This window comes from Erinaceus europaeus, chromosome 4, assembly GCF_950295315.1.
Source record: "Erinaceus europaeus chromosome 4, mEriEur2.1, whole genome shotgun sequence".
Taxonomy (NCBI): Eukaryota; Metazoa; Chordata; class Mammalia; order Eulipotyphla; family Erinaceidae; genus Erinaceus; species Erinaceus europaeus.
Window position 1 is genome coordinate 151606624 of NC_080165.1, and position 72089 is coordinate 151678712.

The window sequence follows — 72089 nt, forward strand, 5'->3', positions numbered from 1 at the left end:
CATGTTGAACACTGAACAATTAATCCTGAATCTTAGCTAGACAGCCTTTACTACAGCACCAGAGTTATGTTTTAAAATGTGTAAGGCAGTTAGCTGAGCACATTTTTCACCTCAAGCTAACAGACTGTTCAAGGTTTTGTCATATTTGCATCAATCAATCAAACCCAGAAACCCCAGGTTTTTTTAAAGTGGAGTATTGAGGAGTCACTGAAAAAAGGGGTACATTCTGCCTGAAACCACCCCCCATTAAAAATGAAGGGTCTTCTTGATCAATACCCTTGTGAATTGTTATAGGAGAAAGGGGAGGGTAGTTGGCTTTGTAGTTTAACTACTAGGAGTTCTTATAGCACCAGAAATCAGTGTTCTTACTTTGTCTTTTTATTGGAAGCAATAGTTACTTTGTTACCCTAAAATTACAAAGCCAGAGATCATTATAATGTATATATGTGTAAGTATACACATATATTTATGTCTACATATATACATAAGTGTATATATCAATAAGCATATTTTTCTGGATTTAAATAACAGTATCTACTATCACCCTGCTTTCAAATTGTTTCACTCTAGTCTCTTGGTGGAAAACAAGATGCTAGCAGGGCTGGAAAGGTCAGGCAGGTGATTTTACTTGGCACCTGCAGGCAATTTGAGTCCTTCGTAAGTGCTCTCAGAGGATTTGTTTAATGGTCCTATTATAAGTGTGATTCTGCAACAATGTAATTGGTATACTAACAATACCTACCTACACTGGCTGTTTTACATTTCATTTAAAGTCAACACTAGGAAATGGTCTCTGTTAGAATAAATGGTGTAGAGCCTAAGGGCCAGGGAGGTAGCATAATGGTTATGCAAAAGACCTGTATGCCCTGAGGCGCTAAGGTCTCAGGTTCAATGCTGGGCCCACTTAAACCAGGGCTGAACAGTTTTCTGGGTAAATAAAATAATAAGAAGAAATAGTATAAATAAAATATCATTCTCATTTTTTTTTTAAAGGAACTTCATGGAAGCCTCTAAAAGACCTTCTTTAGGTCTGAGTGTTATGGAGTTATGCCACTATTCTATCAAGTCGCTTAGCTTACAGTGTTAGGCCAGTTACACTTCATCTATTTACATGGAAGCAAGTCCTTCTCAGAAGCCTAATCTGTGCAAAGATGCCTGTAGTGAGGACCACGTTAAAAGGTAAACAGAATCCATGTTGCTGGCAGAGTTATATCTACAAGCACAGGCGAGCTTTTTCTGAAAGCAGTAAGCAATCTTTAATTTTTTTTTGTTGTTGTTGTTGAGGTTATACTAGAGCAGCCAAACCAATGGGTGTTTCTGTGTATAAAAAAGAATTTACTTACAAGCAAGGAAGGGGTTGGAGAGACAAGCATAAAGGTTATGCAAAAAGACTTACATGCCTGAGGCTCCGAGGACCCAAGTTCATTCCCCAGCACCATCATAAGCCGGAGCTGAGCTCTGATTTATAAAGGGGAGGAGGAGAGGGGGAGGAAGAAGTTGCTGAATTTACCCTAATATCTAACATCTAGGAAGGAAGGAACGAAAAAAAAAAAAAAAAAAGACAAGTGAAATATTTCTTGGAAAGAAACTTAAAGGAGAGATGGGTGTTAGAAGTGGTGTCATTGTATCCCTTTGGACCAGGTCTCTCTTTAAATTTAGCCCGCCCATTATCTGGGAAGCCCTGCCCCATCTCCTAGCCATTGCCCTAGGCTGCAGGGTTGTTGGAGCTCAGTCCTGGTCCCTCCCCACCTCCTTAAGTTGTTTGATGGCACTTAGCCTTGCACACTGCCCCCCCCCCCCATATATCCTGAGCCCTTAGAAGGCCCTTCATGTTGGATTCCCTACCAGACCTAGCCCAAGGCCCTGCATCAAGTGGATTTCAATAAATCCATTAAATGGCAAAATAAATAAACAAATAAATAAATGAGGTGTCTGTATATTTGGTGTATAGTTTTCAATTTTAAACAAGATAACCAATGGAATTTACACTTGTTTGAAATCCAAAAGGAAATGAGTGAATCTGGAATAGTAGTAGTGAAGTCAGCAATATGCAAGGAGACCAGAAAATACAGGTGTGGGTAGGTGATATACATATGACCTTGAAGTAAATGTTTAATAAGGCAGTTAGATGAGTATGGAGCTTAGGAAACCAGAAAATACAGGTGTGGGAAGGTCATATATATGTCTATATATCTATATATCTATCTATATATATAATATATATTTATATCTATATCTATTTATCTATATATATATCTATATATAGAGATATATAACCTTGAAGTCATATATATATATATAAATGATTTTAATAAGGCAGTTAGATGAGTATGGAGCTTAGGAGACCAGAAAATACAGGTGTGGGAAGGATATATATATCCTTGAATATATATATATATATATATATATATATATATATATATATATATATCCTTGAAGTCATATATATATGATTTTAATAAGGAAGTTAGATGAGTATGGAGCTTAGGGGAAAGTTATTTCATGGAATTATGTTTACCACTACATGGCAGGCTCTAAAATTGCAAACTTAATTAATAGTTGAAATAATGGCAAGAATTTTACATACATTTTAAAAATTAAAATTAAAATTTTTTTAAATACTTTATTTATTTATGAGAAAGCTAGGAGGAGAAAGAACCAGACATCACTCTGGTACATGTGCTGCCGGGGATCGAACTTGGGACCTTATGCTTGAGAGTCTAAAGCTTTACCATTGCGCCACCTCCCAGACCACAGAAATTTAAAATTTTATTGGAATCTTTATATACTGTATTCTTTCTGGAAAACACGGCAAAGAAGCAACCCTGAAGAACTGTAGGTGTGTGGGTTAAGCTTCTCTCTGAGATCAGGGTATAGGCTTATTCGATATTTATGTCCAATGCCAGGCATATAATGAGTTTTCATGTCCTTTTCTTTCTAAATTGATGCCTGGTAAAAGTATTCATACTGATATGAAGATTTCTATGTTCAGAAAGTACTTCTAGGTCTAAAGAGGTTCCATTTTGTTGATCTCACAGCAGCCTATGACACGGTCTGGCACCGTGGTCTCCTAGTCAAGATCTCAAGATGCCTGCCTCCATGGGTGGCCAACACTATATCGTTCCTTCTCCAAAACAGAAGATTCCGGGTGCATCTGGGTGACAAGTCTAGCAGATGGAGACTTGTCTCAAGTGGCCTCCCCCAGGGCTCTGTTCTGCCTCCTACGCTATTTAATATTTACATCAATGACCTCCCAGAAACTTCTTCAAGGAAGTTCATCTATGTCGATGACATCTGCTGTGCAACTCAGGCATCAAAGTTCGACATCCTCAAGGAAACACTCACGAAAGACATGTCTCTGATATCTGATTACTGTAAAAAATGGCGACTAATCCCTAGCACTGCAAAAACGGTATCATCAGTTTTCCATCTGCACCATGCCTCGGCCTCCTGTGAGCTTAATGTGCAGCTTGGCGATACGAGAATCCGGCATGAAGCCCAGCCAGTCTATCTTGGCGTTACTCTCGATCGCACTCTGTCATTTCACAAACATCTCATAAAAACTGCAGCAAAGGTGGGCGCGAGGAATCACATCATTGCAAGACTGGCCAGCTCCTCATGGGGCGCGAGCGCTTCCACACTACAATCATCATCTCTGGCATTATGCTATTCCACTGCAGAATACTGTGCCCCAGGATGGTTCCGTAGCCCCCATGTCCACTTGGTCAATTTCAAATTATACTCCTCCATCAGGATCATTTCTGGAACCATCCGTTCCACCCCAGTTCCATGGCTGCCAGTTCTTAGCAACATCGCCCCGCCAGATATTCCTCGGGATGCGGCATCATCTAAGTTCATTGCCCACGTCTACGCTCGACCGGACCTTCCAATATACGTGGATATCTTCGCCCACCCTGTCCAACGCTTGACGTCTCGTCACCCAATCTGGTCCCCTATGCCTACACTGAACTTCTCTGTTCCAGTCTCTTGGAAACAGAGTTGGCAGTCAGCTGAGGTAAAGAACAAACACCTCATCACAGACCCCTGCGAGCGTCCACCCGGCTTTGACCTAGCACGTTATGATTGGGCCCTCCTCAATCGCTATCGAACAGGCCATGGCCGGTGCGCCGCTATGTTCCATCGCTGGGGAGCCAGAGACGACCCGAACTGCCCCTGCAGCTCCAGACAGACTATGACCCACATAGTCAATGACTGCCACCTCTCCAGATTCAAAGGAGGTCTCGAAACTTGACATCAGGCTCAACCTGACGCTGTTGACTGGCTACGGAAGAAGGGCAAACGCTAGAAGAAGAAGAGGTTCCATTTCAAATACATGGCTGTTCGTCCTTTTCCTTTTTTTCCCCTTTTATTTCTTTCCTTTTAAATTATTTATTTATTTTTATTTATTGGAGGGAGACAGAGTGAAATTAAGAGGGGAGATGAGATAGAGGAAAAGAGACAGAGAGACACCTGCATCCCTGTTTCCCCCTGCAGGTGGGGACCAGGGGCTTGAACCTGGGTCCTTGTGTACTATAATGTGAGTGCTTAACCAGGTGAGCCACCCACTGGCCCCCTGTTCATTCTTTTCTAAGTGTTTTCAGCTCTCATTTCCATACTGCCTCTACAGTGCTACAACCACCTGTTGAAAAGCGAGCCAAACATTGGTTCTTATCAAACAACTGGGAGTCTATTGTATTACAGAAACAATAATGGCAGTGGCAAGTAGGAGAAAGGCATACCTTTAGTCTGGTTCTGCCACGGGTAACTGTGGTAGCTTTCCCTGTTGCACTGATAAAATCGTTAGATAAGGGTCAACATTTCTAAGGAATGGTTAAGGGGATACAGTGCAGTGCAGTGCTGTGCTTGGGACTTGTATGGAAGAGGTCCCAGGTGTAGCCTGTGATGCCACGGGAAGTTGAAGACGAGGTGTGCTCTGATCTAAAACAAGGCAACAACTAAAAAAATTCTAAATAATATTAATCAATAATGTTTTAAAATTTGATTTTACTGGGGGCTGGGTGGTGGCACCCCTGGTAAAGTGCACATAGTACCATGTACAAGGACCCCAAGTTCAAGTCCCCACTTCCCACCTGCAGAAGGGAGGCTTTACGCGTGGTGGAATAGGGCTGCAGCTGACACTGCTTCTCTCCCTCCCTATCTCCCCCTTTCCTCTCTCTGTCTCTATCCAATAAATAAATAGTTTAAATTTTTTTCATTTATTCATTACCTATGAGAGAGAAAGAGACAGATAGATTCACATGAGGCAGAAAGAGGAGAGAGCGAGAAAGGGAGAGAGAAGTCAGACACCACTCTGATATATATGCAGTGTCACCAACCAAACTGGTAATACCAGACAGGATACTCCAGCATTCTATCAGCGAACTATTTCCCCAACTGAGAGAGAGAGAGAGAGAATGGCGGGGGGAGGGAGAGGAGACTGCAAACTATTTGTTTCTTTGCTTTCTCTCCAAATATTTTTCCAGAACTGAAAACTTGAACATTTACAATTTTGCTGTTTGTGGAATGACATTTTTACTCAGAAAGGACAGAGAGAGAGAGAGAGAGAGAGAGAGAGAGAGAGAGAGAGAACAATAGAAGCTTCTCTTGGTGCCATGCAGATCATTCCCAGATGGTTTCAGGGACTGAAGTCGAGGAACACTTACCATCTCTATTCAATGATGACACTCTCACCTGGTCAGGGCAAAGCAGAGTGACCATGCAGCCTCAGATTACAGTTGATCAAGTTTCAGGAGAAGAGCTCTGAATGCAGAACTCTGAATTGCCTAATAGCTTACTTCCAGATCTGGAGAACTCAGTACAAATATTCCCCCTTTTTCTTGTCAGTTCTTCACAAAGGGATGAACGTTTTTGTGTTCTGAAGGTTTTCAGGTTCAGACACCCACAGACAAATGAATCCTCGCGGGCTGGCAGGCCTTGTTGTCAGGAGAACTCCCTAGCCTCTATTCCTACAAACAATGACGAGACAAGCCCAGAACCCCAGTTCCAACTTAACTTTCTGGCTGACTTGTCTTTATGCATATCTTCCCAGAAAATTGAAGTGATGATGCTCTTCGGTCTTAGTGGTACTTTTTATATATAAAAGGTTTAAAGAATTAGTAGATAAAAGTAGAATGTGAAGCTGCTATGGAGTGGAGCACGAACGGACAAGACCTGAAAACTCCCTCTGGCTCTAGTTCCCATTCCTTGACTTCAACCCTTGGCCCTTGGTCTCTTGGTCTCTTGGTCTCATTGCTTCCCAGCCTCTCTTGTGCTCTCTCACGGTTCTTCTGATCAGTAGCTTATTTGTCTGCCTTTTCATCAAACAATGCACTTTTATATTTTTACAAATCATACTAACATCTGTTGGATTACCATGAAGCTTTGCTGCAAACTGTTGATCAATTTGGAGTATCTGGCTACAAGTTTTGTGTGATGTGACAGGTATAACCTATAGAACAGCAACTTTTGCATCTGTAGTTTTTATTTATTGATTGATATATTAGTTAATTAAATAATTAACTCTTGCCTCCAGGGTCATTGCTGGGGCTTGGTGCTAGTACTACAAATGCACTGCTCCTGGTGTTGATTTTTCCCATTTTATTGGATGGGACAGAGAGAAATTTAGAGAGGAGGGTGAGGTAGAGAGGAAGAGAAAAAGAGGGACATCTACAGACCTGCTTCATGGCTTGTGAAGCGCCCCCCACCCCCGCAGGGAGCCAGGGGCTTAAACTCAGATCGTTGCTCTTAGTACTATGTGCACTCAGCCCTTCATATGTAGATTTTAAAGGGTCAAATCTGACACAACTCTAGACCTTAAGAAGCTAGAGAAAAGGTTGATATCTATATCTATATCTAATCTATATCTATATCATCTATATCTATATCTATATCATCTATATCTATAGCTATATCTATATCTAATCTATATCTAATCTATATCTATATCATCTATATCTATATCATCTATATCTATATCTATATCATCTATATCTATATATTAAACTACATATATATTCTTTTTTTCACACATTTAGCGAATATATCACACAGCTGGGAATGAAAAAGTAGCAGTAAGTTGTATCAGCAGAATGGAAACTTTTACTCCTAAAACAAAGTAGAATATGGACAGGAAAGAGCTGAATATCACTTGATTTTGTATTTTGGATAGATGGTGACAAGGAGAGAGAGAGAGACAGAGAGAGAGAGAGAGAGAGAGAGAGAGAGAGAGAGAGAACCACATAATGTCTAAGTGAATCCTTTTGGAAACAAAATGCTGGGTGTTCTCATGCTCACAGCAAGAAACAGGTTCCAAGAGTGAAGATCTGGGCTTTGAACCCTGCTGTGCAAGGCGACTCTTTCCAAATCAAAGAGTACCAAGGGCTGTAGCTCTGCTCTTCAACTCTGGCACTGATCAAAGACTTTATTTGCTTTTGCTCTTTCAGAGAGCAAGCTAGGCAAGGCAGATTAGTGCCCTAATCTTCATATTCTCAATTCATCTCATTCCAAGTGTAGAGAACAAGGCTCCTGGAGTCCGCCCTGGGATGCAGAGCTCTCTCGCATCTGAGGTTGCCTTCAGTACAATACACTCTCACATATCTGATTGTCAATGGCCCATGGGTATGATCAAATGAATGTTAACTTGTAATTCTCACTGGACAGAGCTCTCAAAAACATCTTTGCTGTTTTTTTTTCTTTCCTTTTTTTAAAAAGCAAAACTGAGTATATTCAAACCACAGCAAAATAGAAAAAGACACCAATAGGAAATAGACAAAAATAAGAATTATGTTATTTCCCTGACAGATCAGTGTGAATCTCGGGAAACACACTAGAATAGGTCTTAGATATGGTTCTCCTTAGACTCTGCTGTGCTCATTCACTGCTTTCTACCATAAGAGCTTAAACTCTTGGGAGTCAGGCGGTGGCACAGCGGGTTAAGCGCATGTGGGGCAAAGCGCAAGGAACCGCGTGAGGATCCTGGTTCGAGCCCCCGGCTCCCCACCTGCAGGGGAGTCGCTTCACAGGCAGTGAAGCAGGTCTGCAGGTGTCTGTCTTTCTCTCCCCCTCTCTGTCTTCCACTCCTCTCTCCATTTCTCTCTGTCCTATCCAACAACAACAACATCAATAACCACAACAGTGTTAAACAACAAGGGCAGCAAAAGGGAAAATAAATATCAAAAAGCGCTTAAACTCTTAAGGACCAGGCAGTGGCACTCCTGGCTAAACGCACATATTACCAAGCACAAGGACCTGGGTTCAACCCTCCATCCCTGCTTGCAGGAGGAAAGCCTCACAAGTGGTGAAGCAGAACTGCAGGTTTCTCTCTGTCTCTCTCTCTCCCTTTACCCCCCTTTCCCTCTCAGTTTCTCTTCGTTGTATCAAATTAAATAAATAAAAGTGTTTTTTTTTAAGTCTTTAAAAAAGAGTTTCAACTTTTTCTGTTTTAGTTGTCCTGCTATGATCCCTGCTTAAGATGCCCACAGCAGTTAGGTCTGGTGAGCAAACAGATGACACTGGTGCCCATGGTAAAGACTGTGGCTTCTACAGTAAGAAAATGAGGTGTATTAGTGACTTTTGAGTACAGGTAACATCATCCAGATTATATAACAAAAGAACCTCATGGGATTCTGTGTTCAGTGTGGTCTAAGGAGGCAAGGAGAGAAGCAGGGGCTTCTCAACAGTTATCCAGATAGGCTAATATTATGGTGTCTGGACAAGATGCAGGGTGTGTTCTGTAGTTTAAGTATAGGCCTGCTTTGAAGGTTGAGAAAGCCTGCCTAGTGGATTCAACTGGAGAAATGAGGGGAGCGGGGGAAGCATCAGGACAGCCAGGACAACAGAGAATGCCAGTAGACATCGCGACTCCTGACTATAGTGGACATTTGAGTTTTCAAGGGCCCTCAGAAAGCAGAGCCAGACAAAAAAAGAATCTCATTGTTCCTGCTGCAACCCTAGAAACATCTGAATGTGCTGCTTCTCTGTTCACTGGCTGCTAGGAGGGGCTTTGCAGCTTATAAACATTACGTGCATCATGATAAAACAGGATAAGGGGGGTGGTGTACCTGGTTGAGTGCACACCACAATGCGTAAGAACCTTGGGAGGGACGGAGGCGATAGAGGGAGAGATACCTGCAGGGGAAGCCTCAGGAGTGTTGGACCCGCACTGCAGGCGTCTCTCTCCCTCTATAGCGGCTGTCCCTCCCAATTTCTCTCTCTATTCAAAGCAAATAAATAATTAAAAAAATGAATTATGTCTCCATATAAAGACAGCAGGCAGTTGAGTGGGTCATGCAGCAAGGTCAGAGTAGGCAATGTAACTCTCATCTTTTGTGGTAAGACCCCTGCTACAATCATGAGTTTCAACATATAAACACCGAGTACCACAGAAGTTGCCATACTATGTATAAATCAGAGTCATCCGAGGCTAAATTAATACAAATGTCATGTAACAATTGTTTGATAAGTTGCCTAAATGGACTAATACTATGTTGTTGTTGTTTTTCTTTTATTGGGGGGATGGATTAATGTTTTAATGCAGTCTTTAACACCTAGGTACAGCCTCTTCTCTTCATTTGATTGATGTCCAGGGGACACAACAGGACCCCAAGGTCCCTTCATTCTGTTGACTTTCTTCTTCCCCAAAGTTATTTGCTTTGGTGCAATACACTACACCCAGTCCAGGTTCCACCCCATGTCTTCCCTTACTGTCCTTGATTCTTGAGTTCCAACTATGAGACCTGTATACAGAAATCCAACAGCCGACATCATACGCAAAGCTTCACTTCTTTGCTCAGGGCTGCCTGCCCTCAGTCTCTGTTACCGTTCAACATAGTCCTGGTACTCCCTGCCCTTAACCCAGTGCACTACAGCCTGGCCCCCTCAACACTGTCTTGGAAGCCCTTGCCATAGCATTCAGACAAGAGAAAGTAATCAGAGGAATACAGATTGGAAGAGAAGTCAAACTGTCACTATTTGCAGATGATACGATTGTATAGAAAATCCACAAGAGCACAGCAGAAATTCCTGGGAATTGTCAAGCAATACAGGAAGATGGTAGACTATAAAAATCAAAAAATAAAAATAAAAAAGTTCATAGATAGAAATCAATCTTAGAAGGGACATGTAAGGGAGTCAGGCGGTAGAGCAGCAGGTTAAGCGCATGTAGCTCAAAGCCCAAGGACCAGCGGAAGGATCCTGGTTCGAGCCCCCGGCTCCCCACCTGCAGGGGAGTCACTTCACAGGCGGTGAAGCAGGTCTGCAGGTGTCTGTCTTTCTCTCCCCCTCTCTGTCTTCCCCTCCTCTCTCCATTTCTCTCTGTCCTTTCCAACAATGACGACAACATCAAGTACAACAACAATAACTACAACAATAAAACAAGGGCAATGAAAGGGAAATAAATCTAAAAATTTTTTTTTTAAAAAGAAGGGACATGTAAGACTTTGTGCTAACACTATATATCTAACCTATGCTTCATTGTTTGATTTTTTTTCCATTTCTACTACCATTGTTGATTACAGATTACTGTTAAGTCTTACTTATTCTAGAAGCTTTTATGTGCAATCAGTGTTTGTCCTAGTTAAGTCTGTTTTGCAAGCAACAGAAACTAACTCTAAGGGACTTACTTAGAAGATAATCTAAGACTATTGAATTGATAATGAAAGATGAATACAGGAAAAGCTCATTCAGAATAACAACAGAAACCATGAGAAGACGGCAGATCACAAAGTCAAGGTCATTAATTTCCGAGTAATTGTTTGGTTTGGGAGTGCTGGATTAGGCAAGCCTGGCAGGTGTGTTTATGTCCTGCTATCAGGAAGTGAATAAAGCTGACTCATTTTGTCTTTAGGCTCATGTGCGACTTTCCTTCATATTAGAAAACATATTCCAATGTCGGACTGACACAAATTATATTCTTCTCAGTTTTTCCACATAGCAGTTCAGCACCTACCTCCCTCCTCCTCTGCCATCATGTTCCCGGACCTGAACCCTCCCCTGCAGAAATGTTTTTTAAAGTATTTGCTGCTTTTCCCATGTGGTTGGACCAGTGCGTGAAGTAATGTCTTCCTGTGGATAAGGTTGATTCCTCTGACTACTTTCAGTCATGCTTTGCTAAATGTTCAAAATTCAAACCTTAATGAAAAAGCAGAAGCAGCTTTTACATCCCGTTTTTGTGATTTTTTGCTCCGGTTGATAGTGTGATGCTGTCAGAAGCCCCAAGCTCTCTGGGGAGATACGGGAAGATCAGATGTCCTGGAAGGAAGGAGGCAGAGTGAAAGAACTGTGAGAGCAGAGGACCAAGGAAGCAGGCGCTCCATATTGGAAGCTCATACTCCAGTCCCAGCATCCTTACTTGATATTAGTTAGAGAAGAACTAGCCAGTTGAATTCTTCCTAGATTTATGACTTACAGAATATCAGCAAAATAAAACAGGTGCATTAAATAAATTACCTACATGACTGAAGTAGTTAGTTAGGGGACAGCAGATAATCAAGACCATCTCCTTTTTTTAAATATTTTATTATTTATTTATTTATTCCCTTTTGTTGCCCTTGTTTTTTTGTTGTTGTAGTTATTATTGTTGTTGTCATCGTTGTTGGATAGGACAGAGAGAAATGTAGAGAGGAGGGGAAGACAGAGAGGGGGAGAGAAAGATAGACACCTGCAGACCTGCTTCACCGCCTGTGAAGCGACTCCCCTGCAGGTGGGGAGCCAGGGTTCGAACCGGGATCCTTATGCCGGTCCTTGTGCTTTGCGCCACCTGCGCTTAACCCGCTGCGCTACAGCCCGACTCCCAAGACCGTCTCCTTTTACGCATTCTTGAGTGTCTTCTTTTTTCTAAACCTTAATTAGGTTTTATGTGTTAACTATGATATTATCCCTGGGCTTACCACTTTTTGCAATCTATCAATGCTATTAAGATCAGTATTTAAATTCTCACTATGTATGTGCCTCAGCTCTTTCCCCGCCTGCTTCAACCTTGGCTGATTTAATCTCCAAACGGCAAATTTCTTTATGTCCCAGAGTCTTCATGTAATCTCTCTCCTCTTCTAAAGTCCTTTCTACATCCAATCAGGAGGTTTTCCTAGCTTTGACTCTTGTTAATCCTTTAGATCTTTATTCAAATCTGCTTCTCAGGAAAATCTATATCACAGATTACATCTGTTCATATTCCTATCCCCCAACAGAACAATTATTGTATTCTAATTGCACAAATCGTTATAAAAATGTTTTTATTTGTCATTAGTATATTATAATATCTATAAATCTGGGGGCTGAGTAGTGTTGTACCTGGGCTGAATGTACAGATTACCATGCTTGAGGACCCAGCTTCAAACCCCAGCTCCTCAGCTGCAGAGGGGCAGCTTCACAAATGATGAAGCAGATCTCCAGGTCCCTCTCCATCTCTCTCTCTCTCTCTCTCTCTCTCTCTCTCTCTCTCTCATTTCCCTGTCTTATTTCAATGTCTATTGGAATTTCCTAATAGAAAGGATTTCTAAAAAAGTAAAAATGGTTGCCAAGAGCAACAGATTCATCAAGCAGGCACCAAGCCCAGTGATAACCCTGGTAGCAATAAAAACAAATACATAAATAATTTTTTTTTTTTTAATAGAAAGTGGATTTGTGAAAGCTGACCCTGTAAAAATGGACCAGTGTTTTCCAGACTTCAAATGTGCTTACGCATTACCTGGGGATCTTGAGAAAATGCAGATTCCGAGTGAGTAGATGTAGGGTGAAGCCTGGCACTGGTCTCCAGTTCTGACAAGCTCCTAGGTGATGTCATTGCTGTTGGTTCTGTGGAGAACCTTGAGTAGCAGTGCTATAGAAGAATCCTAATTAAGTCCTGTGGGTAACACTGAACTACCACTGGGATTAGTTAATATTTTAAACCTGAGCTATCATTTTAATTTGATTCAATTAACTTCAACAAATAATTATTGAGCTGACTATTTATCAGGGTAGCTGAAACATGAGTAAGATATGGTTAGTGCACTCATAAAGTTCACAGGATAATGGACCTGACCAAAATAAAAGCAAGTCTATGTGTTATAATATAAAAATAGAATAAGAATATGGATGCAAGTATAAAATTGTAAGTTGCCAGCTCACTTTGGGGAGCTCAGAAAACCTGAAATACCTTAACATTCCATCATGCTAACAAGTCATTTTTTATTTTGTTTTTTGTCTTATTTTTTTTTTTTTTGTCTTCTTTTCATGTATACGTCTGCCTAAATGGTTATGGAGAATTAGTGACATAATAATTGGGCTAGATTTCATACTCTGTTTTCAGAATTAACTGTACAATTCTTTTTTAAAAATGTTGCCCTTGTTATTTTATAGCTGTAGTTATTATTGTTGTTGTTATTGATGTCATTCATTGTTGTTGGATAGGACAGAGAGAAATGGAGAGAGAAGGGGGAGACAGAAAGGGGGAGAGAAAGACAGACACCTGCAGACTTGCTTCACCACTTGTGAAGCGACTCCCCTGAAGGTGGGGAGCCGGGGACTCGAACCGGGATCTTTAAGCAGGTCCTTGCGCTTTGCGCCACCTGCGCTTAACCCGTTGTGCTACTGCCCGACTCCCTGTACAATTCTTTAGTATGTTTATATACTATAGAAACTTGTTTTTGTTTGTTTCTGAAATCTGTTTATCTCCTTAAAATTATCTGTCGTTTCTAACTTCAATTTGGTAAATTCTTTTTAAAATTTTTTTATTAGCTTTTTTAATTTATTGGATAGAGACAGCCAGAAATTGAGAGGGCAGGGGGAAGATAGAGAGGGAGAAAGACAGAGAGACACCTGCAGCCCTGCTTCCCCACTCATGAAGCTTTCCCCCTGCTTTTCCCCCTAGGTGGGGACCAGGGGCTCAAACCTGGGTCCTTGCACACTGTAACATGTGTGTTCAACCAGGTGCACCACTAGCTGGCCCCTGGTAAATTCTTTATAGTCTTATAGTTGGACTTGAATTGGGAAACAAAATATGCTCAAAAGACAATAAAATAATGGTAAAGAAAGGTAACAACAGGAGTAGTGCCTGTCTTAGTGAGGGTTCCTAAGGAAAAAGGTATGCATGTGTATAGATGTCATTGTAGAGATAGCACCGGACATTGCATGTACAAGAAGAGCTATTATTAACAGTGGCTGTCATGATTACAGAGTCCAAGAATTTCCATGACCTTTTGTTGGCCAACAGGAGGTATAGGAAATATGTGTTGTATTTCTGTTTAAGTTCAGAAGTCTAAGAGCCAAGGGAATCGGTATATTACAACCAGCTCAAAATGTGGAATCAGAATCACTGAAATTTAAAGGCAACAGAAGAGTCGCAGCTCAAATAAAGCAAATTCATTTTTCTTCTATCTTTTATTTTTATTCAGACTTTCAACAGATTGGATGATGCCCACCCTCATTCACTAGCATGCTCTTTTTTTTTTTTTTACAGATTGATATGTTAATTTCCTATGCAAATCACTTCACAAGTGATCTCAGAGACTATCAGCCCAGTGAACATAAAAAAATGAACATGAGTCCTTTTTTTCATCATATTATTATTTGAGGGAGAAATGGTTCTTTTTTCCCCTAAATGTTTACCTTTTTGCTTAGAATATTTTTATTTTATCATTATTATTTTTAATTTAGACATATATTGTTAAGTTTGGTATTCAGAACTTTATTTCAGTCTTGGTGTCCATACTTAGCTCTGTTGGACCACTAACTGCCTAAATTCTCTGGGTATTGTTCCTTTTAAGGTCTTCCTTTCCCCAGTACAAAACTTTTTTTAACCACTTTTAAAACATAATTTCTCCTGAGAGGAAGGTAATTAACTATACACTCTGGTTATTATTTAATCATTATTTTGGTGTATCCCACATGTGCTCAGCATCAGCCATTTCTAGCACCACATCATTATTCAAAGTTTAGTCACTTCTTAATTTGTCCCTTGAAATTACTTCCTTTGTCCCATGTAGTAGGATTCATTAAAACCCATAGAGGGCAAGGTACTTACTTTTCAGGGAACACAGGAAAGTCGTTCCTGTCTTCTGAGAGAGCTTCATGTCTTGCTTCATCTAATTTTAACACCAAGACAATATATTCCCTTAAAGTAATCTTCCCTCTAAGTCTGTAAGAAACCATTTGCTGTTCTCTTACATACTCGCACTGAGTTGAAACATTTTTTCTCCCAGCATTTATTATTTGTCATTGTTCTTTTGGCACTAATCAAGCCATTGTAAAAAAAAAAAAAAATCATGCCTTTCTCTGATTACTTGCTATGTAAACAGATACACAGAAATGGAAATGCCTTCAAACATGAATCATTTTTAAATCTTTTCTAAAAATACTGACTTGTGCACAAGGACCTGGGTTCAAGCCCCCGGCCCTCACCTGCAGAGGGGGAAGCTTCATAAGTGTTAGAGCAGGTCTCTCTTTCTCTCTATCTCTATCTCTGTCTCTCTCATCCTCTGGATTTCTGTCTCCATCAGAAATAAACAATGTACATTAAATAATATAAGTTTTTAAAAAGGAAAAAAGTACTGATTTATCTACGAGAGAGAAGGAGCTAAAGAGAGAACTAGAGCACCACTCCGTCATATGCGATGCCAGGGATAAGATTCAGGACCCCAGATTTCTAAGTCCAAAGCTGTCCTCACTCTACTGTCTCACTGGCTGCCTTACCTGGAGTCTTGTGATCTTCCTGGTTAATAACCCGCTGTCCCCAAGGTTATGGTTAGTGATGAAGTATTTGTACATAACATTTGCCTCTTAGGAAAACAGCTTGGATGTTCAGAAAAAAACAGCATATTCTATCGTTCACCACCAGAAATGCAGCCAGATTCAGATCTGAGTTATGTCTCCTGCTCCAGTATAAGCTCTGGCCTCATGGCCTGTATTTTGCTGTTGTATTCTCTCTAGTTTGTGTTTTCATTTCTTTTTTTTCTCTTCTCTTTCATATTTATTGATTTTTCCCTTTTGTTGCCCTTGTTGGTTTTTACTGTTGTTGTAGTTTTATTGTTGTCATTGATGTCGTTGTTGGATAGGACAGAGAGAAATGGAGAGAGATGGATAAGACAGAGAGGGGGAGAGAAAGACAGACACCTGCAGACCTGTTTCACTGCCTGTGAAGCGACTCCCCTGCAGGTGGGGAGCCAGGGGCTTGAACCGGGATCCTTATGCTGGTCCTTGCGCTTTGCTCCACGTGCGCTTGACCAGCTGCGCTACCACCTGACTCCCGTGTTTTCATGTCAATGATACTCCAAATATAGTTCTGGACTAACTGCTCAATGGCCTTCTAAGTAGACAAACTCCAGGGGTTTCACTGCCTTTGACCATCTGGACGAACTGCTCGATGACCTTCTAAGTAGACAGTCTCCAGGGGTTTCACTGCCTTTGACCATCTTGACTAACTACTTGATGACCTTCTGAGTAGAAAGTCTCCAGGGGTTTCACTGCCTTTGACCATCTGGACGAACTGCTCGATGACCTTCTAAGTAGACAGTCTCCAGGGGTTTCACTGCCTTTGACCATCTTGACTAACTACTTGATGACCTTCTGAGTAGAAAGTCTCCAGGGGTTTCACTGCCTTTGACCATCTGGACGAACTGCTCGATGACCTTCTAAGTAGACAGTCTCCAGGGGTTTCACTGCCTTTGACCATCTTGACTAACTACTTGATGACCTTCTAAGTAGAAAATCTCCAGGGGTTTCACTGCCTTTGACCATCTGGACTAACTGCTTGTTGACCTTCTAAGTAGAAAATCTCCAGGGGTTTCACTGCCTTTGACTATCTGGACTAACTGCTCTATGGCCTTCTAAGTAGACAATCTCCATGGATTTCACTTCCTTTGACCATCTGGACTAACTGCTCGATGGCCTTGTAAGTAGACAGTCTTCTGGGTTTCACTGCCTTTGACCATCTGGACTAACTGCTCGATAGCCTTCTAAGTAGACAATCTCCAGGGTTTCACTGCCTTTGACCATCTGGACTAACTGCTTGATGACCTTCTAAGTAGAAAATCTCCAGGGATTTCACTGCCTTTGACTATCTGGACTAACTGCTCTATGGCCTTCTAAGTAGACAATCTCCATGGATTTCACTTCCTTTGACCATCTGGACTAACTGCTCGATGGCCTTGTAAGTAGACAGTCTCCTGGGTTTCACTGCCTTTGACCATCTGGACTAACTGCTCGATGGCCTTCTAAGTAGACAATCTCCAGGGTTTCACTGCCTTTGACAATCTGTGTAGCTGGTGTTGAGATGATACCCACAGTTATGGTCAGTGATGGTTCTCAGATGGACCCCATCCTGTCAGTCCATTCAGGTGGAGCAATACTGCTTGCCTTCTCTTCTCATGAGAATATATCTAAACACATGGATTTGCCATGAAGTCACCGGTTACATACCTTGTCTAATTGAATGTACTATCTATTCAGCCTACATCTTTGTTTCGGTAACTTAAATACTAAAATGATTCTTACCCCTTTTTACTATTTTGGGGTCAGAGTCATCTTATAAAATCATTTTAAAGATGGTTGGATTTAGTGAAACCCTATTAGAGAAAAAACAAACAAACAAACAGAACTGCTACCTGTAAGGCAACAAAGATATTAAGACTATTTTGCTACATTTATCAAAACATTTTAGCCTGTGTGGTCCAAAACTGGTTCGTTCACAGGGGCAACCTGGAGTCCTCCAAAAAGCCTAATAAAATAAAGCGGAAAATTGCAGAGGAGAGCTGTATTGAGCTAGTGATCTGTTGGCTGAGACACATCAAATGCCTGGCTATGTAGTTTTTGGGAAATAAGTGCCATCCCTTCCCCCAACTATTTTCTAAAGTGGATCCACTTTCGACATGCTTTTTTTTTTCCTTTTCTTCCCTAATTAGACCAGTTGGATTCCATCAATCATAATTGTGATGGATAGCCAGTGGTTTGCTTCATTCCACTGTTAATGGCTATCCTGTGAATGTATGAGCTATTACCTCAAAAGCTGTGGTTCTGCTGTTGTGAAATTTCCAAGGATAGAATTTTCTCCTCACACTTTGTTTCTGCAGTCAGCTCACTTGCACCTAATAAGGATGCACACTGAGTTTGAAATCCTTTTCCATTTGGTTTGAAGGCATTTGCTTTTTATTTTTCTGTTCCCCAGGTGCCATTGAAAAGTCCAGTATGGAAGCATATACCACCCAGCCAAGACTGGCATGATCAGGATCAGTGCTAGAACTGATGTAGAATTTACCATTCCTGATAGACAAAAGTGAAAAATACATTACAAAGGAACACATGCCTCTAAAATAAAAAAAAAAAAATGAGTAAAACTCTTTTCAAAATCTTCCCAATGTAAAAAATGGGTAAAAGTCTTATCAACGTAAATTTGAAGGTTTCTCTCATAAAAACCAGTAAAAAGCAAGGGGCAAGCAGTTGCACAGAGGGTTAAGTGAACATAATAGAAAGAACAAGGACAGGCTCAAGGGCCCAGGCTCAAGGCCCCAACGCGCACCTGCATGGGGAAAGCTTCACAAGCATTGAAGCAGGTCTGCAGGTGTCTCTCTTTCTTTCTCCCCATCTTCCCCTTCCCTCTCAACTTTTCCCTGCCCTATCAAAAAAATAAATTAAAAAAAAAAAAAGGCCTCCAGGAGCAGTGGCTTTGTAGTGCAAGCACCAAGCGCCAACAGTAACCCTGGAGGCAAAAAAAAAAAAAAAAAAAAAAAATCAGTGAAAATCTAAACAGAGCTGGCCTTAGACAAAGAAAAATGTGCAAATGTGCAGGGTCATGCAAAGCATTTGTCTGCTATGTCCACAGTGCTGCTGGTCTGGCTCCGGCCTCCCACGCCCAGTGTAACCCAGATAGTCTCAACCTCAACGTGAAGAGGCTTTCCTGTGTCCTTCTGACTTGCAGACTTGACTTCTTATTTAATTAAAGAGACAACCAATCAGTCGGAGCTTCATTTTTGAAAAAGAAGATTTCAAACATTGCTTTCATTAACTCCGATGTCATCGAAGACGATTCTTCAGTAGCTGTCTGTTCTCGAATCAGTGGCACTGGTGTTACCAGTAAGGAGTTTTTGGCTGTTATCTAGAGGGACAAGAGAGTCACATCTGCACGTCTGTGTCCTGTGACTTTAATATATAAAGATTTTAACCATTATTGGATACATACAGAGAAACATTGAGGAGGGTAGGGAAGATAGAGAGGGAAAAAGACAAGAAACAACTCAAACCTGCCTCACTAATCATGAGCCTTCCACCCCTTCAGATGAAGACCAGGGCCTCGAACCCAGGTCCTTGCACACTGCAGTGTGTGTGCTTCATCAGGTGCACCACCACCTGGCCCCCATTTTCATATTTTTTTATAACCTTCATCCCAAAGAGTAAAACTCTGCTTTAATGAAAACACAAAGACCCCCCCCCCCAACCCTTTTCAATACAGGTTAGTTGAAATCTCTGACCCAGCTGTTAGCGCTTAAAAGCGTCTCCAGCAGTTGGTAATCCCCATTCACCAGACAATTTAGGATGAGGGCAATTTCCAGGAACCATTTCTGTCTTGTGGATTCTTCTGTGTGTGATAACAACATCCACGAGAACTGTCCTGCCGTGTCCATGTGACCTGCACAGGTCGATGCAGCCCCAGGACCCATCTTGCTCTCTGCCTTGGGCTGCCCACAGTCGGCTCATCCTGGGGGGCTGCTCCTTCCCCTGAAGCACATCCATATTCATGTGCTTGAAGTCAGCGTGGACACCGACATGGACTACAACACGCTGGAAAGAGAAAGGGCCCTTCACAGAATGATTAAGACAATAAAAAGAAAGGAAGAAATTTTGAACTGCCTCCCATCTTTCAACAAAGATTAAAAATAAAAGAAGAATAAAAAGAAAGAGGTAATAGATGAACCGGATTAAAAAAATAAATGAAATGAAACAAGAAAAGAAAATACACGGAAAATGAAAACCTCGATTGATTTTGTATCTCCAAATGCTTACTGTAGAGGATGGGAGAACACACAATTTAGCTTGTTTGGGTTTAGTCCTCCTAATATATTCTGCAGAGCCATTCATTTTCAGAAGAAGCCTCACTGCAGTGCTCCGATTATGATAATGGGGACGGATGCACAGAATATTTGTGATCACATCACAAAGCAGTTTGGGAAGCACCAAGAAGGAGGGAGGAGGAGCATTCACATTTTTGAAATAGGGATGAAGCCTTAAAAAAAAAACTGTACATTTTAATTTATCACTGAGCACACACACATACTCACACGCAAACAACACGCACACGCACACACGCACACGCACACGCACACGCACACGCACACACACACACACACACACACTTCCACGCTCAGTTGTCTTATTTGGTCTAAGTGCTTCTCTAGTGGACAACACAACTTGTGAGTGAAAAGCGGCATAATGCCTAGAATGCTTGCTTGGATTTGCTGATGAAAAGGTGGCCGCCCCTGAGATCAGAAAGCCCAGCATCCCAGAGCTTGCTGACCATATTCACTGCTTCCTCAGAGCAGACGATGATGGGCAGGGACCTGGGGGAGGGGACAACACATCAAAGTCCCTCTTACCCTCTGTCTCGCTTCTAGAATTGCTGTCAGCCTGGTGAGCTGACATGAAGTTGAGTATCCAAAAAGTAGATACAGGATGGAAATGTAAACAGGAATAATCTCTGAGTTCTCTCTCTCTCTCTCTCTCTCTCTCTCTCTTTCTCTCTTCCACCTTATTCTCTATCATTTAACACAAAATCTAGACATTTGAGAAGTGAGGTGTTTTTGTTGTTGTTTTGTTCCTGTTGTGAAAGAAGCATTACTCAACATTTTAAGTCACTGAGCAGTCAAATGATCTTCTGAGCACTGCCAATCTGTTATCTGTGAATTGTGTATGGCTATTCCAAGGTTATATTATGGAATGTGTTAATATCAGTGTGTATATCACATCCCTCCAAATATGAATGGCCATGAGGGAAACTGTGGCAAAGCCACTGTTGAGCACATTCATGCAAAGAGAGCATATTTAACTAGGTGAGCTGATAGGTCTGCGCTCCAGAGTTTATGGGCCCCAATCAGCTGTCACTGGGCGGGTAAGAGAAACATAATATGGTAGCCATTTCTCTAGTGGTAGGAACATCACTCAATTCTTGCTCTTAATTGACATTCTGCAACTGAATCAAGCACTTCTGACTGCTGACCAGTTGACGGTCCCCCATATGTCTCTGCCTCCACACTGCTAAGCTCTAAGCTCGGAAATCTGAGATGTTTGTAGCACTGAGCTACTTTAAGGATAGTCCAACACAGTTCTAGTTCTAGTTGATAGACAGTTCGTGAATAAAGAGAATAAAATAAAAAATCACAAGTTTGGAGAAATGTGTATTTTCAAAATTTTTGTATGAAGCTTGTCTCATTTTTGTACACAGCCGTCAGTTCAAACTGATTTCACGGGGTAAAGGTGGCTTCACTGCTGCACAGAGACGTCTGTGGGGCCAGATGCAAAAGGCTAGGAGTCTCTGCTTAGAGACTTGCTCCTGTTCTCATTAGCATATGAATGTTGACATATTGCTGCTTTAGCAAGGATTAACCTAGATTAGAAAAGCTTACTTGTTTTGGGTATCAACTGCTTATAAAAAATAGCATGGTTAAAAGTGAACAGAGTACAGACCTTCCTGCCCTCATCCTCAAGACCCAAAATCGTAACTCCCCAAGCACAAAGAAGGAGATGATAATGATTTACATTTTGTTTGGTTTTAGGAAAAACTCCGGGGATGGGTGGTGGGTGGTGGCACACTGCAGGGGGTATGCAGGTGTCTCTCTCTCTCTTTCTCTCTCCTCTCTCAATTTCTCTCTGTCCTGTCCAATAAAATGGGGAAAAAAAATGTCTGTCAGGAGCAGTGGATTCGTAGTGCTGGCACCAAGCCCCAGTGATAACTCTGGAGGCAACAAAAAAAAAAAGGAAAAACTATGAAATATGATGCCAAAACGCCGCAGGTCTAAGGTCATAGCAGCATATATTCCCATGTGCAAGGTGCTGAGCTCTGTTAAGCATGTTAATCACTCAGCCTGTCTGTGGGACGGCCATCCTTTGTGCGATTGAAGTTGAGGCTTCACTCAGTTATGCTGACTCTTCAATACCAGGAAATAAACCCACGTGACTGAATGGTCATACATTCCATACGTTTCCCACACTAATAACATTTATTAAATGAAGATAATAGGGGGTGTATTTTAAACACCTAAAGTCTTTATAATGGGTTGAACAAGGGTTGGTGTTAGGAAATACGGAAAACCGATAAGCATATGGCATATGTAGTCAACTTAACAGAAAGCCAGCCCCTCTTTCACCAACCTACATTTTCGTATTCAAAGGGGGGCTGACTCGAGATTGTTCACGCTGATGAAGAGCCTGGTGTGTGTCTGCATGGTTAGGAAGTGTAAACTTCAGTGACCTGCTCAGGATTTGCAAGCAGCTAGAAGACGATGATGGATCTTGGGGTGACTATCTTTGAGGCCTCTCTAGTTTTTGCTGGAAACACTTCAAGAGTAAAGAATGTGACTCTCACATAGAGGTTAGAACACTTCTTGGACTTAATCAGTTTGCCTTATGCTCTCAGCAAAAGAATTCTCTAGTTCCACTCACCTAGAAAAAACCATAATCCTCTTGGTATTTATAGCAGAGAAAAAAAAAATCACCATTTTCCTATTGGGAAGTGTTTAGTGAAAACTACAAGTGATTTCTCATAGAAAAAATCTTATTTGTTAATGTAATCTTAAAGTGAAAAAGGAAGGGAACCAAACACAAGTGAAAGAGATGGTTTATAATTGAATAATCCTGTATTCCCATGACCTCTTTCTCTCTTTAAAATCAAGGAGGAGGAAGAGCTCCAAGCTGGAGGATGTTAGCATAAAACAGCAGAATTTAGTTAAAAATATTTCTGAGGGGGTGGCGGGTAGATAGCATAATGGTTATGCAAACAGACTCTCACGCCTGAGGCTCCAAAGTCCCAGGTTCAATCCCCCGCACCACCATAAGCCAGAAATAAACAGTGCTCTGGTTAAAAAAAATGATAATAATAAAAATAAAATATATATAAAAATATTTCGGAGGAGTTACACTAGAATTTCTAGGGGGGACATATTCCATCGTTTAAGGCATTGTCTCTTGTTCTGCAGACAGTGTTGTCCTCCACGATGAGCCAGGGACCTTGGGCCTAGCCCCCTGGTTTTATGTAGCAACATCTGAATAGGGCTATCACTTACTGCATGTTTGCTCTATGTCTCGAGGAAAGAAAGCTAAGAAATGAGGAATGCTTTATTACCACCAGAACCTACCAAGAAACAAATAATATTCTCAGAACTAGAATGAAATCTTATTGAATGTTGGTGAAGGAAAGTAAAAGAAAATGGAAGGGGGAAAAAATATCCAGGCTTTTATTAGGCAGACAGCTGAGACAGAGTCAAAGGACATGACCAGTATTGCTGTATGTAAAATATTTATTTTTTTCTCTCATCAATTTAGCAATCGGTCTAAAATTCTGTCCTTTTAGCAGCATGAAAGTTAGAGATAGGAATACTCATTTTGCTATTTTCTTGTGAATAAAAGCAGCCTCCAACTTACAAATGGGCTGTGTTACAAAAATTCATTTGTTAGGTGGTCATGTGGGACCCAGTTGCCCTTTCCTGAAGAATCAATGTTATAAATCATTGCTTTCTGGTAAGACCAGTGCATAAGCCTATTTAAAGTGTAATGTTCCTCAGCTGTTCCTACGCTAAGTATTAGCTTGAAGCCTGAGACCTGAGCTGGGGGTAACTCATTTTGAACTGAAAGAGGGAAGAAGAGTAAAGGTTTTGCTTTTCCTATACACGAGACAACTCAAGGATACAGTAATAACATGGTCTGAATTAAAAAGAGAGGCATATAGTTCAGCAAAAATATATATATATCCTATGACAAAAATAAACGTGAGAAAAACAAATTATTTCTTCCAAGAGTAGGTTACTTATATATGAAGACACATTTTGCAAACAGTACCGCTCGGAACTTCCAGTAGGTTTGGACGCTCTATAAATGAAATACTTGAGGGGGTGGGTGGGTGGTAGCACACCTGGGTGAGTGCACAAGGACCCAGCCCCTGGTCCCCACCTGCAGGGGGGAAAGCTTCACAAGTGAAGAAGCAGGGATGCAGGTGTCTCTCTTTCTCCTGCTTTTTCTCCCCTTTTCTCTCAATCCCTGGCTGTCTCTCTTCAGGAATAAATAAAAGTAATACAAAAGTAGTGGCATGCACCATCTGATGAGAGAAAGTCAGTAGATTTTGCTTTGTGGTGGGAACCCAGTAAGAAGCACAAAACGTATTTGGTGGCAGTGCTGCGGAGGCCTGGCGCTCCTCAGAGCGAGTCTAGAGCAGACACTGAGGGTAGACCCGAGACTTATAAGGGGTGAAGGCTCGCGCTGCACTGACAGAGGACACTCAGGACACACGTGCACAAGTCCCCATCTTTTCTCCCTGCGTGGGGCAGGAGCAGTTCCAGTTGCCTGTGGCGTCCTTGCCCTGGAGACTGGAGACCGTAGGTTCAAGCCTCCTTACAAACACCACGCCTTGAGTCTCTGGAGACTGAACCAACATCTCACTCTGCAGATGTCACACAGCTGAGACTCGGGTCTGTGTACTTGTGTATCTGTTGCTGAGTTGTGTTTGCTGTTTTCTTTCCTATTTTAATTTTCTTGTTTCTCTGTGTGTGGGTAGCTTTTTTAGTTTCTTTTTATTTTTTGCCTCCAGGGTTATCACTGGGGCTCGGTGCCTACACCACGAATCCACTGCTCCTGGAGGCTATTTTTCCCCTTTTGTTGCCCTTGTTTTATTTTGTCGTTGTTGTGGTTATTATTATTGTTGTTGTTATTAATGTCATTGTTGGAGAGGACAGAGAGAAATGGAGAGAGGAGGGGAAGACAGAGAGGGGGAGAGAAAGACAGACACCTGCAGACCTGCTTCACCGCCTGTGAGGCGACTCCCCTGCAGGTGGGGAGCCTGGGGCTCGAACCGGGATCCTCACGCCGGTCCCTGCGCTTTGCGCCACCTGCGCTTAATCCGCTGCGCTACCGCCCGACCCCCTGTTTTTATTTTTTAAAAAGTGTACATAAACACCATTATGACCACCAAGACTGTGTTCCATCCCATCCCCCCACCCGGACATCCACACTCAACTTCAACCCAGGGTTTTTACTTTGGTGCCCTACTCCAATTTTTCAATTTCTTTCTCTCTCTCTCTCTCTCTCTCTCTCTCTCTCTATCTCTGTGAGCTTTCTGTGAATTTGTATTCACTCTCTGTATTTTTGTTTTCTGGTCTTTCTTTAATTCGTTTTTTCCCTTTATCTTTTTATGTTATATATTTTTAATTTTTTCTTTTTTAAATTCTCTCCACAATTTGAGGACAGGAAAACTGTCCACTTTAGTAACAACTGCATGCACTCTGATACCATTCCACATATCCTCCACAGTCACAGCTTCACACACTCATGCGATCTCCAACCCTCTGTAACTTCACCAGGTCAACAGGAATGCTTTGGTGCTGGGTGACACCACCTACCCTTGGCATCAGATAGGCAGGATGCTCACAGACTATTCCATAAGAAAGGCTTCTAACAGGGAGCCGGGCGGTGGCGCAGTGGGTTAAGCACACGTGGTGCAAAGCACAAGTACAGGTGTAAGAATCCCGGTTTGAGCCCCAGCTCCCCACCTACAGGGGAGCCGCTTCACAGGCGGTGAAGCAGGTCTGCAGGTGTCTGTCTTTCTCTCCCCCTCTCTGTCTTCCCCTCCTCTCTCCATTTCTCTCTGTCCTGTCCAACAACAACAACATCAATAATAACTACAACAATAAAACAACAAGGACAACAAAAGGGAATAAATAAATAAATATTTAAAAATTTTTAAAAAGAAAAGAGCAAGGCTTCTAACAAGAATGCTCTGCCCTAGCAGCATGCCGTGCACAGCAGGTTGAGCATCCTTGCTAACATGTACAAGCACCTAGGTTCAACGCACTGATCCCCATCTGCAGAACACTTCAAGATTCTGTTTTGGAAATATCTTTGAAGAATAAAGTACAACAGTGAGGACAACAAAAGCAAAAGTAAACCAGTGAGAAAACATCAAAATAAAAAGCTTTGCAAAGCAAAGGGACCCATCATGGAAACGTAGACACTTTTCTAAATGTGAGAAGGTCTTTACTATCAAAGGTCTAATAATCAAATATATAAAGAGCTCACTAAATTAAGCAACAACAAAAACAAAAAAATAAGAAATAAAAATGGTGAGAGGGCATGAAGAGAATCTTCATCAAAATAAATATACAGATGGCCAATAGATATATGAGAAATTGCTTAAAGTCACTGATTATCAGAAAGATTGGAATAGAGACAACAGTACTGTATCATTTTACACCTGTAAGACTCATACATTAGACAAGAAACAAATACTATTGGCAAGGATTCAGGGAGGTCGGGGGAATAGCAGAAGGAACATTTCTACATTGTTAGTGAGAATGTAAATTGGTCCAATCTATGTGGAAAACAGTCTGAAAACACCTCCAAACATTCAAGACAGACTTACCTTACAGCCTGGCAATCCCTCTTGTAAAGATCTGTCTAAAAACAAAAACACTTTTCTCATCATTAATGATTAAAAAAAAAAAGTAAAAAAACAAAAAAATAACCCATCTATCCAAAGAGATCTACATACAACTATGGTCATAACAGGGCAACTTGTGATAGCCAAAACTTGGAAACAATTCAGGTGCCTAATGACAGATGAAGGACTAAGAAAATTTGTGATGTTTATGCACAGTTTATTATTACTTAATCACTAAAAATCATTTTCTTTGTTGCATCATTTCAAAGCTATCCTCCTCCCTCTGAAACTCACATGCTAAACAGGAGAACAGGTTAAACCTAAGAAGACAGACACTGCTTCTCCAAGAGAGCTATCAGAGAAAGAGTCTAGGGTATGTGTTGTAAGAAAATTTTAAAAATATAAGCTCTCAATTAATATAAAGAAATTGATTAAAAATAAACTCTTGACTTAAAGATTCACTTCGTAGGCAGATGGCAATCTTGAAAACAGAGCTATAGAATATAAAGCACACTTTGTATTTCAGTCACAAAATATCAGTCAGAAAAGTAGATTTTCCCATGGAGAAGAGAGAACATCAGAAATGGAATAAAAACTGGCCATGCTCTTTAGCTTCAAAGTGAAAGGAGATAAAGGATTCAGGAAAAGTGAATGAGGCGACTCTTGGAGGGTTTGAAGACTCCATCAGAAAAGCAAATATAAGAATTATAGGAGTCTCAGAAGGAACAGAGAGAGAGAGAAAGAGAGAGAGAGACAGAAAGAGAGAGAGAGAGAAAGAAAAAACCATATTCAAAGGAATAATAGCAGAAAATTTTCCAAATCTAGGATATAGTAAGGGTGTCTACTTTCAGGAAGCAGAGATATCTCCCAAATTCCTATACCCTAACAGATCTATACGAAGGCACATCATTATGAAATTAACCTCTTAGATCAAGACATTACGAAAAAGAAAGAAAATGAATTAATCATATTAAATCACAGAAATATAAGTCTATTTCTAACCCTTATTTAATGTCTTCTCATTTCTAATCCCTCATGTCTGCTGGTATTAGGACAAACTGCATAGAATGGAGAGGTCCTGTTGTCATGTATTACAAGGTTGCATATCTAAGTCTTGTTACTTTCAAGTAAGAATTCTGAGCATAGGGGGTCGGGCGGTGGCGCAGTGGGTTAAGTGCACGTGGCACAAAGTGCAAGGACCAGAGTAAAAATCCCGGTTCGAGCCCCCGGCTCCCCACCTGCAGGGGAGTGGCTTCACAGGTGGTGAAGCAGGTCTGCAGTTGTCTGTCTTTCTCTCCCCCTCTCTGCCTTCCCCTCCCCTCTCCATTTCTCTCTGTTCTATCCAACAACAAACAACATCAACAATGGCAATAATAATAACCACAACTAGGCTACAACAACAAGGGCAACAAAATGGGGGGAAATGGCCTCTAGGAGCGGTGGATTCATGGAGCAGGCACTGAGCCCAGCAATAACCCTGGAGGAAAAAAAAAAATATATATATATATATATATAGAATTCTGAGCATGTCTGGCCCCCCAAATTCAAATACCAGGTATACACCTATGGAAGAGACACTTCAGGATTGGTGAAGTAGTGTTGTAGCTGTCTCTTTTTTTCTCACTTTCTCTCTCCCCTTCCAACTTTCTCTCTCCATCTCTCACCCTTCCCCAAACAAAACTAAGTGGACCACTGGGAAATGACTTACACAGGCACTGAGCCTGAGTGACAGCTCTGGTAGCAAAACAAAAAAAAACAAACAAACATAACTGGGTTTTGTTGCCTGGTATCAAGTGTGGAAAGATTTTCTCTGTCTCATGACAGAAACTGAGTGAGTGAATACATTGTGAGATTCAGGATTTATGTTCTACCCCCAGTAGTCAGCGATGCCATGGAGAGTCTCCTAAAGGTGTCAAGTCATTGCTGCCTTACTGGTTTAATCGCAAATAGGATCATCAGCAATTCAGTTTTGGCTTCAACTTCCTTATCTCAAAGAATGTCTCCTACATTACATTTCACTGTGTTCCTCTAAATTGTTACCGACACAGAAGTCATTTTAACTGTTCTTGAATAGTCTCCAAGCCGTAGTTGACCACGTAGTTTAGGAGCACGGAAGAGCTGAGATGACAGACATCACTGTTCAATACAAACTAGTAAGTAATGCAGTTTCCTTCGGCATGCATTTCAGTCTCACGAACAGTAGATGCCTTGGTGGCTAAGGGCAGAGACTATGTCCAGGTAGCTTTGATGCCCTTTAACAGACCTACATTAAAGCCTCAAACTCACTGACCCAGACCTGGGCAACACTTTTCAGACATTGGCAAAATAGGAGCATTCAAAATGAGGGCTGGCATGTAGCCAGTCTGTCAGCACAGAAGTGCTGTGACTCCTCACAGCACAATCCTGCTCGGCGGTGCTTCTGTGGAGAATGAATGACAGTTGGATTCCTAAGCTGCTGCTGTACAGTGAACTGTACAGAGAAGAGAGGGGAAGCACAGGCAGGAAGCAAATTAAAAGCAAACAAACAACCCCTCAGAAAACAGAAGTGCTCTAAGCTATCCAGGGGCTCAACACCCAACCATTTGAGTTCCCAGAGAATTCAGGGCCTCACACACCTTGGCGTGCAAACACTCAGAAACCTGTTGGACTTTCTAATTTTGAATTGGTGTTATTTATTTATGTATTTATTTAGCCAGTTAATTTTATGCCAATCATATTAAGTGTGCAGGTCAGTGACAGCAAGTCTGTTCACACAGTATAATCATCACTATTATACATCTGCGGAAATTCCTGTCACCCAAACCTGAAGTTATATCTAATATACAGAAATTCTCAGCTCATGTCACTCTTACTTCAGAAAATCTACCACTCACCCCCTCACTCTTTATTTTTTTAAATCCAAAGTTACTTACTTAGAGCCATGGGTACAGTAAAGAGCACGGCAGATGTCCTATTGGCAAAAAACACTGACTTGTCTATGTTGACCTTTTAAAATTAAACATTGTGGGCAGGAGAAATAGCAGAATGGTTATGCAAAGACACTCTCACCCCTCAAACTCCAAAGTCACAAGTTCAATCTCCTTTACCATCATAAATCAGAGCTGACTAGAGATCTGGTAAAAATAACAAAATAAAATAAAATAATAAAATAAATGAAATATTAGGCAATCAGGACCAGCCATCTCCTACTTCACTTCCTTCAATCACACTACTCAACTATACAAAGACAGTAGTTAAGACGTATCTCCTGAGAGGCGCTAGCGCAGCGGGTTCAGCGCACATGGCTCAAAGCACAAGGACCGGCCTAAGGGACCCGGTTCGAGCCCCACCCCCCACCTGTAGGGGCGTGGCTTCACAGGCGGTGAAGCAGGTCTGCAGGTGTCTGTCTTTCTCTCCCCCTCTCTGTCTTCCCCTCCTCTCTCCATTTCTCTCTGTCCTATCCAACAACAACGACATCAAGAACAACAATAATAACTACAACAACAATGAAAAACAATAAGGGCAACAAAAAGGGAAATAAATAAATAAATTTAAAAAGAAAAAATAGACAACTTATTTAAAAAAATGTATCTCCTAATCTCTTCTCACAGTACCAGCATTATCATCACCCTTTGATAATCTCTAGAAGAAATACTGCATACAATTGACCAAGATATATACTGGGAAATAAATATGTATCAGCTAAAAGAAGGATAAGTACTGTCCCTATGACAACCTTTATCAGAATCATCAAACAAGTAAGTACAGTAAAGTCTAAGATTAATTTAGACCAAATTAATGTTCTAGGTGAACTTCCTCCTTAATTTGAGGCCAGACCCCACAAATCTAATACTGATTCGGACACAACAAAGGATACTCAACTCTTTAACAGTTGGGAGACAGTCTGTGTTCTAAGAAGAAAAAAGGAAGGATACCCATAAGTAGCAGTAACTGTAGATGTGACTTAGAAAGGAAGAGAAGGCAGGGGAATGGGCAAATATATACAAACATAGATAGTCACAGAAATAATAATCAGAGAACTTGCGAAAATGACTGCAGTTTCCAATGGAGGGGATGGGGACACAGAGCTCTGGTGGTGGGAACAGTGTGGAGTCATATCTCTGTTATTTCAAAATTTTGTAAATCAATGTTGAATCACTAATATATATATATCTTGAAAAAAGATATCTTGAAAGTAAAAATATCATCTTCCCTTATGAAAATCGTTCTTTTCTGTTGGTTTCTTTTCCACTTTTAGAGTGCAGGTATGGATCAGAATACTGTTTTCAGACACTGAGTTCAGTACTTAGCTCCAAATTGATGTCAGAAGAACAGTTCTTATATGAGAACCTCGGCTAACCGAATCAAAAGCAGAGTCATTAGCTGAAGTAACAAGACATCATGATAAATTCATCATTTCGGGGCTGGGTGGTGGTGCACCTGGTTGAGAACACACACTATGGTGCACAAGGACCCTGGTTCAAACCCTGGTCTCTACTGCAGGGGGAAAGTGGGAAAACAGTGCTCCAGGACTCTGTCTCTGTCTCTCTCTCTCTAATGACCCCTTTCCTCTCTCAATTTCTGGCTGTCTATATCCAAAAAAGAAAGATAATAAAAAAGAAATTCATCATATATATTTGTTATGAATGGGGGCTTCACCATTCTTCACCAAATTTTACAGATAGGAAGACTAAGACAGAGACAAAGAGAGAGAGAGAGAGAGACACCACAGCACTGAAGCTTTCTTGAGTGTGGAGGTGACAGGGTTCACTTCTGTGTTGTTTCCATGATCAAGAGAATCACTCAGAGTGTTTTTTAAAAATATTTTTATTTATTTTTATCTTACTGAGAAAGAGAGACAAAAAATAACTAGGCAGGGAGAGAGATTTTTATCAATGACTGTAACAAAATTTATCCTTTCTTTCTTTCTCTCTCTCTCTCTTTCTTTCTTTCTTTCTTTATTTCTTCCTTTGTCACCATGGTTGTTGCTGTGGTGAAGAGCTTGCATGACACATCAACCCTTCCTGATGGCCTTCCTTTGTTTTATGTTTATTTGGTGAGACAGAGAGAAATGGAGAGGAGAGGGGATGTAGAGAGGGAGAGAGACAGAGAGGCACTTGTAAACCTGCTTCACAGTGCATGGCACTTCCCCCCTGCAGGAACCAGGGCTATAAACCAGGTCCTTATACAGGATAAGGTGTGTGCTCAACAAACCAGGTCCTTATACAGGATAAGGTGTGTGCTCAACAAACCAGGTCCTTATACAGGATAAGGTGTGTGCTCAACCAAGCTTGCCACCACTTGGTCCCAATAACTTTCAGAAGACATATCTATTTTAGTTAAAAGATAAGTTCTTGATTAAGCACATAAATAATCACATATATCAAAGAACTGAAAATGATACCAAGATGATTGTCTTTGTGTAACTTTAAAGTCTTTCTCTCTGCACAAACACTAATCTTGGGGTTTCTACTCCATATGAAATTTCTTCAGTCATCTTGAGGGGTTGTTACACACCTTCCAATTTCCATGTAATTAAGGCAGTAATAGTTTTGTTGTCATCTCATCACACCTTAGGAGAAAACCTGTGAAAACTCAAGAGCAATGTGGTAGTAAGTCAGTCTTAGACAGCTATATTTAATTTGGCTTTACATTTTGAGGTAGATACTTTACTGCACTGGTGAATGAATACTTAGCATTTTCTTTGCCATAAACGATCCACTCTAATAATTCTTCATTATGCCCTTAAAGTCTCTAAGAAACATCTGGCTGATTCAGAAATATAATTAGGACACAGGTTCTAAGGTTTTGGTAAATCTAGCAACAGCTCATTTAATTTTGCTCAAATGTACTAAGGATAATACTTTAATACTTTGGGAAGGCAAAAAAAAAAAGCTCACTTGGATAGTATGCTGTCATGCCATGTGAACCCCTCAAGTTTGAGCCTGGCCCCCACCACATTGAAGAAAGAAAGATTCAGTGCTGTGGTCTCTCCCTTTCTCTCTCTCTCTCTCTCTCCATCTCTATATAAAAGGAAAGAAAGCAAGGGCTTGGCTATGATACACTTGGTTGAGTGCATATTTACTATACAGAAGGACCCAGGTTAAAGCCCCAATTCCCCACCTACAAGAAGGAAGCTTCATGAGCAGTGAAGTTGTGTGCAGGCACCCCTCTGTCTCTCTAGCTCTCTTTGTCCCCTCCCCTCTCAATTCTATCAAATATGAAAAAGTAAAAAAAACTAATGTTTCTGTATATATTGTAAGATAACTACTTATTATAGTATAGTGCTATTATCCTTCCTATACTTCCCTCATATATTTTAGTAATCTATTATTTTATAACTTGCTTGAGACAAATAACATGTTTGGGTCAACATATATCATGTTTATAAAATTGTAATGTATTACTACATAATTTAGCTGAACCAAATCTGAATTAGAGGAATATACAGATATTCCATAAAGTTTACTGAGAAATTCACTGTTTGGGGTGAAAGACTCTTTTCACATTTAAAGCAGTAAATGGTATACCTGTATCTTTGTTATTTGATCGTTTTATGACCAAGTTATCTTCGACTATATTTTTTTTCTCTCCTCATATTACTTCTAAGTACTGAAAGCATGCAATAAGTTCTAGCAATTAAATAGTGATCAGTAATTCACAATGAAAACAAATGGTTCTTCAAAGAAAGTCTCAAGGACTTTAAATCAATTAGCTTTTATTATAAATAAAACAGATCTAGTATTGATATTAAGTGGATATGGCTGATGAATAAAATTATGATTGAATATGTCGGTGGGGAAAATTTTTTGCTAAAATCCTCAGTATAAGAAATCTTAGAGAAATATCACTCATATAAAACACAGTTGGCAGGACTATTGTTCATTAAAAATACTTGAAAACTATGCATCAGCAATGATGCAATCAAGGATACATGAATAGATGGGCATCAGACTCTATAGTATACACCAACTAAGTCTTCAACAACCTATTGTTTTCCCTATTTATTTTTAAATTTTGTTAGTGAACTGATATTGATTTATAAAATGATAAGATAACAGGGGTATAATTCTGCATAATTCCTATCGCCAGAGTCCTGTATCCTCATTCCTTCCATTGGAAACTACAGTAGTTCTCCCAAGGTTATGGGTTGACTATTATTCCTATAATTGTCTATATTTATATATATTTGCCCATTTTTTTCTGTGGTCCTGGCTTTTCTCCCTAAGTCACATCTACGCCTATTACTACTTCTGACTCTCCCTCCTTTTTTCCCTCTTCTCCCTCTGGGTCCTGATGGGACTGGAGTTCAGAGCCCTCTAGTCATCTTCCTCTAACATTTCTCCTCCTCTGGGAATATGGACCAAAATTATTTTGGGGGCACCAAAGGTGAGAGTATAGGCTTCTCTAAATGCTTTTCTGGACGATATGACAGTGGCAGATGGATCCATATCCCCAGCCTGTTTCTGTCTTTCCCCAGTGGGCTAGGGCTCTGGGGAGGGGAGGTTCCAGAGCATATTGGTGATATCTTCTGCCCAGGGAATTCAGGATGTAATCTTGAAAGCATCTGCAACTTGGTGACTGAAAGGCAGTTAAGATAGAAAAAAAAAAAAAAAGGTGAATGAACAGGAACCAAAAAGTAGGAATAGAGCAGATGAGAATAGGGATCTTAGGGTGGATAGAAACTAGAAAGTCTATTTTAGGTATGTTCCTAGAGGCCCATGACCTTTATAGTTTTTGCTTTGAGTTTGAAAGTTAAATGGAAGAAAACAAATGCATTGTCTAGGAAGATAGTGTCAGAGTTGAGAAGAGGGCTAAAAAATTGGATTATGGCAGAGAATAGCTTCCAAACTTGAAGAAAATCTATGAATAAAATTAACTGTTTACCCTATCAACCTGATATATATATATATATATATATATATATATGCATATATACATATTAATCACAGGAGTCTGTGTAACCTCTGAATCCTTGTCAATCTGAGACCACAGTCATGATATATATATACACAATAGGATACTACTCAGCTATAAAAAACAATGAATCCACTTTCTCTACTTCATCTTGGATGGAGCTTGTAGGAATCATGTTAAATGATATAATCCAGAATGAAAAGATAAATATGAGGTGATCTCACTCATGGGCAAAAGTCGAGAAATAAGGAACAGAAGGAGAAACACAAAGCAGAACTGGGACTGGAACGAGTGGATTGCACCCAAGCAAAGGACTCTGGGGGTGGAGGGGACTTTGCTGGCTGGTGCATGATGGTGGAGGAGGACCTAGGTTGAGCTTGAGTGTGTTTTGCAGAAAAACTAGAAATGTTGCCCATGTACCAGTAACTATATTTACTGTTGATCACACACCATTAATGCCCCCAACATAATTGTTTTAAAAAGCATTCATGAAGAATGCTGAGATTAAGATTTTTGAACACATAATCTTAATTTCATAATATAGAGGCTAAAATCCTTTATGTTTGAATGGATTATAACGCATTTTTAGCAACTCTTGTGATGTAAATCTTTGCGGATCTCATCAAATTACATTCTTTTTAGCGATCAAAACACACCCTTTGGGATGGAGTAACTCTTTCAAAAACATTTTAAAGATTTTTTTTCACTAAAATCTTACTTTTCACTAGTGAACTTTATTTTCTAAGAAGTTACATTTCCTTTAATATCTAGTAGAATATATTTCTCATGGACTAGTTCTTATCACCAGATCGACCTGAAGATTGAGGGACGTGTTTGTAAAGTTAGGAGAAAAATCAAAGAAAACATGCTCTTAGCTTATTTCTTCCATTCATTACTTATTTTCCCCCTTGTATTTATTGGGTAGAACAGAGAAAGAAGTTGAAAGAGAAGGGTGAGACAGAGAGGGGGAGAGAGATAGAGAGAGACCTGCAGACTTGCTTCAGCACTCATGAAATGTGCCCTCTGCTCTTGGGGATCAGGGGCTTGAACCTGGGTCCTTGCACGTGGTAATATGTGTTCTTAGGTGCACCACAGCTTAGCCCTCTCCCTCATTTGTTACTTTACATTTGGTTTTATTCAACATAGAGAGTCCCACTATCTTTTTAATCTATTTCTTGTTTTAAAGCTTTGTGCTGCATTTCCTTAAATTCATACTTTCAAATATCAGATACTTTTACTATTGTTTGCCTCCCAGTCAAAAAACGTGTTTTGTTTTTTTTATTTTGTAAACTGGCATATTTACTTTGTTTAAAGACAAACGATCAACTTCAGGTTTTTCAGATCCCCTTCTTGTTAAATATTTTAGTGAAATATTTCTGAGAATGAAAAGAGAATCTGTAAAGGTCAAACTACTGAACCATTTTACTGCCTTCCTATACTTCCCACTTCAGAGATTTTTCTATTTAATGCCAAGGCAAAATTGTCTCCTGATCTTTCTTCTCCCCCTCTACAAACACTATTCTGTTTCTCACTATCTAAGAAATAAAATAGTATAAATTTACATAATGCTGAAGAGAACACTGTCATCAGATTTGCTTATTCATTGGCTTTTATTTAGATGCAGAAACACTTCTCCCTTCCTCCTCCGTGAATACTTGGGGACTGGTTGCTGCCTGTAGCAGGTGTAACAGTGCATCACCTTCATATCTGTAAGGCTGCAGCGTTAAAGGACTCACTACCTTTAGTTTTTGTAAGAGACTTTAATTATTGGCGCTTATTTCATATTTTGATTAGTTTTTGTTTTTAATTTCCACTCCCTGTCATGACGTTTTTGTCATGATCTTTCAGTGGGTGCCATTTTAATTATGATTCCAGGGGCTCATTTTCTCATTTATTATCATCTCTGTCCTTTTAGCTGCTTTCAAGGGGATAACATCAACTTTCAAGGGTAAAGTGTGAAGAACAGAATTGGCTTCACACATTGATAATTTTGGAGATTTACAAACAAATTGAAAACTATAATTCCCAGTAATGTTTTTTATAAAAAATTGTTATTACTTAAGCAGTATAATCCTTGATACTTGCATTAGCAAAGGTCTAAGAAACCATATGTTGTTTGGATGTGAGGGCGATCTGGCTGCGACATCTGTCACCCCATTGATCGCCAGGTTTGATTCGGCTCATCTGGCTGGCTAGGCGGGTGTCCCCTTGCTCCCTCACCGCTCCATGTGCGTCCCTCCCCAAGCTGCGCACTCAGTTGAAGAGGACGGCCTTCCCCGAATAGAGACGTATCGGTCTTCGGTCGAGTGTATACGAGTAGCTGCGCTCCCCTGCTAGAACCTCCAAACAAGCTCTCAAGAAACCATATGTTGTACATCAATAGATACTAATACAGTGTCTCAGGTTAAAGTAATATTAAACATTGCTGAATATCAGGGTGGGGGTAGATAGCACTGTCATGCCTGACGCTCCACAGTCCCAGGTTCAGTCCTCCACACCACCATAAGCCAGAGCTGAGCAGTGCTCTGGTGTTTGTCTCTGTGTCTTTCTCTCTCTGCATCTCTCTCAGAAATAAAAGAAATTGAAAAAGTTATTGAATATCATTTTATATTTTGCTGCCACTTGGTAACAGAATAGTATGGACCACTGATTTTGGGTGGAGAAACTGTATTTTATATATTTTTGGTCATGAATATATTTGGAAGCATAGCAGCACAGTGAGAAATTCTGTGAGTGCAAGGCTTGAACCATTTTGTACATCTGGAAGAGAACAGATGCTAGCCAGGTGGGCTACCTCGGTGCTCCATACAGAGAGCACATACTGTTGAAAACATGACACCATCGTGTTTTCAAAACTATAAGTTTCTGAAGGATCCTACAACTCTTTAGGTCACTTTGTGAGGAGAAGGAAAAACAAATTAATAGTGTTTGCCCTGTTCTACAACCAGGGACTACTTTTCTTTTTTCACTCTTAGGAAGCGATTGAATATTTCTGACATCGAAGTAGTTGGTCATAAACTAGACAAAGTGAAAAGCTGAGAACTGTAGTCCACTCAACATAGATATTTTAACACTTGAGAACTACAGTCCACTCAACATCGATATTTTAACCCTTGAGAACTGTAGTCCACTCAACATCGATATTTTAACCCTTGAGAACTGCAGTCCACTCAACATCGATATTTTAACCCTTGTGCCCCCAAAGGGGGAAAAGTAAGTGCATGCCCCCTTGATTGTCACTCAGTAGGTTACTGTCATCTGCAAAAGACAGCACATTAGAACATGTTGACTGTGTTCCTTATTCCTGTTGAATACATACGCAAGTTCACTAATCATCAGCTACTAAATATATTTTTCAAAGGTGAACTAAAGAAATAGATAATTTGATGCTACTTAATTCAGCTCACAAGGGAGTATTTTTCTAGTCTTCAAAGCATCTGTTTATTACAGGTAAACGAGTATAGATTTCTAATGGAAAGTTCTCCCCCCCACACACACACACACACTCTCATCTGTGATTCTGGCTACTAAATTATATGCCGTCTTCCATATTGCTTTGTAAGTGACCTCAACCCTGACCTTGGCACAGTAGTATTTCTAAGAGAGATCATTTATTTTCCCTGTTAGATGAACTCACCCATGATGGTTCTCAGCTATAATTCTGTATTATTTACAGAAAAAAACTGGACTGAGATATTAAAATAAATCATAGGTTGGGGATGAGAGGAAAAGGAGAAAGAAAGTAGATATATAGACAAATTTAAAGAATAGAAGCATAGATGTGTTGGAGAGAGGTATATTAGGAATCAGGAAAGATTACACAGTTCTCTGTGTGTTCATCTAGTAAGTGTAGCTTCATACATATAAACATTTCTGACATCATGTACATTAATATTTCTAGAGATATTATCAATATTACATATTCCATAGAATTATGCATTTATTTGAAGACGTTTTATAATAATAATCTGCATTTAGAGATTTTTCTATACTTAAAGTTAACGTACCTCTGAGAATTTCTCAATTGCTATACTGATCCGTGAATAATTGCATATCATTGTTCACATGAGCCCATTTAAAAACTGTGTTTATGTATATGTAATCCCCTCCATTAATGTTTTGTATTCTGAAAATTTCACCCGCACAGCACCATTCACTTAATTGTGCTAATTATTATTCACACATTAACGCCTATTAGTCGGCATGGGTTTCTTTCTGCTTTTTTTTTTTTTCTTAGTGCTTTCGCCGGTATTTAGACTTCATTTACTTGTCATAAACAACTTGTTATAGTCGTTCTTAAAATCTGTCACTAAGCCTAAGAAATGACCTCTTTTGCTGTCCAAATTTCCTCTCCTAACTGTTGCAGATCTGGAGACAATCTGTTAAACTCACCATGGAGAACTTCAGTGGTTCCCATTTTCTGTTGTCGAAGCCAGAGAACAATCATCTAGCAAATTTTCATTATATTCCACTTGATATGCAATTACTCGTGCAAAATTCATCATTTTTTTTTAACTATTATGTCTTTTATACTCAGTATTTTTTCATAGAAATCTTAGAAAAGTAACATTCATCCATACCCAGGGCATAACCTACTTAAATTGGATCCCAAATATAACATGTGTTAAAATAGAATATTGAAAGTGTCCTACAGCAAAATAGACTGAGCTTATTCTAAATTAAGAATGTGGGCGGTACTTAGGATAACAACGAAGTTAAAGTTAACTTTAAATATTTTTGTGGCTTCCTGGGTATATTGAGTTTAGATTTAACATTGATGGAAAGGAGGATGCACTAGTTACTACTTACTAAACATTAGTAGATCACTATGTTTTTTAAAGTTAACTTTTAAATTCATACTCTTCATGGTTGGAAGAAACACTGGATTTGTATACAGAAAGAAAGAAAAAAGGAAAGAGAGTGATAGGGAAAGAGAGAGAGGAAGCCACCATGTTCTCCAATATGCTCAGTTTGGCTGGCACTGTATCTTATAGAATCTCAGAATTGAGAGAAATGGTAAAGAAAAATCCAGTAAAGAGAGCTTTCAGATTCTATTTGGTCTGCTATAACAAAGTACTTACACTGGGTGGTTTATAAACAACAGAAAACAGAGTTTGTCTCTTTCGTCCAAGAGTGGGGACCTTTCCATGAAATTCTCTGGTGCATTTTATTTGTTCAACCTGCCCCTTTTTCTTCTATCCTCTCCTAGGAGAAGAAAGAGCAAGTGAATCCTCAAGTGTCCTTTTTATAGGAAATCAATCCCATACCTAAAGGCCTTCATAACCTTGTAACATGCACCTTCATAATTTAATAACCCCTCAAGCCCTAACATCATCACCCGGGGAACTAGGATTCGCACACGTAAACAAGTATTCACAAATATTCAGTTCCTTGTAGTCAACATAGTCAACGACTGCCACCTCTCCAGATTCAAAGGAGGTCTTGAAACTTTACATCAGGCTCAACCTGACGCTGTTGACTGGCTACGGAAGAAGGGCAAACGCTAGAACAAGAAGAAGAAGAAGGAGGAGGAGGAGGAGGAGGAGGGGGAGGGGGAGGGGGAGGAGGAGGGGGAAAAGGGGGGGAGGAGGGGGAGGAGGGGGAGGAGGAGGAGAAGGAGAAGAAGAAGAAGAAGAAGAAGAAGAAGAAGAAGAAGAAGAAGAAGAAGAAGAAGAAGAAGAAGGAGAAGAAGAAGTTCCTTGTAGTGAAGAAGAAATTGTTTTCTGAAATTCTCTCCTCCTACTCAGTTCCATGCCTATCTGTTAGCCTCTGATCATTGGACAGGCTGACACTGGGTTAATCCTTAACTCAAATTAATAAACTTACTACATTTAATAAAGTATTAAGTTTGTCTTTTAAAAACACTTTGGATTGTGTGAAGCTAGGCTTTAGGAAACCCCGCTAGTAAATGAAGCGGGGCCAACCATCAGTGTACTGCAAGGAAAGGGAACTTAAAAACTGTCTTGGGATACAGGCAAAATCAAATCCCAGCTAGTTAGTCTACAGGTGACTAAAGAGGTACTTTGTAGGAGCTTTAAAGAAAGAACTCACTGAGAATTTAGAAGTAAATTCACAATAAAGACAAGGGTTAAATTGGAGCCACTGAGAAAACTGAGGATAGATCTTGTATCTGATGTGGAATCTGGGGACTATTAATAATGTAAAAGGATTCTATAAACAGGAAAAAGAGCCAGAAAAGACTTACCTGTTATCAAGATAAACGTACAAAGCCCTGGTACCTCACATCTGTAAGAGAGTTCTGGCCCTCTGGCCTTGCACACCCATGCCATGTGTTTGTCCTTCCATGGGAATTGTGTCACCCTTCTATCTCGCTCATACTTGAAGCTCTCGAGTGCTAGATCATGCCTTGATCCTGCGGTCCCCAGTGTATTGGTTTACAATTTGAAAATTCAAACTAAATAATCGTAATTCATTCAAATATAAATGGACTGAGTAATAAATATTTTTATATCTCAGGGACTGAGTTTCATATCATGTGGTACTTGTCAGATATGTTTGTCACAATTTAATTCAACTTTGTGTGCCTGTGTGCGTGTGCGTGTGCGTGTGTGTGTGTGTGTGTGTGTGTGTGTGTGTGTGATAGAAACTATGTTAATGTCAGAAATTCAGTTCTTGTGAGTGTGAATAGTGTGCTGAATCCTTTTTTGGTCATAGTGTCTGTTGGCCAGCTGTCTTGAAAACTCATGACATTGGTCACTAGAAGATGAGGAAAGATGTGGGGAATGAGAAGACACTCATTACCTCTGATAACAATACAACTCCCGTCTTTGACTCATAATAAATATATCTTTTTTACCAATGCCTCTGTTGTTTCCCAGGGGAGTTCCACTTAAAAAAAATACAAAGTGTCTTTTCAGAAGTGCACCACAGATAGATTCATGCAGCATGACAGAATGAGCAGAAAATTCAAACTTGGGAGACCAAAAGTTGAACCTGACACTAGCCACCAATGGCGAACACAGTCCCTTGGGCAAGTATTCAATTCTTCTGAGCCCCAGAACTCTATGCAATTCGTAGTATTGTAGCCATATTATGTATTGACTTTGTAAATAACTACATAGTAAGTGTCAGGTAGTAGAAGCAATTTAAAATGAAAGCAGAATTAAAGAAAATGACTGAACACACTTGACAATAGCAGCTATCCACAATCAAAGTATCACAATGCTCAAGAATTTCAGTGATAATAAAACACGAGTTTGACCCATCAGAAGTCAAGGAATCTGAGGTTGAAGGGTCATGAATGACCATCACAGATGAAAACTCGTGAGACCAGTACCTTTATCTCTCTGTATGATCTCAGTGTCTTTGATGCTTGGCAGTAGGAAGCAGTCGGTCTGAATTCTGATGAGAACTGTGACATTTGTACCATATTAATTAGCAAGCCCTCTGCTGATCATAAGAAACATTATAGTTTGCTAAGACCTATTGGGTGCTGACCCTATGCCCAACACAGTTCTAGGTACTATACTGCCTAGGCTACGTCAACGTGAATATTAAATACGTTCTGACCAGGTGAGCACATATCTCCAGAGAAACTGTGCCGTGCAAGCATATGAATCAAGTGAAGAAAAAGACAAGAAACAGGCTACATTAAAACAAACAAAAATAAATAAACAAAAATAATTCTCGAACTTCCAGAAAGAGGAGACATCAGGCCATTTTCTTAGAGAAGCTAGCTATCTTGCTGTACTAGTGCTATCAGAAACTTTGTCTCAGTTGTTCTTTCTCCTACTCTTGTTCTTAGGTACTTTAAAGTTGTTAAAATTTTACTCATCATTTTTTTAAATTTATTTTTTATTCAAGAAAGGATAAATTAACAAAATCATAGGGTAGGAGGGGTACAACTTCATACAATTCCCACCACCCAATCTCCATATCCCACCCCCTCCCCTGATAGCTTTCCCATTCTCTATCCCTCTGGGAACATGGACCCAGGGTCACTGTGGGTTGCAGAAGGTGGAAGGTCTGGCTTCTGTCATTGCTTCCCCGCTGAACATGGGTGTTGGCAGGTGGATCCATACTCCCAGTCTGCCTCTCTCTTTCCCTAGTAGGGTGGGTCTCTGGGGAAGCGGAGCTCCAGGACATATTGATGGGGTCTTCAGTCCAGGGAAGCCTGGCCAGCATCCTGATGACATCTGGAACCTGGTGGCTGAAAAGAGAGTTAACATACGAAGCCAAACAAATTGTTGAGCAATCATGGACCCAAAGCTTGGAATAGTGGAGAGGAAGTGTTAGGGGGTACTCACTGCAAACTCTAGTGTACTTCTGCTTTCTTGTTTATGGATACGTGTGAACATATGCTCTCTCTCACAGAACACTATTCAGCTGTGGCTCACCGTGGTATGGGAACTGAACTTGGGCCTTTGGAGCCTCAGCCATGAGAGGCCTTTTACATAACCATTATAACTATCTCCCTGATCTGTATGACTATTTGTGACCTCACGTCACAGGCTTTGTTAACTATCTCTGATTGACTGACATACTTTTGGAACAAGAAGTCATCCCTTGATCAAAGTTACAATTGACAAATTAGTGTGTTCATGCTAATAATTCAAAAATTTAGGATTTCATCACACCTAGATAGAACAACATAATTTAAAATAATTTTCCATCAAAATCTTTGGATTAACTAAAGAACCTAAGCTTGATGCCATAAGTAAAACAAGAATAAAGTGCTAAAAACATTTCTCTCTATCTCTCTCTTTCTCTCTCTCTTTCACATAAAAGAAGAAACAAGTGGTCAGGAAAAAATATTTTTTTGTCTCAACCAAAATGATTTGCTTTTTCAAATAGAAGCCAATAGTATAAAATAAAAAACAAGAAAGAAAGAAAGAAAGAAAGAAAGAAAGAAAAACATCATCTTTAATTTCTTTAAGCAGATTGAGCAGGTAGTGTTTTGCTGCTTTGCCTGGGTTAATGTAAAGACTGTGTTCACATCCCTTATTGTATAATTAGGATTTGAGTCCAAATTTCCAAGTGCACACCACAAGGATTTTCTTAAGGCCACTATCTTCTCTACTCAAAATGATCTTACTTCTGTTTCTAAAACCTGAAAAGCAAGTGCATAAACAAATAATAGATGATCTTTATGAGCAAAACATCTGAGCACAAAAAGATTAATCTACCTCCATCAGTCAGTCATTAAATAAAATAGGAGCTTTTCTGGTACTTTTAAACCTCCTATTTGTAGTCAAGCAAAATATGTAAAAAAGCTGGTAGTACAGTGATGCCCAATGCCACTGGGCTTTAGAAAGCTGACAGTTCCTGTGAAATAGTCATTAAACAACCTCTGGAAGAGACTCATCAGCAGATGCCCCCAGGTGAAGGAGAGAGGGAGCTGAGAGAGTGAAGGGGAATCTAACATCTTAGCATGACTGAATTAAACAGAGCATATTATGCTGATTTCCAGAGTCAGCCAGTAATTTAATTTTCAGAGCAGTTCCTTTGATTGTAGCAAGCATTTTATGAAACATTAATAAAACTTTGTGTGTGTATGTATAACGCACATCTCTTCTCCATTTCATTAAGAAAAAAAAGGAATCAACATTCAAATTTGCTGACCATTATTTCTAGAAATGCCAAAAATAACATATTTGGTTTTCTGTTGCTGTTTTTGTTGGAGAAGCAGAGGAGCAGAATCTAGTTCTGACTGTATCATCCCACAGTAAGCACAAAGCAGGGAAGAGGAAATAAAGTACATCAAGTCATTACATGTTAGTCCCTGGGATTTTACATTAAGACTGTAAGCTAAGTCACGATTGTGATGTATAATCCAAATGTGCTTTTCTGCCTCCCGTATAATCATGCGTATTGTGCTCTGGATCAATCACTGTCCAGTGTACATTGCTCTGTATATGAAGTGTTTATCAAAGACTTCTGAGACAAATAGATGTTTCTGAATAAGATACCCAGTGGAAAGTTGTTTGTAGTGACTTTTGTTTTACATTCTGAATAAAAGAAGACTCACAGCTGTGGATGTTTTAAAGAAGAAAGGGGTCTTTACATAATTAATACAAATGTACCTCACTTTGTCGGTTATGTATGCTCTTGAAATGTGTGACAGAAAAGTATTTTCCTTTTAAGTTAACATTTTCTCATTTATTTCCATCGTAAAGTTGAATATATATATTCTCACTGAAGTAATTGTTGGCTCAAAGACAGTGATCGCATTTAAGAATGAATCAAACCTTTTAAATCAATGGTAAATTATATTTTCAAATCTAGTAATAACCTTTCATCTGGGCTTTTGTCTTAATATTGTTATAACTCTTCCATTCCACAAACTTTATTATATTAACCTTAACTATATGTATCTTATATTCTTTTCTTCCCTTTACTTCTTTATAATAAAAAAATGGTAAGTAAGCAAACCACATTATTGTTTCAAAATTTTTAAATATCAGACTTTTGTTAATGAACATTAATAAAACATAAAACCACATTGTTGGTCACAGCAAATACATGATATATTTCCCAAATGAGGCTATACTGCAGGACTTGGAGATCTAGAAACTGAGGTTCACTGCAAATGACACAGATGCTTCACCTGAGAGTTCTTTGGTTTGCTTGGTTTCCGGAGGAAACCTAGCTTCTTTGTCTTGAAAAGGAAAAAAATAAAACTGAATTGAAGGGTGTAAGAGCTTTCTTCCATCTACATAACTCTGGGATCCCAGTAAGTGTACCACCTGGGAAGTGTGCACACAGGTAGGTCTCAGTGTTATTGTTATACTCATGACTAATACTACCTGCCAGTCTGATCCTCTTTCCTCCTAGGAGATGGATACAACCAGGAAGGCCATGGCCTATGCTGATATAGCCAAAGGCCTTATTTCCCAAATAGTGTGGACTTTGTTTTGATTTTTGATATTTTTAAGTTTGTGGATTTTTCCCAACCTTCTGTTTAATTGTAAAGTATCTATTATAACTTTTGTTTAGAGACCACAATTTATATCCTGATGTTTATTTCTGTATTTGAGACTCAAAATTTCCAGAAATTTAGTACCCAGAATTCAAGTTCTCTTGAGTATTACTCAATATATATGTAACACCTGCAAAGAATTTTCAGAATCTGCTTCATCTCATAGCTCCAAACATGGACATTAACCTCTTAAATTACATATTTTTACAAAATAATTTCCACATACTCTGATACCTTAGACCTATACCCTGGCTTTTGCTCCTGTACCTTAGCTTAAATCGCCAACACTTGTAAGACGAACCACCACAGGCTCCAAGGAGGAAGGAAGTGAAAGCCAGTTGTCTAATTTGGGAGATATTTTATTAAGAATTTCTGTCCTATTTGCCAAGATATAAATGTTGAGTATAATTCAGTTTTATACAAAGGAAAAATCCATTCAAATCTAAAGATGGGCTGTTTCCACTGGTTCACTGAGAAGAATTAAAAGATAGCAAGCCCAAGTCCTAAGCGTGTGAAGCGAGCCCTCAAATAGCTGGAAAGTAACCTTTACAAGCTCTTTGGGTTACAGTTTTGACAGAAGAATAAGACCAACTGTTCAGTCGGCCTAGCCACTGATTCCACGCTTTGTGGTGAGGATAGTCCACGTGAATTTTGACAGCAAATCCCCCTTAGTGTTGCTTTTGTTTTGTGGTCCTTTTCAAAAGGAGTCTCAGGATGGAAGTCCAACTGTCCACCCTAAGTGACACAATCAACTGCTCCACACTGCTCCCCCCCACCCCTGCCCCCCCAAAAGTTTAATCGCCATTGTTGCTCCATGAAAAAACAGCCCTGCCCCTCTCTATTTTCTTGCAGAGCTGTTTTTGATGGGAAACTTTGTGAATGTTTGTGATATTGCTCAGAGCCCATTGGCAGATGAGCATCTCTTGCTGTGGCCTCCATCATTATTTGCCTGTCTTGTCTATTAACGAGCACGATCATCCCATCGTGGGATGACAGCTGCAACACGTACTCAGGCGCAATAAACAGCTAAATGAGGCGCACAGCAATTTCACTTGTCACCAGCGCCCTCGGCCCGACTGACTGCACAGCTTGATGCATAAATGCATGAGGCTGTTGCATATGATGGAGTATGCTTGGCTGAAAGAGGTGATGGATAGCAGGGCAGCTATAAATGGCCATCACCTTGACTCTGTCAGGACATTTTTTAAAACTACCCCATCAGCTTTCTTGTATTCAATGCACTCTCATGGCATGGGTGATTCAAAGGCACTGACTGGATACTTTTCTTCAATAAAGACTTTTGGGGGAATTTTTCTCTAAAAGGTGGTACTCTGTGCCCTGTTCAGAAGCAGGTTTCTTTTGTTAGTCACTAGCTAGATTAGGTTATGATTAAGAGAACATTTACATTCACTGCTGCATAACATTTTTAGAGATAGATGTAACTCTTAATCATAGGGAGAAAAGAACATGGAGTCTTGAATATGTCTCTGAGTCATATAAGGCATTGAAAATATTTCAGAATTATAGAATTAAAAAAGGGTGCGTTGGTTAACAGGAGATGTGAAAATGGGATGTAAGAATATTCAACTACGTAGATTCCAGAAACGGACATTTGTGGAAGTCATTGTAACAATGACTAATATTCCAAAGACCAACATCCCATCTGTGTTAGCAATGCATTTTCTAATTAGTCTTCAAAACAGAGTCAAAGGCTAAAACTTTATAAATAAAAGTACCTTCATCAAAAGAGAAATACTCTTTGGTGACATTAAAATCAGCTTATGGTACAATGCATTCTTTTCTCTGAAAAAAAAAAAACTCAACTTCTTACTTACTCAAATGTTTAAACGTAAGTTAGAAAGCAAGTCAACATAGGCAAGACTCCATGTGCTCCAATGAGGTGGGTTACACATCCTCTAGCTACACATCCTCTGTCTGTGTTCGTGGGAGTCATCTAAGGAAGACAAATATAAAGGCAACAAAATCAATGAGGCAGTTTCCTGCGAAGCTTCACACATTAATCTCTATCACTCAGAGATATATACGCACACTAGTGCAAGGGAGGGGAGTCACTTGTTCTCTAATAAAAGAGAAAACCCTTGATAATAGGCAATTAATAAAGTTGCCATGACTAGTGATACAACTGTGAATCAACGTGCACTATAAAAATGACCACTTTCTACAACTCAAAAATATCTGTGACTCAGTCAAAGTGAAAATAGTTATCAGTATCAGTGATCATGAAAGCTTCTTACAGCTACTTTTCCTTTTGCATAAAGTAGAGGTTCCTGAATGAGAGATGGCCTTGCGACTTACATTTCAAATACTCTGCGTCAGAGGAGGAGTCTTTAGCCATGTTCTTTTCAATTCTATCTTCCTATATCCAAACTCATGTTTCTAAAAATCACATGTCCCAAGCCTCCTAAAGTTCACACAAATATTTTTAAAGGAAAGCTATCAAATTATAAGGTATGTGGGAGTGAACCATATGATTGATTTGAGTCTGATTCTCCCTACCAAAATCAAACACAAGCTGTAGATGACTTTCTTCTTCTAGCGTTTGCCCTTCTTCCGTAGCCAGTCAACAGCGTCAGGTTGAGCCTGATGTCAAGTTTCGAGACCTCCTTTGAATCTGGAGAGGTGGCAGTCGTTGGCTATGTGGGTCATAGTCTGTCTGGAGCCGCAGGGGCAGTTCGGGTCGTCTCTGGCTCCCCAGCGATGGAACATAGCGGCGCACCGGCCTTGGCCTGTTCGATAGCGATTGAGGAGGACCCAATCATAACGTGCTAGGTCAAAGCCGGGTTGACGCTTGCAGGGGTCTGTGATGAGGTGTTTGTTCTTTACCTCAGCTGACTGCCAACTCTGTTTCCAAGAGGCTGGAACAGAGAAGTTCAGTGTAGGCGTAGGGGACCAGATTGGGTGACGAGACGTCAAGCGCTGGACAGGGTGGGCGAAGATATCCGCGTATATTGGCAGGTCCGGTCGAGTGTAGAAGTGGGAAATGAACTTAGATGATGCCGCTTCCCGACGAGTATCTGGCGGGGCAATGTTGCTAAGAACTGGCAGCCATGGAACCGGGGTGGAACGGATGGTTCCAGAAATGATCCTCATGGAGGAATATAATTTGGAATCAACCAAGTGGACATGGGGGCTATAGAACCATACTGGGGCACAGTATTCTGCAGTGGAATAGCATAATGCCAGAGATGATGATCGCAGTGTGGAAGCGCTCGCACCCCATGAGGAGCTGACCAGTCTTGCAATGATGTGATTCCTCGTGCCCACCTTTGCTGCAGTTTTTATGAGATGTTTGTGAAATGACAGAGTGCGATCGAGAGTAACGTCAAGATAGACTGGCTGGGCTTCATGCCGGATTCTCGTATGGCCAAGCTGCACATTAAGCTCATGCGAGGCCGAGGCATGGTGTAGATGGAAAACAGATGATACCGTTTTTGCAGTGCTAGGGATTAGTCACCATTTTTTACAGTAATCAGATATCAGAGACATGTCTTTCGTGAGTGTTTCCTCGAGGATGTCGAACTTGGATGCCTGAGTTGCACAGCAGATGTCATCGGCGTAGATGAACTTCCTTGAAGAAGTTTCTGGCAGGTCATTGATGTAAATATTAAATAGCGTAAATATTAAATATTAAACAGATGACTGTGAGAAGTGGGATCAGCAAGGAGATGGTTGCATTCACATTTGGAACAGATGACTCAAGGAAATGATGATCATCTTCCCTGCAAAATGGAAACCAAACTGTCTCTAGGACACAGTGAGAGCTGGGGCAGTTATCTCGGGGGAAGAGGGTAAGGGGTTTTAGTGGGAACTATGCTGTGGTGACTTACACAGACCATGTGTGTGTGCACAAACATATACCCTGAAATCTTACAGTTCTTGTAAACTACAGTTAAGTCACTAATTGAACTTTAAAAAGTCCACAGGAAGGAAGCATGTTTACACTGTTTGAAGGCAGTCATGTCAAGCTATCTCCTGATTTCACTTCCTGACCTGAGTACTGCTAGGACCAAGGTAAGGAAGCAAGGCACTGCCTGGAGGCAAGGGTGGGCTGATGGAGAAAGGCAGCTCCCTTGATGGAATGTGGACATTTAAGGGGAGCCATTATCATTAACGTGAGAATTCCAGGATGGCATTACAAGATGGAGGCCCAGAGTAGGGCACCCTATTGAGCTCACATGTCACCTTGCACAAGGACCCAGTTTCAGTTCTCTAGCTTCCACCTGCAGGGGGTAAGCTTCACACGTGATAAGCAGTGCTGTGGGTGTCTCTGCCCCTCTTCTACCTCTCCCTTTCCTCTCAATTTCTCTTTGTCTTATCAAATTAAAAAAAAAGTCATAGTTAAGATTGTAGGCCTATTTTATACTACACTTTGCACGATTGGGACTAGGATGAAGTAAATAAGACACTCTCCTGGGTCCAGAATAACCACAAAATAAAAATAAATGGTTACCTGACAAAAAAAAAATAATAAGTACAAAGTAATGTCAAATATTCATGATTGCACTAGTTCTATTGTATGAAAATCACTATGAATTTAATGGCTTTCAGTGACATCAACGTACTATCTCCATGTTTCAAAGATTAGGAAGCTGTGTTGGCTCAACTGGCCTGATCATGATCCTACATGCATGGGAAGGGGAAAAGTCCTCTCTCAACCTCATTCCTGTCAACTGCTGTCTTGGCTCACACGAAGTGGTAGGGCTGCAACGTGCCCAGTGTTTGAATTGCTCTTACTCCTTGTGGCTGCTCTCTCTCTATGCCTGTGACTCCCTTCTTCACTAAAGCAATGATAACAACGTGAGTCCTGCCTACATTTTGAAATCTCTGGATCTCTCTCCTTCTTTACCTTTTAGAATCACACTAGCTCCTTTGAAAACCTTAATATAAGAGAATCCAGTAGTCATTCCCTCTCTATATAGTTTATCTCACTTAACATGATTCCTTTAAATTCCACCCAAGAAGAGGCAAAGGAGATTATCATTTTTAACAACTGAGTGGTATTCCATTGTGTATTTATGCACTCTGCTTTTCTTAGACCCTCGTCTATTATTGGGCATTTGAGTTGATTCTCTCTTTCTTTCTTTCTTTCCTTTTTAATTTATATAATAGAAATATTGACAAGACTGTAGGATTAAAGGGGTACATTTACACATAATGCCCACACCCAGAACTCTGTATTGATTTTAAATAATTCAATCCTATACTTCTATGAACCTGACTCACTTTTTTACCTGAGGCTCAACCAAATGTATTTTTTCTTCTTTCTTTCTTTCTTTCTTTCTTTCATATTGATTGACAAGTCCTTTGGATCAGAGGGGTACAATTTCATACAATTCCTACCATCAGAGTTCTGTGTCTTATCCCCTCCACTGGAAGCTTTCCTGTTCTTTATCCCCCTGGGAGTATGGATTCAGGATCGATCATTATGGGGAGCAGAAGGTGGAAGGTCTGGCTTCTATAATTGCTTCTCCACTGGATATGGGTGTTGGCAGGTGGACCCATACTCCCAGTCTGTCTCTGTCTTTCCCTAGTGGGGTAGGGTTCTGGGGAGGGGAGGTTCCAGGACCACATGGGTGAGGGCTTCTGCCCAGGGAAGTCAGGATGGCATCATGGCAGCATCTGCAACTTAGTGGCTGAGAAGCAGTAAGATATAAAGTAGAATGACTTGTTTAATAATCAGGAGCCTAAAGCTAAGAATACAGCATATGAGATTTGGAGTTTCCATTTTGAAGAAGCCAGGAAGTCTGTTTCAGATATATTCCAAGGTGGCTATGATTTTACTGATTTTTGCCTGAGTCCCACAGCTAACATGCAAGTGGGCAACTTTTGTTTCAAAAATAGGCAGTCAACCTATGGATCAGAATTTGAAGTTTTGATCTCTTTAAAGTCATGAAGAATATATTGTTTCGTTTACGAGTAATGCTCAAGGAATCAATCAACCAAAATGAAATAACAATAATTACTGTCTATGCACCAGATGAAGGGGTATCAAAGTATGTAAAGTAGCTCTTGAGAGAAAGGAGGAAGAATGTTAAGACTGGGAGATCTGAACACTCTACTCTCTCAAATGGACAAATCAATCAAACAGAAAACTAATAAAGAAACAAGAGAATTAAATGAAAAGATGGACAGATTAGACCTACTGGACTTAGAGTTCTTCATCCCATCATTGCACTCTGTCTCAGATGCCCACATTTCAGCCCCCATCACCTCTAATTTTTCTCTAGAACTTTGGAAGTTAGATTTAATAGTCATTATCAAAAATAGAGACAGTCAGAGAAGATAAACGTTTTCTCATAGTAACACAGGTAATAAAACAAAAAAAATTATGGCCCTACCCAGATTGACCTGCCTCCAGCAGCAATGTTGTTGCTAATATGAGTGGCAGAGTAGGAACATCGGTGAGTGGAGTCTAGGTCAGAATCTCAGAATCATGGATTCAAAAGACTTTCAGTCAGAATTCTCCCACATCGATTTAAATTATTAGGGTTGTCAAAGCCTCAGCTTGAGATGATAAGAATTACCTTTGATAATATTTTGGAAAAAATAAGGGACCAGTTTGTCCATTCTTTAAGTTCAGACGTCTTTGATCACATGTATGGCTAGCACACAAAAGTTTGCAAATGGATTCATATTGAATGGGTGACATGATTTGATAGCACAATATTTTAAAATGTTACCTAGACTCTAAATCAGGTCCATAACTTAGAACCCCTCATACTTATTGAACACATTTCCCAAAAACATTCTTATTGAAGAATTCTTCTTCTTTTTTTTTTTTTTTTTTTGCAACCACAGTTACTGCTGGTGGAGTATGATGCCTACACAACTATACCACAATTCCCAGTGCTCTCTTTCTCTTCCTTCTCCTTCTTCTGCTTCTTCTCCTTCTCCTCCTCCTTCTCCTCCTACTCCTTCTTTTATATAGACTGGGAGAGAAAGTCTGGTCAAACTTTTCATTAGTCTTTTTCTTTTCTGTTATCAAAAAGAGTTGCCATTCGATTCTACACCAAAGTCACGTGTTTTCTGTTCCTCAGTTATCACCATGCTTCAGTCTCTCCTAATTTCACTCACCTTTATCCATTCTTCAGGTCATATTTTTTAAGGTACACAGCGGTCATGTGATTGAATTGTAAAACAAAATCCTTATGTGTTGCTATGCTTCACATTGGTTTGGTCTCAGCCCCCCCCCCCCCCCCGCCTCTGGGAGAGTGTGGTTTGGCCCTGCTAGTTTCGTGGGCCCCCTTCTCCCTGCCCCCTGCCCCTACAGACTTCCAGAGTTCTTGCCGCAGCTGCCGGAGGAAAAGGAGGCAGAACAGATCTGTGTGGTGATTGGTTAGGGTTAGTTTTTAAATCGTTCTTGAATAAAGAAATACAGCTTCTCTGCCCAGCCATGTGTCCTCGAGTCTCTGTCTACTGCCGCAAAGCTAGCCCGGCCTGCTGGAGCCCCGAATATTAATGACAAATGGCGCCCACGTGAATCTGACCTGCCCATCCCCCAGATAAGTGACGATTTGGCTACCTATACACTATGGCCTTCTCTTCTGCTTGTGAAGAGATCTCCAAAGGCCTCTGCCCTTTATTTATTGCCCTGTTTTGCTGTTTCTGGAACATTTATCTCTGGACCACTCTGTGGTTTCCGCCCAACGTCAGCTTGCAGGAGCCCAACGCCAGCCCGCATGAGCCGGCTTTCGGCTGCGTGGCCCGGGGCATTGGGTGCAGGCTCCCTCCACGCTGCTCGGCCGCTGGGAGCAGGGCAGCAGCCTATCATGGCCACCAACTGGGGGCACCTCGGCCTGCGCCTTCTGCATGGCTGGCCCACCCGTCCTCCTACTATGAAGTCTGGACAGATCCTAGACCACCTGGAGACCGCGTGCTCCCTGCTGAAACTGGGCCCCCTGGCCAAGTTCCCCAGCTTGGGTCTGAAGGCAGAAGAGCTAGAATATGCAGAGATTCATCCAGAGATCGCAACCTACAATTCCTAGAGCTGAAGTTGCACAAGAGGCCACCGCTAGACAACGCACTCTCTGAACGGCTAAGACAGTACAGATGTAAATTTGTGTTTAAAATGACATGTCTTCGTAACAAAGGTTTCTCTCCTTGTGTATTAAAGACCATGTTTACGTGTGTGTTTAAAGTTTGGTAAACATTAACTTTAAGGTTAAAAATGTAACTTTAAGGCTATATTCTTACCAGACAGAGTTAAATGAAAAAGGTTTTCAACATAATTCTCATAAAGATAAAATTAACTTAAATTTAAAGTCTGAGGTAAAAATTAGTTAAAGATCAATATATTTTAACTAAGTTGGTCTTTAAAAAAACTTGTGCACACCTAGGGTGTGTCTCCATCTTAAATGGGTGTAACAAAAGGTTAAAAAGATGCTTTTGATATGTAAAACTCTCAAATTCCTTCTCAATTAGAAACGTTAGATTGTGCTATGGTTATGCTAATGATTCTCATGCCTGAGGCTTTTTTCTTTCCATGGTTCTTATGTTTACCTTTCCACATTCTATTGTTTAAACTTTAAACAGCCTTAAAATCATACTAAAAAAGACTTCCAATTGTAATAGAGTTATCAATTGTGATAAACTTCTAACCTGCTACAAGTTTTGTTTCATAAATAAGTGAATTGCAGCTGTCAAGTTCTCTACAGAAAAGCAAAATTTTGATGGCTGACATTCCCCATCAAGATAGACGTACAACAATTCACCCCCTGGCAATTCTTCGGTGGACATTTGCTTTGGACTGGCACTTCTATTGGAATCCTGGTACACCTCTGGGACACTTTGCACAAAACTAGCAGCTTCCCTTTATGCTGCTGGGTTTCTCAAAGACTGACTGCAGCCAGCTGCCTTGGGACTCTAGGCTATATCCCTACCCCCATACTAGGTAATACCCACAGAAAAAAAAATGCCCGTCGAGGCAAAAGCCCCCAGAGGCAGCAAAGGTTCTTTAGCTGATAAAGATTTGCCCACAAAGACAAAAAATGGCCCCCTCAGGCCTTCCCTTGGCAGCACACTGGTTCTTGTTGTCCGCTTACATGTTTCTCCATGTTTGTGCCAGTTTCTTTTTTGAAAATGCCTGTACGATATAGGTTTCTGTTCACCCCACACTCCCGATACTATGGTCAATTAGTTAAAAAGAAAAGGGGGAATTGTTGATATGCTTCACATTGGTTTGGTCTCCCCCCCTCCCCCACCCCGCCTCTGGAGAGTGTGGTTTGGCTCTGCTAGTTTCGCGGGCCCCCTTCTCCCCACCCCTGTTGTTTTCGACAGGTTATGTTGTTTTCGCCGGGCTGGCTTCACAAGTGGGTAACAGATGACCAGGGATTCATGGTTGAGCTGTATCTCTTTATTCATGCAGGACGCAGCACAATCTAAGCCAAGCTAAGCTAAAGGTAAAGTACTCTAAAACTCACAATGCTGTCTTTATATATACTTCCCAAGTAGGGTGGAAAAAGGATGTGACATAGAGAGGGTGGAGAGAAAAGTGACTGGTGAAAATCAGGGTGTGACAAAGAAGGGATCAGGGTGTGACAAGGAGGGGGGTGAAGCAAAAACATATCATGAAACAGTGGGGACTGAACCAATGCCCTGGAGGGAGGTGCTTGTTAACAGTGGTTATGTAAATAGAATGAAGTGGTTATGTAAATAGAATAGTGTTAAGCAGGGGGGATTTAAACCAAATGAAACAGAAGGGGTCTCATGCATACCAACACGCCCCCTACGGACTTCCAGAGTTCTTGCGGCAGCCGCTGGAGGAGAAGGAGGCAGGACAGACCTGTGTGGTGATTTTGGTTTGGGTTAGTTTTTGAATCGTTGTTCGTGAATAAAGAAATACAGCTTCTCTGCCCAGCCATGTGTCCCAGAGTCTCTGTCTACCACCACGAAGCTAGCCCGGCCTGCTGGAGCCCTGAACTTTAAGGACACTTATGTGTTTCTTAGTGTGAATATTTCTTCAAACACTACTAGAGTGTCTTGTAGTCTTTTGAGAAGTCTTGTGGTCATGTGGGAATAGAAAAGAAACAAGATTCAAAAACCAGGGATATATTCTACTTCAAACAGAAGAGATATTCTTTTATCTGTCCCACAGTAGAAGCCTCTGTTTAAGATTTATATGATGAAAGCATCAAAAATGTTTTAAAACCACTGGTCTCTATATTGTGTCAACTCAGGTTAAAGGTCCAGTCCATACCCTTCACTAGTGAAAGGCGATTTCTTTGCCTTTCAACCACACCAAGGCAAACATCCATGTTTTCCCTTGAGTATTGTCTGTTCCCTTCATTCATGTCTTCTCCAGTCCTTGATCCCTCCTCTAGTCGCACTGTGTGGGAATCTTATTGTCTTTCAGGATCCCACTCAGATACTGCCTTATCTTTCTCCTCCTGGTCTTCATTGTTTGGAGTCTCAATTTTTTTTTTTTTTGGAAGTCTGTTATTAGGTTTTACTCAGGAACCTGTAAGCTCTTCATGTCAGAAACTGAACATTCAAATTCTCATCTTACATGCTCATGTTTAGCCTCTTAAAAATTTTATTATTTAAAAAATTATTTACTTATTATTGGATAGAGACAGAGAGAAATTGAGAGTGGACGGAAGATAGAAAGAGAAAGACAGAAATATCTGCAGCCCTGCTTCACCATTTGTGACGCTTCCTCCTGCAGGAGGGGACCAGGGCCTTGAACCTTGTGCACTGTGATGTGAACATTTAACCAGATGCAACACTGTGTTGCCTGCCATTTATACATTTTATTACATCAAGTATATCTTAGGTTAATGTTAGTCAGTTATTAAAAAAATACTTTGTAGTAGCAGATACTGAAATTAGATCAAATATTTTAAAACATAGTTAAATCATTATAGTTACAATGGATCTGGTTGGTCAACTTTTTACACATTTTGATTTATTTTATTATTTTTAATTGCCATTGGGTTATCCTTTGGCCTTTGTGTAAGCACTATAAAGCTAATGTTCTTAATGGCCATTTCCCCCCTCCCTTTTCTAGTTTTTTTTTTTTTTAGGCAAAGAGAAACAGAGGGGAAGACATGTAGAAAGACAGAAAGAAAGAGAGACACCTGCAGTCCTGCTTCACTGCTCATAAGACATCCTCCTTCAGGTGGGGAGTGAGGGCTTGAACCTGGGACCTTGCACATGGTAATTGCATACTCAACCGTGTTTGCTGCCTTACTGCCCCTTAGTCAGAACTTTAAATCTGTCAAAGAGAGATCATTACCATTGATTTGGAGGGTGTGGAAACTTGTTTTTTTTCTTAAGATGTGTAAACTGAAGTATGGGTAACTTATATTGCACTATTTTTTTTTTTCCACTTCACAAAACACATCTAGAGACCAAGTAGTCTATTTCCTTTACCTAACCACTAGGGAGCTGCTATTTCACCTAAACTTCTTTTTCCTAAGTTTTCTTCAGAATGTTATCAAGTGGCTTGCTTTAATTACTTTGAAAAGTTTCCTTCTTCTCACTGTCTGAACACCTTCCATTTTGTGAGGATAGGGCATCTCTCTGGATAAGCCTTGCATATTTCCTTCTTTATTATCTCGCCTCACATCAGCCCTCCCAGCCTCTCACTCATTTCTGTAGCTCTCTCTGTATTTGCTGTGGTGTGAGGGCATCCTTCTGGTACTGAGGGTTTCCGTAAATGGACACACTTGTCTGACTCGCGATGTGCTATCGCTGCCTGTGCTGCCCAAGTAGTTTTGATAAAGTGCCTTATCACCCCGTGCGATCTCATACTAATTTGCTCTAACTCTCACTCCCGGTCTCGTCCAGCGTTCCTACTTTCCAAGTTCGGAAGCTCCATTTCCCTGAGTATCTGTGAATTCTTCACGCAAGAAGCATGCATTTACATTTTTTTCCAGTCTAGTCTTACTTTGACTTCCTCCCACTCAAATCCGGACCCCGTCTGTACCCACCAGCATTTTCAGTTACACCTAGTGCCCACCTACCACCAGAGAATTGTGAGACTGAGTTAACATGAATTCAGCTTAAATAGTCTTAAATAGAATTAATATAGTCTATACTCTCGTTGGTTCAATTTTCTCTCTCCACAGAAACTAAATACACATATTTTTTCTTAAACAATTAAAAAAGTGTATTTTTATTTATTAGTTGGATATCACCAGCAAGAAATTGAGAAGGAAGGGGGAGGCAGAGAGGGAGAGAGACAGAGACACCTGCAGCCCTGTTTCTCCACTCATGAAGCTTTCCTCCTGTAGTTAGGGACTAGGGGCTTGAGCCTGGGTCCTTGCACATTGTAACGTGCGCTCGACCAGGTGCACCACCACCTGGCCCCCTCTTAAACAAGTAGTGTATTTATTTCATGAGTGAAACCAGAACATCCCCAATAATGTTCTTGTGAGTGAAGCAGGAAAAAATATTCACAGTCCAGTCCACTATTCATATATTTCGGTATTTCCTTCATTTTCCTCTCTTGATTGATATTCTCTTTATCACAGTAACAGTCTCATCTAATTTATAACGATATTTTATTTACTTATTTAGACAGAGACAGATAGAAATTGAGAGGGGTGTGAGGAGATAAGGACAGACACCTGTAGCCCTGCTTCACCACTTGTGAAGCTTTCCCCCTGCAGGTGAGGGCCAGGGACCTGACCCCAGGTGAGGGCCAGGGACCTGACCCCAGGTGAGGGCCAGGGACCTGACCCCAGGTGAGCACCAGGGACCTGACACCAGGTGAGGGCCAGGGACCTGACCCCAGGTGAGCACCAGGGACCTGACGCCAGGTGAGGGCCAGGGACCTGACCCCAGGTGAGCACCAGGGACCTGACGCCAGGTGAGGGCCAGGGACCTGACCCCAGGTGAGCACCAGGGACCTGACCCCAGGTGTTTGTACACCGGAGCACGTGCACGCAGCAAGGTGAGCAACCACCCGGCCCTCATCTTGCCTCTGGTTTTGTGTTTGCCTTCCTCAGAACACAACAAACTGCAAGCTATGAACCCTGTAATTATAGCTACGTTACACATGTATGTAACTATTTGTTTACACATTTGAACTGTTAACTGACCAATTACTGGAATGGAATACAACATGAAATTGATAAATAAGATTACTTTGATGATGAGTGCTATGCTTTTGTTTTCCACAGCTTCTGGTGTGTGTCCTAAGACTTCTTAATAGGACCAAATGCAGTGAAAGTGTCAATTTCCACATTTTTACATTGTACACAACATTGTTCCTGCAACACCAACTTCTAATTCTAGTGATTTCTTTTTTCTCAAATTAGTTCATTTAGTCTCCTCACGAGAGGCGTCCACAAAGCACTCTCACCCAACTTCAGCAGGACCATAAAGCCACTCCTTTCCACCTCCTTTCCCAGAGACCCTTGCTTTGGTGCAGTATACCCTAACCAGTCCAAGTCCCTGAAATGAATTTTGTGGAATAGTTGAGGACAGTTATGAAGTGAATGACCCTATTCTCTTGTAAAATGTCTTTCCCTATTTTTAGAATGACTTTTCCAAAATAATTTACATAAACACACTATTGGCTCAAAAGTTGTTCAGGCTTTATACAGTAGTAGAGAGTGTCTAGCTGATTTCTAGAATCTTTTCCCAGCCGATAATTTTAACAACATTGTAGAAATAGTGACGGAACCAGGTGGTGGTCCACCTGATTAAGTGCACACACTACAGTGCACAGGACCAGGGTTCAAGCCCCTAGTCCCCATCTGCAGGGGGAATGTTTCTGAGTGGTGAAGTAGGTCTGCAGGAGTCTCTCTCCCTTTATATCCCCCCTCTCAGTTTCTCTCTGTTTCTATTCAATGATAAATAAATAAATAAATATTAAAAAGGGAAACAGTAATGATTCCAGGTACTTATTGTCTACATTTGCAATACAATATAATTAAAATTTTCATGACAAACAAATGTTAAAATGGTCATTTATTTTAGTTTTACTTTGTTTGCCTTCGTTATCTTCGTGACAGAACATGATTTGTATTTATTTGCAAACTTACTGTATTCCCTCGTGTTTTCCTTTTTTATCCAGCTTCCATTATATGCATTCACGTAACTGTCATACATAGTTAGGCATATCATTGATGACTTCATTTACGTATCCAGCACGTACCTGTCTGAGTAAGTGACTCGCTGCACTCTTCTCTAACACTCATACTAGCATGTTCACATTCACTCATGTGGTTCTCTTTTCCTGACAGTAGCTCTGTCTTTACCTTTTCTCCTAAACAAGATAAGCCAGCAATATTTATGCACATGCAAAAAAACAATTGTCCATAGATTTTAGTTCTTCTTCCTGATGTTACCATATAACCTGTTCTCCTAGATTATCTTTATTCTTAATTTTCAATTGATTTCACATCTATGTATTTGATTGAAAGTAACTTTGCCTACCTGATCATGCAGTATCATGTGAGTTAATAGCATTGGCTGATGAAAAATTTACAGCTTCAGATCAATCATCTGCATTAGTGGCAGAGAAGAAATAATAGTGTCAGTGGGATTTATGGTGAAGAGTTATGGTGGCAAGGAATAGCTGAGAAAGATGCTTGTGACCAAAAGGATTTAGACCGACCACAAAGGAGAAAATGGAAGGCAAGCACTGTGTGCTTGTTGGGTAAAACAAAAATGTTGCTTAGGAAGAGAAGGGTGACATGAATTAGGACTTGATGAATGCCTACGTCATGTCACTGGCGAGTGCCTACGTTATTTATTTGCTCCAAATACAATATTTTATTAATTTTATTCCCAGAGCATCAGGAAAAGATGGAAATGAAGAAAATGCAATGATTATTTGGAAGAATAAAAAAATTGTAGTAATATGGTTTTGATCAAATTCCACGTACAAAAAAATTGAACACAACTCTTGCACCTTTTACTCGTGAATAAAAGAACAGGAAATTTTGAGAAGCAATGAAGCCCTGTGAAATATTAACATAACACTGACAAAGGCGAAACTGAGTGAGGAGAGAGGGAGGTAGCCAGAGACAAGTAATTTATCTACACAGAAAAGACAGAACTTTTACAGAAAAGCATTGTTTTAAGGGAATTGTTGCAAAGATCACATCTCCCTTCCCAAGCACTACAGGATACACAAAGTGATTATGAGAAAAATAAGTATTTGTAAGGATACTCCAATATTCAGAGACAATACTTGTTGAAGAATAATTTTGTGCTGCTGTTAATCATATATATAGAAAGATGCATGCTTTTATCAGAAAAATTTAAATTTTGCTCATGAAATGGTAAAAAAGTAAAATAAATAAAATAACTTTATTTAGGCATATTTAAAAATGTTTTTAAAATGTAAAATAAACATGTTTCTGAAATCCTAACAGAAATTCTTATAGATCATATTTGTTTGATATTTGGCAGGGATCAGTTTCTTTTTTTTAAATGTATTTTATTACTGGTGTAATAACAGTACATAAGATTAAAAAAAAATCACAGTGCCCCACCTCCCGAAATCCATATCCTCCCAATTTCTATCCTCAAAAGAAGGAAGGGTGTGTGTGTGTGGCAGGGGGGAGAAAATGGCCGGTAGCGGTAGACTCATCACGCAGGCACTTAGCCCCAGTGATAAACCTGGTAGCAATTAATAAAGAAGGAGGAGGAAGAAACAGAAGGAGGAGGAGAGGAGAGGTGGAGACGAAGGTGGAGGAAGAGTAGGAGGAGGAGAGGAGAAGGAGTAGAAGAGAAAGTTTAATGAATAACAATCATGCAAGTACAGTACATTATAAGCAACGTAGCAGCAGCGGGTTAAGCGCACATGGCGCCAAGGGCAAGGACCAGAGGGAGTAAGGATCCCTGCTTGAGCCTCCGGCTCCCCACCTGCAGGAGAGTCGCTTCACAGGCGGTGAAGCAGGTCTGCAGGTGTCTGTCTTTCTCTCCTCCTTTCTGTCTTCCCCTCCTCTCTCCATGTCTCTCTGTCCTATTCAACAACAACAACATCAATAAGACAATAATAATTACAACAATAAAACAAAAAGGGCAACAAAAGAAAATAAATATTTTTTTAAAAGTAGCAGCAACCTTCAATATGTGAAGACAAAAAATGTGGCTGCAAAATGGATAAATATAAATCACAATATTAAAAATGATTTTTTTTAAAATGCATTTGTCATTGTTATTTAATGACAAATTGAGTAACAAGATTGTAAGATAACAGGAGTACAAGTCCACACAGCTCCCACCACCAGAGTTCCCTGTCCCGTCCCCTCCATTGGAAGCTCCTCTGTTCTTATCCCTCTGGGAGTCTGGACCCAAATTCTTTATGGGGAGCAGAAGGTGGGAAGTCTGGCTTCTGTAATTGCTTCTCTATAAGGATCAGTTTCTTAACTTAAGAATGATTTACTGTTGATGGTATTTATATACTTCTCTCATATTTGGAAGCTACCCTCTGCCCTGATCCAGCTTTCTAATCCTATTCTCAACTCTAACACCATCATCCCAGACAATAGTGTTTTTTTTTAATTTTTATTTATAAAAAGGAAATACTGACAAAAACCATAGGATGAGAAGAGTACAACATATAATTCCCACCACCAGAACTCCGTATCCCATCCCCTCCACTGATAGCTTTCCTATTCTTTATCCCTCTGGGAGTGTGGACCCAGGGTCATTGTAGGATGCAGAAGGTGGAAGGTCTGGCTTCTGTCATTGCTTCCTCGCTGAACATGGGTGTTGACAGGTGAATCCATACTCCCAGCCTGCCTCTCTCTTTCCCTAGTGGGGCAGGGCTCTGGGGAAGCAGAGCTCCAGGACATACTGGTGGGATTGTCTGTCCAGGGAAGTCTGGTTGGCTTCATCATTGTGGCATCTGGAACCTGGTGGCTGAAAAGAGAGTCAACATACAAAGCCAAACAAATTGTTGACTAATCATGAATCTAAAGGCTAGACTAGTGCAGATGAAGAGTGGGGGGGGGGTCTGTTTTGTAGATAGTAAGCATATTTTAGTAATATTCCTAAGTGCCCATGACTATACTAGTTTTGTTGTTGGTTTTCTGCACCTGACATCTGATATGCAGGTGTGCCCGCATGCTAACTGTGCTCAGGCAAAACTTGCTAATGTCAGGTGTTGCTGAGGAGTTATTCTTATGCAGTCTCCGCCCCAGGTTTCACTATGCCCCACGAAATCCTAGCAGTTCCCCCTACAACCAATCCTGGCCCTACACGTCACCCCTGGTGGTCGCCCAATAAAAAGCCCCCTCACCCCCCCTCTCTCTGGGCTCTCAGCTCTCCCTCTCTGAGGTATTGCTCCCTGCTCTCCCCCGTGGTCAGGTAGTGGGGACGGCCATTGCCGGCTCAGCTCCACGTGGTCTGAACCAAACCCCCCCGTCCTATAATAAAGATTTGTGTACCCCTTTGCTCTGGACGTCCTCTCTCTTCTCCACGGTGCAGCCCGACACCAGACCACCACAACAACATCTGGCGCTCATCGTGTTCCGTACCCACACCACGCCCGGCCTTAGGTCTCCGAAACTGCCCAGACACAGGTAAGTGGCATCCGCCCACTTCTGTGGCCCCGCGTTTCCCTCCACCATGGGAAATTTCTCGTTTTATGAGGAGGTGTCCCAGTCATTATCTCTTGACCTGGGACAGATTCGTGCTGTCATGAAAGGTTTAATTTTCGCTACCCCTTGGATTTTTTAAACTGTGGTCGCCACTTTCAAGATATGTAAAATGTGGTATGCCATAAGGATAAGTGACCTTGAGGCTGAGGTACGAGAGTTAAATCACATGTGCTTAAGACTTAGAAGTCCTAAGCGATCAGCAGCTAAACCCAAGAATTCCGTTCCCACAGACACGCACACATGTTCGGACGCTCCTCCTCTGACCCCGCCCCCTTCCGCCCCGGTTTCAGCTCCGCCTGAGGTTTCTGCGTCCCTGAACCCGCCCCCAGCCCCTGCTGCCCCGGTTTCAGCTCCGCCTGCAGCTTCCGTGTTCCTGACCCCGCCCCAGGCCCCTGCCGCCCCAATTCCAGCTCCTTCTGCGACCCTGAACCCCCCCGCCCCTGCCGCCCCGTCTCAGCTCCACCTGCAGCTTCTGCATTCCTGACCCTGCCCCCGGCCTCTGCCGCAGTGGTTTCAGCTCTGCCTGAGGCTTCCTCGTCCCTGACCCCGCCCCCTGCTGATACGTCACCATTAAGGGACCTAGTGGCTAAGATACAAGAGCTAAAGGATATTTTTTCAGCATTTAAGGATTTTAAACCATGTGCAGTCCACCCCGGGAGCTCCGTCCCCGTGGATATGCGTTTAGTCCCCCCTGCAGCCACTACAGCAGTTTCTACGGCACTTTCCACTTCTGTAGCTCCCTCTCCCGCACCATCGGACCAAATCCACACATTCCCGGTAAACTTGGCCCCTTCTAAACAAAACCCTCAGCCGTGGCAGCCATATTCCTCTTAAGATATTGGAACTCTTAAAAAGGCAGTCAGGGAGGACGGAATGCATTCTCAATGGACCAAGTCCGTCTTAAGGAGTTTTTACCAGCATCTAAATACACCACAAGACTGGAAAGATCTGGCTCGTGCTGCACTCCCAGACCCACTCTATCTTCAGTGGCAGGCATGCTTCCACGATGAGTGCTCTAGACAATCGCAGGAAAATAGTAACAAACAGGTAGAATGGAATTCTGATGCTTTGTTTGGAGCAGGAGCTTATGAATCTGGAGCTCAGCAGGCAGAAGCCAGGTTTCCAACTGGTTATTTTGAACAGGTACGCATCTGTGCAACACAAGCATGGGAAAGGGTGAGCCCACCAAATGTAGATTCGTCAGCTCCCATTAACTCTTTTCACCAAGGCACTGATGAATCATTGGCGAGCTTCATCTCAAGGGTGAAGAGAAGCTTAGAGAGAAAGGTTTATAATCCTGATGTCCACTCACTACTCCTGCGCTCTATTGTCTGGGAAGGCATGACACCATAATTCTGTCAGGTGTGCCTTAATCTTAAACACCTACACCCAGATAATTGGATTCTAGCACACAGGAACTTACATCAGACAATTATGGGGCACCTGCTACAACACAGGTCTATGCAGTTGCCCCACATAAGCAAAACGGGGCCTGCTTTCAGTGTGGTCGCCAAGGACATTGGCGTAACCAATGTCCTGATAAGTTGCGACCATGCCTCCAGTCAGGGAAACCATGCCTCCAGCCAGAGCAACCCCGCTTTCAGTCAAGGAGCCAGAGATCACGTACTGTTTGTCCAAAATGTCTTAAGGGGTTTCATTGGAAGAGAGATTGTTGGTCCCAATTTCATAAAGATGGTTCGCCCCTGAATGGTACAAATTTGGGGCCTGAGATTTTGTAGACCACTCCTGTTTTAGAACAGGGCCACCCTTCTATGACAGTAAAGATTGGCAATATTCCTTTTAAATTTTTGATTGACCCGGGGGCAGCAAAGACGATTTTAAGGCAAGAAGAGGTTCTCCAAGATTGGGAACTTATCCCTGGACCCAGTTTACATGGAATAGGAGGGATGACCAGAGCATTTTGCACATGAGACTCGCTCATGTGGGAAGACCCAGAAGGTTCTACCGGACACTTCCGCCCTTTGGTAGCTAATATTAGCACCAACTTACTGGGCAGGGATCTTCTGGAATGTCTTGATGTTAGGATATCCACAGATGCCTCTGCAGAGTGTAAAACTCGTTCTCGCGATACCAGGCCTATTCAGCACCCCCAATCCTAAATGCCACTGTTCGTAGCCAAACACCCCGCTTAAGCTGGATTTCTAATGAGCCTGTCTGGGTGGAACAGTGGCCTTTACCTAGGGATAAGCTAAAAATTTTAAAAGAGCTCGTCCGAGAGCAGTTGTCCTTGGGACACATTCCTCATTTTCGAAGCCCATGGAATACTCCTGTCTTTGTGATTAAAAAACGCTCGGGAAAATGGCGCCTCCTTCAAGATCTCCATGCAGTAAATAAAACCATGCAGGTCTGGGGTTCCCCCCAAAGGGGTTTGCCTCTTGCTTCTGCAATTCCCATGGGAATTCCAATCATAGCTATTGATATACAAGATTGTTTTTTCTCTATCCCCTTGCATCCGCGAGATTGTAAACGTTTTGCCTTCTCTGTTCCGTCTGTTAATAATGCCAGCCCCGCTGATAGATTTGAATGGGTGGTGCTGCCCCAGGGTATGGCCAATAGTCCTACAATTTGTCAGGAGGCTGTTAAATCTGCTTTTGTCCCATATATACATAAGGGCCTTAATATTTTTCATTATACAGATGATATTCTAATATGGGGAAAATCAGATACAGATCTCTATGCCTTATGTGATTTTCTCATTCCTGCACTAAAGAAAAGCGGCCTTAATGTAGCCCCTGAGAAGATACAGCTAATCCCTCCAATATCCTTCCTAGGTTCAGAGATTTCTCTAACGCAAATTCGTCCCTTAAAACCTAATGTTACCTTCCCTTCTAACCTTACTCTTGCTTCTTTACAAAGTTTTCTAGGAAATTTAAATTGGCTTAGGCAGTATCTCTATCTGCCCACAAGCTGCCTCCAACCACTGTTTGACCTGTTGAAAGGAAACAAACAGCCCTCTTCAAAATGTAAGTTAACTCCTGAGGCCTCCTTGGCACTGGAAAGGGTTAACCAGGCCCTCCAGGACATGCACCTTGTTCGATTCTCCCCCTCCTCTCCAGTAAACCTTCTAATCTTCAACTCCACCCCCACAGTAGTAGGGGCACTGTGGCAAGACCATGGGTTCTCGAATGGCTTCACACACCAGTAGGAGGAGCTCCAAGACTCCTCACTGAGATAGACGCGTTAGCATTCATGGTTCGCCAAGGGAGAAATAGGTCTGTGCAGGTCTTAGGGAAAGAACCGGATTTAATCATTCTGCCCTTTTCTCTCACAGATACAGAGTGGCTTATACGCCATCATTCCCGCTTTGCCATAAGCTTCGTGGGGTTTCCAGGACAAATAGATAACCATTTTCCTTCTAATAAATTGATAGCTTCTTTACCTCTTCTGCCTCTACTAGCACCTAAACTTTTCTCTCAGGATCCCATTCACTCTGCTCCTACAATCTTTACTGATGGCGGAAAAAGAGGAGCTGCTGCCCTTATATATTACCCAGACAAACAATCTCCTAAACCTCTCTTTACTGAGCTTCCTGAGAATTCCCCTCAGTACAAAGAACTTTATGCTGTTTTCCTTGCACTAAAAGCTGTACCAGAATCCTTCAACCTTTTTTTTCTGACAGTGTGTATACTATTAACTTTCTTCCGTGGCTGCTCGTTCTTATGTGAAAATTGATGACAACCCACTTTCCCCTCTCTTTATTCAAATCGCCTCTATGCTCTGTTCTCGAACCCAACCAACGTATATTCAACACCTTCGTTCCCACAGCCTTCTTCCTGGTTCCCTGTCCGAAGGGAATGCTGCAGTTGACCATCTTGCCTCCACAGGAACTTTCCCAGTCTCTGTCTCTGATCCTGCTAATTTTCATTCTCTAACCCATGTTAATCTTAAAGGCCTTCGAGCTCGATTCCCTGATGTTCCTGTACCATAGTTAAAACATATCCTCTTCTTGTGCAAGTCTCATAAAGACACCTGCTATCCAGACCCTTGGGGTTAACCCCCGAGGTTTAAAAGCTAATGCTATTTGGCAAATTGATGTCACCCACATACCAAACTTTGGCAAACAAAAATATGTGCTTGTCTCAATTGATACCTTTTCTAAATTTATGTGGGCTACAGCTCAGACAGGAGAAAGTGCTAAAAAGCTTGTAAGCCATATGCTCTCTTGTTTTGCCGTTATGGGGGTCCCATTATTTTTGAAAACAGACAATGCACCTATGTTTACAAGCAAACAATTTAAAGATTTTTGTTCCCTCTGGAATATTACTCATACCACGGGCATTCCCTACAATCCACAGGGACAAGGCATTGTCGAGAGGGCCCATCAAACTCTGAAGGCTCAACTAAATAAAGATAAAGGAGGAACATATCCCCCCAATATCCAGCTACCAAATCCTTAACTACGTTAAATCTCTTTAATATTTACAATAACTCGGCCTTACCCCCTATTATTCTTCACTGGCAAACACCATCTACCCTCCCATATATTAAGGTCAAATGGAGAGACCCACTCGATAAAATTTGGAAAGGGCCTGACCCATTATTGACCATGGGAAGGGGTTTCGCATGCATTTTTCCTCAAAATTTCTCTAAACCTGTCTGGGTTCCTGCCCGCCATGTCCGACAATACCCGCAGGATGGCACTGTTATTCCTGAAGAACAAGAAATACTACAAGAGGACCAGATGCAGGATATATCCCAGGACCCGTAATACGACATGGCAGAACCTACAAAATCTGGCTCACAGAGACCTCTCTCCTACCCTTTCCCTGTATGTCTTATGTTATAACTGGCCAGTTGTTTCTGTGAGTGAGTGTGTTGAATGACAAAAAAAACTTTTTTTTTGCATGACCCATCTGCTTGGAGTACTCTAAAAGGTAATTGGCTTTATATAAAAATGCTGGACGCAGCCAAAGTTTCTGGAGACGTCCAGAAACATTCCAAAATTTTTTTCTTTCTTCCTCTTTTGAATTTTATATATAGTTTTGGTATATATGTAAGTGTTTAGTCTTAAACTGTGTGACTAATGACAGATTTAAATTTGTTTTTAAATAATGTGTTTTTATAACAAAAGTTCTTTTTCCTCCAGTTTGTTATAACTAAATGTTTATGGGTATATCTCAAGTTTGGTAACACTAACTTAACGGTCAAAAGTGTAACCCTACAGCTACACTTTTACCAGACAAGGTAAAAATTAGTTTGTTAAGGTAACTTACTATTTAGGTAAAAGTCTAAATGTTCAATGTGACTATTCATTCCCAAAACTAAACTATATAAATTTTATATACAGGACACCTTTGAAGGGCCCCCAAAGGTGCCCTGTAAACTATCTTGTGGAAATTAATCCACAACAGATCTGGCATCAATCTGGCACTGTAAAGTTAAAATCATTGTCACGAATATGCGTTAACTCTCTAAGCAATTTGAGTCTGTTTAAAATACATATTTTAGCTAAAATTGGTCTCAAGATCCTGTGGTAGAGGCTGCTACAGGAGGTCACATTAGATGACCTTTAAATAAAATCATAAAGAGATTCTAAACCAATTATAATCATTGAGGTATCAACTATAACAAACCTATAACTTGTTACAAGTTCAAATTAACCACTAGAAGCAGATTGTTTGTGTTTCTTTCACAGGAATCCCAGAAAAACCATCTGAACCCCTGCACACTCTGATGTCACCCACTAGATGGCACGACTACCGTGGCACACCCCCCGAAACCCTAGATGTCAATAAACGTGATCTGAAGAACCTGATACACAGACTCCAAGGACAGAACTTTCTTCATGCCTGGTTACCGTTCCTGCTTCTGATCTGCTTGTCACGTGTTGGCAGTTCCAGCTGACTATCTACAGAAAAGCAACATTCCAGAGGCTGACCTCCCTCATGCAGCGCTGCATTCCCTGCCAATTCTTCCCCTAGCCATCTACTTCGGACTGAGACTTGTATCGGACTTTCTGACATACCCTATATACATTTTACACAATTTTGAAGCAGCTTATTTCCCTTCATGCTGCTGGTTTTTCATAGACTGATCCTGAGTAATTCATAGACTTTACAGACTGTTGCCTTGAGGACTATACAATGCCAAATAGCCCCTCTGTTTGGTGGGTCATGCCTCCCGCCTCCCCCTCATTATGTACCCTTGCCCCTTTCCCCACCCAAGCAGGGAATGTTCCTTTACACACCAATCCTTCCCTTCACACCACACTGGCTTTTACTACTCCCCTACTTGTCCCTTCCTATTTTGTTATATCATTTAGGCTTATGCCCAAAAGGTTTCTGCCCCATGATAATCTTTTACAGACTTTGTACATCTTATGCAATTACTAGATAGAAAGATAGAAAAGATGTAGAGATATTGTGAAGAGATGGTTGAGCAGGCTGCGCTTAAACCTATGAGATGAGTCTCTCCAGGTAAGTCTCTCTCTCTAAAGAGGGGTTGAGCACAGGAGGATGCATAAATCTCACAAGGTTCGCAGCCATTTAAGCCTTCCCTCCTCCACAGAAAATCCTACATCTTCCCACCTGAACATGGCATTCCTCTAAAACATTTAAGCCTGCTCCATTCCATTTTTCTTTACTGTGTCCATTTAGATATAAAGGGATAGGAGGAGATGTTGCTGAGGAGTTATTCTGATGCAGTCTCCGCCCCCAGGTTTTACTTCACCCCGCGAAATCCTAGCAGTGCCCCCTACAACCAATCCTGGCCCTACACGTCACCCCTGGTTGTCGCCCTATACAAAGCCCCCTCACCCCCCCTCTCTCTGGGCTCTCAGCTCTCCCTCTCTGAGGTCTCGCTCCCTGCTCTCCCCCCATGGTCAGGTAGTGGGGATGGCCATTGCCGGCTGGCTCCACGTGGTCTGAACCAACCCCCCCCATCCTATAATAAAGATTTGTGTACCCCTTTGCTCTGGACGTCCGCTCTCTTCTCCGTTGTGCAGCCCGACACTAGACCGCCACAAAAACAGTCAGGGCCCCATGGAATATACCTAAAGTAGACTTCCAGCTTCTGCCCACAGGAAGAGCCTTAGTTCCATCTGCTCTGTTTTTACCTTTAGGTTCCTGATTATTAAACAGTTTGTTCTGCTTTATATCTTAATGCTTTTCAGCTACTAAGTTGCAGATGCTACAGTGATGCCTTGCTGACCTCCCTGGGCAGACGCCCTCACCCATGTGTCCTGGGACCTCCCCTCCCCAGAGCCCTGCCCCACTAGGGAAAAACAGAGACAGGCTGGAGGTGTGGGTCCACCTGCCAACACCCATGTCCAGTGGAGAAGCAATGACAAAAGCCAGAACTCCCACCTTCTGCTCCCCATAAAGGATTTTAGTCCACACTCTGCAGAGATAGATAAAGATTAGGGAACTTTGCAATGGAGATGGGATATGTAGCTCTGGTCATTGGGTATTTAATGAGATTATACCCCTGTTATTTTACAGTCTCCTTGATCACCATTATGCCATGAATAATAATAATAAAAAGGATGAATTGATTTAGGAATCAAAAAGTCTTTTCAAAATATGTATTTATTTATTTGAGAGAAATCAGAAAGAAGGAGGATGTAGAGTGGGAGAGAGAAAGAGAAACACATGCAAACTGTTTTAGTACCTGTGACTCCCTTCTTCAGGTGGTGACCAGGGGCTTGAACTTAGGACCCTGAGCACTGTATTATTGACACTCTACCAGGTGTGTCACCTCCCAGTGCTTAAAAAGTAGCCTTATTTTTTCTGAATAATACTTTTATTTTCATTTGAGGTGATTATGTAGATATCCTTTCCTGAAAAAGCACACTTATTTTGTGGCTCTTGAAAGTTCTGGATAAATTCTCTCTTCAGAATTTGCTTCTCAATGAATGAACCCTACCTACCTAAGTCTTATCTCTACTATTTATGTCTGGATTTTAGAGGCCAGATAGTACTTTCCAGACTTTTTTCAGGAAGTTTCCTTAGCTGTATGAATCAAGTTCATTAGACATGCTTCTTGTTTTACACTACATCAGGAAAAAGTTGTGTCTCTGTGTAAAATTCCCCTTCCTCCATGGTCTCCTGTCCCCTGTTGATCTTTAAGTTCCACGGACGACCACTTCTGGTCTCTTCAGACTTCTTTTTAAAAATTCTTTTCACTGAAATTTGAGCCTTCACCATCCCTGAGACTCTACAGTCAGTAATTGCTGCAGAATCCCAAAGACAATGCCACACATTCTAGTATGTTTGCTACAAGTGATCCCTAATTTGGGGTAGCAACTCTTCTCAGCTATTAAACAATGTCTAACACACTACACACCCCCACCTCACCCCACCCCCCAAAAAAACCCCAGTGACTTCAAACAACTAGTGGGTCCTTTTTTTCTCACAAACTTGTAATTTCATGCCAGCAATTCCCAGATCAGCAGCAATGTTTGTCTCTGTGCTTTGTTGTATCAGATGGACCAGCTTGACTAGGACCCGGGGGTTTCACACACTTTGAAGTGACCACACAGAGAGGTGTGAACCTGAGCTAGCTTGCTTCCTCTGTCCTTGAGTCTCTCCTTGGGCTAGTTGTGTTCTCGCAATGTACTGGTTATGTTACAGGGGCATGCACAGCAAATCAACCATGTGACAATGGCATCATCTACTACAACCTACCCTTGAACCCACACAGTCACTTCTGCTATGGTGATAAACCCACTCAGTTCCAGGAGAAGGAATTTAGAACCTGCCTGTTGATGAGAGAATGTTGGCCTCACAGAAGAGCCTCTCAAGGCACCAGATGGAAGTCTTTTTTGGATAGACATAGGTATTTACATCCACCTGTCTGAGAGAAAGAGTGTGTGTGTGGTATTATGTGTCCAGTGGAAATTGGATGGAGTTGGGGGGACCTTTTTTTTTTTAAGAACATTGAAATAGACCTTGTTCCTATGGAGATGGGCAGTTTAGAAGGAAAAGTTGGTAGGAACTGGTAGGCTAGTGTTTACTTGGGAGTGAGGCAGATTGCAAATTGTTCATATGAGGAAACAAAAACAGAACATAGTTATTCATGGGAAGATTTTCATATTGGTCAGATGAAA